Here is a 60,948-nt window from a genome sequence, read left to right on the forward strand (position 1 = left end):
TCAGAGACATTCTACTCTGATTGAGGAATAGTTCATTGACAAACAAATAATAGGTTCACAGGAAGCAAAATGGATGATTTTGATTACATAAAATTGAAGTTTTTACACAAACAAAACTAATGCAGATAAAATTAGAAGAAAAGCAGGAAACTGGGGAGAAAATCTTTGCAGCAAACTTCTCTGATGAAAAGTCTTATTTCTCAAATATATAGGAAACTGAGTCAAATTTATAAGAATAAGAGCCATTCCCTAATTGATAAAAGATCAAGGGTTATGAACAGGAAGTTTTTGAAAGATGAAATCAAAGTATGAAAAAATACTCTAAATCATGAATCTTTGGAGAAATGCAAATTAAACCACTCTGAGGTACTACCTCATACCCACCAAATTGACTAAGATGACAGAAAAGGAAAATAAACATGGGAAGGGATCTGGGAAACTAGTCACTCTAATATACTGTTGAAGGAGCTGTGAACAAGTCCAACCATTCTGCAGAACAATTAATTCTATATAATCAGCAGTACTGCTACTAGGGCTTTAAACTGAGGAGATCAAAGAAAAAGGAAAAGGATTCACAGGAACAAAAAATATTTATAGCAGTTCTTTTGTGGTGGCAAAGAATTGGAAACTGAGGAGGTGCCTATCAAATGGGGAATGGTTTTACAAGTCATGGTATATGAAGGTGCAGGAATGCTATTGTGCTTTAAGAAATGATGCAGGGTTTCAGGAAAACCTAGTGAAGCAAAATGAAATGAGCAGAACTGGAAGAACAGTTTACACAATAACAGCATTATTATAAAGATAATCAACTGTGAAAGTCTTAGTAACTAATCAACAAAATGACCCACTACAATTTCAAGACGCATGATGAAAAATTCTATGTACTTCCAGATAAAGGACTCAGAGTATAGTTTGAAATCTATTTCTTTCTTCTTTTTGCTTTCTTTCTCTCTGTCTCTCTATCTCTCTATCTCTTTGTCTTTCTCTCTTTTTCACTTACTTTCTCTTTCTCTCTTTCTCTCTCAACATGGTCAATGCAGAAATTGTTTTGAGTGATTTCATATATGTAACGATTTTTGTATTCTTTGTTTTCTTAATGGGTAGTGGAGGAAGTGGAAGAGGGAGAGAATCTGGAACTGAAAATAAAATAAAATTGAATTTTTAAAAATCATATAAATCTTAATATTCTTATTAAAAACAAAACCAGAAGAAGTTAAGTGCAGCTAAATGGAAGGTTCCTTTGAAGTACTATTTGGACAAGCAAATTAGCTTTTAGAAAAGGATATTTCAAAAACCCATAAGGCCCATAAGGAAAATACGGAGGCTTTCTGTCCTGATCTTTTGAAACTCACACTATCACATGTGATGAGCCCCTTCAACCTAAAGTGGAAAAAATCAAACGCAGATTTAAAGGAGAGATCTCCATTTTCAAAAGCCTCATACCAGTTCCAAAGAAGTGAGAGCCCCTTTATTATATTGCCAACTGTACAACGTAATTGCCAACTTTCATCATTTGCTGCCTGCACTCATGCACATATTGCTGCATGAAGGTGGAGAAAATCAAACTGTTCTGACTGGTCCCCTACAAATGGATGTCACATTACTACTTCAACTAGGACCTCACTACTGCTTGGCTATTCATCTATACCTCCCTAATCAACTCACTATCTCCCTCACTACAGTTGCTCTTCCAAATCTTTACAGACCTTCTCAAGCCTCCAATGACTTCCCCTAAATTTACCCTCTAAGCTGAGAATCTTACCTTCTATTTACTTAAAAAAGTGAGGCCATTCACCATTCTTCCTTCTTCCTCATTTCATATCACTCAGGTGACTTCTGTCACTATCTCTCCTTCATTCATCCCACATGAAGAGTGCCCCTTCTCCCTTTCTCTGCATAAGTGATCATATTCCATCCTGTCTCTTCCAGAAGATTGATTATCCCCACTCTCTTATTTGTCTTTAATCTCATCAACTATTTCCCTTCTATTTACAAACATGTCTTTTTCTCCCTATAATAAAAACACATTTTTCTTGTGTGATTCTTTGATGTTTCTCAAATGCCATTTTGTTGCTTGGGGTTTATCTTGTCAGTTTGACTTGTGGTGGAAACATATTTGTATGTGTGTGATCCTTTGATAGTTCTCCAATTCCATTCTTCAACAGATTTCATTTGTCTCTTGTGGTCCATTTCTGACTTGTGATATAGTCTCAATTGGCTGTGAAATTTACTAACTTGATTGTTAAAATCCCCTATGCCTTCACTCCCCCCTGACTATGTATTCTGATAAGCTACCATCCCCTATCCTGTTCCTTGTCAAAAGGCCATCATTGTAAATATGGCCTGAGGTTAGGATTTTGGGTGGTTCTTTACTTGTCTTCCATCTAGAGATGACACATGCCATTGCTCAGATGCTTAAGAGGGTATATCGCCTCCTCACTTCAAAGCTAGGTAGAATGCCCCATCCTCACAATGAGGCTGAGAATAAATGCCCCCCACCTCTTGTTGAAAGGTGAGAGAACACCCTCTTTTCATCTAAGGGACCACTTTAGAGTAACTGCCTCAAATCTCCAACCAGCAGAGTGATCATTGTCAGCCCTTAGACTCCATGATTGTTTCCCACTCTTGGCTGACACCTAGAGATACAGTATCAATGCATTTCTCTACCCTCAAAAAACACTCACTATAGTCTTCCAACCTTATTATTGTCCCACGTATCTTTCAGCCTTTTGTGGCTAAACTCTTTGAGAAAGCTAGCTACAATGGTGCCTCCACTTCCTCTCCTCTCTTCCTTTCTTCTTACATCTCTATAGTCTGGTTTCTGACCTCATCATTAAAACAAAACTTCTCTCTCCAAAGTTACCAGTGATTTCTTGACTGCTAAATGAAATGGTCTCTTGCCATTCTCCATTCTTCCTGATCTTTCTACAGCCTTTGACACTACTGATCCTTCTTCTCCTTGATATTCTTCTCACTACATTTTCATGGCACTAGTCTCTCTACCTTCCTATCTGACCCCCCTTTCTCAGTTTCCTTAGCTAGATCACCATCAAGCATGCCCCCTAACTGTGGGTGTCCCATGGATCTGTACTTTCTTTTGTCCTCTAGTATTTTATTTGGTGATATCGTCAACCCCATGAATTCAATTATCTCTATGCTTATAATTCTCAAATTTACTTATCTACTCTAGCCTCTTTGCCGACTTCCAGTCTCCCATCTCCACCTGCCTATCAAATATTTTGAGCTGGGTATCCAGTAGACATCTTAAATTAAATATGTTCAAAATTAAACTCAATATCTTTTCCCCCAATCTACCTCCCTTCCAAAGTTCTCTATTTACTGTCAAGGGCACCACCATCATCCCATTGTCCAAAGCTTGCAACTAGATATAATCTTAAAGTCCTCACTATCACTCATCTCCCATATCCAATCCAAGGCCTATCAATTTCATTTTTGAAACATATCTCAAATGTGCTCCCTTCTCTCTGATACTACCACTACCCTGGAAGAGACCCTCATTTCCTCACATCTGGACCATTGCAACAGCCTACTGGTAGATTTCCCTGGAACAAGTCTCTCCCCATTCTAGTTCATCCCCCATTCAGTCACCAAAGTGATTTTAAAATAAATTTAAAATAAAGTCATTCCCAATAGTTCATAATTTCATTGCCTTTTCTCTAATCATTATTTCCTACAAATCCAATATAGCTTGTTTGTACACAGTTATTTGCATGTCGTCTCTCCCATTAGACTGTAAGCTCAGCAAAAGTAGGGACTGTTTTTTGTCTTTCTTTCTTTCTCCATTGCAAAGAATCTCCAAGCACTGTGCTGGAACATAGTTGAAGCTTAATACTTAAAATGTATTGAATGACTCCTGTCATATCTCTCTCAGGGTCTGAACAGGATTTCAAGGATCCTTCAGCAAATTTTTAGGCTGGATAGAGGAATCTACCTCTTTTTGATTTTGTGATTCTTCCTATTTCTCTTTAGACTAATCTATTTCTAAATTCCATTGGGTTGTTTTCAGGGGATATAGGCTCATCTACCACTTGGTGTGCTGCCATCTTCCCAGCCCATTATTCTACAAAGTCAGAACTCTATTCCTACACCATAGATCTGATCATGTCACTACCCTGTAGTTCACAAAGCTCCAAGGAATCCCTGTTGTCTCTTGAATAAGATAAAATTAAAAAGCATAAATTACTACGTGCCATGCATTATCCTAAATGCTGGGAATATAATGAGATGGTAAAAAAGAAAGAGAGCAATACCTGATTTCAAGGAACTTCCACACCCAAACAACTAAATAACTAAGTATAAACAAAATATAAAGAGGATAAATGGGAGACAGTCAAGATATTGAAGGCACTAGTATTAAAGGGGATCAGGAAAGGTGAGGATGAGATTCTAGCTAGAACTTGAAGGAAGCCAGGGAAGCCATGAGACAGAGATGGAGGAAGAAAAATCTAGACATGGGAGACAGCCAGTGAAAATGCCTGGAGTCAGGAGGTGCAGTATCTTGTGTGAGGAAGTCAGGGTGATCAGATCACTGAGTAAATAGAGGGGAGTAAAGTATCTGAGAATTGGAAAAGTAGGAAGGGGCCTGATTATGAAGGGCTTCTAAAGCCAGAGGATTTTTTACATTTGATCCTGGCAGTTATAGAAACGCTTTTTGCATTTAAAGGTCTTCTTGTTCTAACTTTATCTTATCTTTCCAGTCTGATTATATACTAATCCAACTAATACATGATATACTCAACCAAAGTGTTCTACTTACTACCTCCTTTACTTTCCATCTCTTATGTCTATATCTGTCCCTGAGCCTAGAAAGCTCCCCTTCCCCTCAAGGGTCAGCTCAAGTGCCATCTACTTCAAGGTAACTTTCTCTCTCCCACAACCTATACATATTACCTTCTCTTATTTTGTATAAATCCTGAATTTATTTATTCATTAACATAGTGTAATTCACAGTAGAATCGTAAGCTCCTTGGGGAAGTCTCACTCTTGTTTGTATATTACCAATGCATTGTCAAAGTTCCTGGAACATCATGCTAGATGCTTAATATGCGCTTGCTGATTCATAATAAGAGTTATGCATTAAGAAGATTAATCTCATATGTAGCATAGATGAGAAGAGAAAAAAATGAAGTCAAGGAAGTTAGGAGGACATTACAATAATAGATAATGAAAAGTAATGAGGGTTTACCTGAAGCAAGGAATATACAGGATGTGACAGATAATACAGAATCAAAATTTTAAAATTATCAGATGGTAAGGTGAGGGAGAGTAGTTGAGGGTGAGAAGAATAAAATATGATGTAAAGGCCTAAGTCTGATAGACTTAGAGAATGGTGCTGTTAACAGAAACAGGGAGATGAAGAGGAGAATATGGAGGGTGGGCAGGTAGGTATGAATCTAAGGAAAGAACATGTTTGAGGCAAGGGTGAGATGTCTGGATAGGTGAAAATGTACAGGCAGTTAGAATTTTGGGTCCAAAGCACAGGAGTGATGGGGGAAGATTTGGGAAACATCTGCACAAGGTATAGATGAAGTAGTAGACTTTTACCTAGGGAGAGAAAAGACTGATGATGGAGTCTTTTAAAGCATGGAAATACCTGCTTCTAGATCATAAGAAGAAATGGGACCAGTGAATAAAACAAAAAGGGAAATAGGTTGTTTTTCTTTTGAGAAATCTCTAAATCATCTGAATTCCCCAAGATCACTCCTTTATAAGCTAAAGTTCAAGCTACATCTTCAGTATTGAGAAGGTATGAGCTCCTTTTAATGCCATATTTCCAAGAATTTTCAGCAATAAATGGGGATTTTCCTCTAGTGTGTGCATTTTTATTATGAATATGCAAATTAATAGGATCATAGAGAAGATCAATACTGGACAACTGGTCAATTAGAGATAATCTGATCAAACCCTCTTCTCCTGGGAAGGAATTCACTTAACCCATCAAGGTAGTCTAGTATCTACATCCCATTCTAATACTGTTCAATAACATACGTACATGGAAAGGGAATATTAGGCAGACTAATCACACTAGTCCCATTCTTTGCATCCCTTTCTCCACCAAAAGAGAAACCCAATAAAGCAAGTTCTTTTACCTTAAATACCTTAAATAGGGAAAGGTTGTGAGTTTCAAGTATGGAGAGTTAGTTTGAATTGCCTGGCTTACTGATTCAAATATCCACCTGTTTGTTTCTGTTAGCATATATGTGGTCTCAGTATCAATACCACTGGAACTACAAAAGTCAGGCAGTGTTCTGGATTCTTAACCAATTCCCCATTGCACACGATAGCACAGATTATCCTGGTCTGAAAAGTATCCATCCATAAACCTTACCAACTGAAGAAGGTGCATGATACTTCGCTCCTGGGAAATCATTTTCTCTAAATGATTAGCTTCTCATTGTTATGTATGAAGCCTCAAAGTGAGTTTGTATGCACAGTGATTCAATTATGAGGCTTGCAGGGGAGGATAAGTGATAGGAAAGGCCTCAAAATTGCAAATTCTGGTAAATAATCCTAATGGGTAATAAACAGGGTGAAGACCATAGGAAAATATAGAAGAGGTAGAAAAGTCTCCATTCTCCCAGAGGCCAAAGAGTTTTTTAACACATGAAATAATAGTTATGAGGAGCTAAACATTTCCATGAATTTTCCCCTACATTATTAATAGTTAGTTGGGGGTGGTTGGGAGATAAGAGTGTATTGTTCCTTATTTATGCATTATGTAAGTCTAAATTATATGATCTAAATATAGATGAATTATATTCATTTCTCCTACCCTGGATCAGCAATTGTTTCCTCGATAAAAGTAACATATCTTTGGCACCCTAGCCAGATCAAACACACAACAAATGTATTCTTCCTGTTCAGGCCTATGCAGCAAATTCCTTGTTTTGCTTTTATTAAAAGAAAGAATTTGTTGACATAATGGACATTCTCCAAGTAAGTCAAGCAAGACTGAGAAATCATTTTACTTCCCTCAGCAAACAACAATAATAATAACAAATTCAAATTTCCAGATTATGTCTCCAACCTTTGAATGGAGAAGAAAATCTAAATTTGTTTTGTAATGCTTTATAACTTGCTATATTAATATAAAACAGCAAATGAAGACAGACACTTCTTTATTTTGTTTTATTATAACATCAAATAAAGTTATTAGTTACAGAGGAAATGGAACTAGAGTTAAACAAATAGCTTTAATTACTTAAATATCACTGTCTTACATTTTCCTACATGGCTATAAATATCAAGAACTTGCATACCTGCATTTCATGTTTGAAATTCAGATGTGTAATGTGCAGCTGTCTGGGGGGTTTTGCTGATTAGTTTGTTTGTTCATGTACTTTTTTTATCTGATGACTGTAGAATTTTATTCATTATCATTAACTGTGAGGAAACTCTTAACATTAAGACTGGGACCCTGCCTTTTTCTTCTGGAATTTTCTGAATTGAGACTGTATTGTCACAGCTGCACGTTCTGTCTCTGGTGCATCCATGTCGATTTGAAATTCCTCTTGAACTTTCTTTTGTCCATCTGTATCAAGAAGACAAATAAACAAAGACATAATTGAACTGAAAATAAGACGATGGCAGGCCCTGAAGCCAAGACAAATTTAGAAAGGAAAATGAAATTCAGGGGAATTATTTTGATTACAATCAGAAGACAGACTGGGTATTATTACTACAAGAGAAAGAGGATACACCCAAGGAGTAATACTCAGGTATGAAATTATTACATTTAATATTTTCCTCTATATGTGATCTCAAGTATTTCTGTCTTTATAATTGTCATATCTGTATTTCTATCCCCAGAACTCCTTAGGAACACTTCATTAGTCTTATATGTTTGACTAAATATTTTAATCAAGAAATATTTATTTTATTAAATCCCAAATATCAAGCTTTTGATAAAATAGAACTCATTCTCATTAAAAACACCAGAAAGCATAGGAATAAATGTAACTTTCGTTAAAATGATAAGTAGCGTCTATCAAAAACCATCAGCAAGTATTCTATAATGGAGATAAGCTGGAAGTCTTCCCAATAAGATCACGGGTGAAGCAATGATGTCCATTATCATTGCTATTATTCAATATTGTACTAGAAATGCTAGCTATTGCAATAAGACAAGACAAAGAAATTGAAGGAATTAGAATAAGCAATGAGGAAACAAAACTATCATTCTTTGAGGACAATAAATGGCATCCTTAGAGAACCCTAGAGAATCAACTAAAAAACTAATTGAAACAATTAACAACTTTAACCAAGTTGTAGGATATAAATTAAACCTATACAAATCATCAGCATTTCTATATATTGCCAACAAAATCCAGAAGAAAAAGAAAGAGACATTACATTTAAAAGACTGAAGACAATATAAAAAACTTGGGAATCTTCCTGCCAACACAAACCCAGGAACTATATGAACACAATTACAAAATACTTTTCACATGAATAAAGTCAGATTTAAATAGTCAGAAAAACATTAATTGCTCATGGGTAAGCTTAGCGATTATAATAAAAATAACATCTACTAAAATTAATTTACTTATTTAGTGTCATGCCAATCAAACTACCAAAAAGCATTTGATACAGCTAGAAAAAAAATAATAACAGAATTCATCTGGAAGAACAAAACGTCAAGGAAAAAGACATAAAGTAAGGCAGCCTAGCAGTGCCAGATTTCAAGCTATATTACAAAGTAGTAATCATGAAAACAATCAGGTACTGGCCAAGAAATACAGTGGTGGATCAGTAGACTAGATTAGGTAAGTATTATACAATAGTAAATGACCATGATATTCTAGTGTTTGATAAACCTAAAGAACCAAGCTTTGGGGAAAAGAACTCACTATTGGACAAAAATCCTGGGAAAATTGGAACGCAGTTTCACAGAAACTGGACTAAACATCTCACAATGTATATGAAGATAAGGTCAAAATAGATACATGATTTAGACATTAAAAGTGATATCATAAACAAATTAAGGGAGCATGGAAAATTTTACCTGTCAGGTCTATGGGATAAGGGAAGAATTTGCGGCTAAACAAAAAGCAGAGAGGATCATGAGAAATAAAAAAGGACAATTTTGATTACATGAATTTAAAAGTTTTTTACACAAGCAAAACCAATGCAGCCAGGATTATAGAAGGAAAGCAGGTAACTGGGGGTAAAAAATTTTTAAAGCAATTTTCTTTGATAAAGACATCGTTTCTTAAATATATAGGGAACGGAGTCAAATTTATAAAAATATGAGTCATTCCCCAATTGATAAATGGTCAAAGGATAAGAACAAGCAGTTTTCAGAAGAAGAGATCAAAGCTATATATAGTCATATGAAAAAAACTGCTCTAAATCACTATTGATTAGATAAATGAAAATTAAAGCAACTCTGAGGTACCACTTCACACCTAGCAGATTGGCTAACATGCCAGAAAAGGAAAATGACAAACACTGAAGGGGATATGGAAAAATTTGGACACTAATACACTGCTGGTGGAGTTGAGAACTAGTCCAACCATTCTGGAGAACAATTTGGAACTATACCCAAAGGGCTATAAAACTGTACATACTCTTTGATTTAGCAATACCATGACTAGTTCTGTATCCCAAAGAGATCAAAGAGAAAGGAAAGGAACAAGTGTGTACAACAATATTTATAGCAACTCTTTTTGTGGTAGAAAAGAATTGGAAATTGAGGGTATGCTCGTTAATTGGGGAATGACTAAACAAGTTGTGTTATGTGATTGTGATGGAATATTGTTATGCTATAAGAAATGACAAGTGGTATGGTTTCAGAAAAACCTGATGAAAAAACCATAAGAACTGATGCTGAGTGAGGTGAGTAGAACCAGGAGAACACTGTACACATTAACAGCCATGTTATACAATGATCAGGTAGATTGAGGAGTGGGAGAATTTAGCAGTTGAGATCAATAGTAACTTTGGAGTGTGAAATTTCAGTAGAATGGTAGGTTGGAGGCTAGATTGAAACAGACAGAAATGAACGAGTGTCAGGAAAATTGAGAGAAATTGAGGCAAGAAACTAAGGCAAACTTTTTCTAGGAATTTGGCTAAGAAAGATAGAAGAAATCTAAGATAACCTGAGGAGATGTCAGGGTCGACTGAAGGTCTTATAAGGATGAAGGAAACCTAGGTATATTTGTTGGTAGAAGGGAAAGAATCAGTGAGTAAGGGAGGATTAAAGATAAAAGATAGCAACTGATTAAAGGGGCAAGATCCCAGAGATAAGATATTATAGAGTCAAGGGGGCCTCTTGGGAGACAGAGCAAAGATGGTCTAATAGCTGGAAGAAATACAGCCAAACTCCTTCCCCCAAGACCTAGAAAATGTTCCAGACCAAGTCGTGATCAGGAAATTCAAGAAAAAGCATGTCATTATGTTTCCAACCAGGTTAGCACAGAGATAAGCATAGAGGTCTGAGGAAAGGAGGATACCTCATGGAGTGTGGCAGCCTGCAGGAACTGAAAAAGGACCAAGGCTGTATATCAGGAAAAGGAGAGCTCCCAAATCCATAAAAGTGGGCCACATTTTGGCAAAATCATTCATGGATGCTGGAAGAGGTGTCAACTTGCAGCTCAGATGCTCTGTTCCCAGTTCCAATTCCCAAGACTCAAACCCAAGCCAGAAATTCAGAGTTCAGACCAAAAGGGCAGCAATGAGACTTTGCCCCAAAACACACCATTTTGGGAACATTGAAAATTTGCAGGTCCCTCATCTGAACGGTCCTTGAGATCCTGGAATTATACACAATTAATTAACCTCCAAGAAAGCAGCATAAGGACCCAAGAGGACATAAGCTCCGCCCACACATTCCCTTCAAAGTGCACAAATCCTGACTCTAAGGAAAAGTCTAAAGCCTGGAAGAATGAACAAACAAAGAAAAAATCCTACCATCAAGATCTAATATGGTGATAAGGTCACTCAAGGCACAAATCCAAAATAAAAGACTGCCTCCAAAACATCCATAAGCAATCCTTAAAGTTGAGGCACAAGTTCATCTAGAATTCATGGAAAAATTGTAAAGTTTGTTTTAAGAATTAAAATTTAAAAAATTAAAATGTAAAAAAATTAAGAATAAAAAAGAATTGTTTTAATTAAAATTAAAATCAAATGAGAGTGCTTAAAAAAATGGAGAAATGAGACTGATAGAAGAAAGAATTGGAAAAAAAAAGTTAATACCTTGGAACAAGAGTTATAAAACCTCACACTCACACTCCAGAAGAACCCAAATGCCTTAAAAATCAGAATGGACCAAAAAGAAGTTACAAATGACTTTTTTAAAAAAGTGAGAAAATTTAAGAATCATTAGAATACCTGAAAGGCATAACCAAAAGGAGAGCCTAGAAATCAAATTTCAAGACATTTTTTCAAAAAGCTTTCCAGATCTTTTAGAATCAAAGGGCAAAATGAAAATGGAAAGAATTTATTAGATATTCCATGAAAGAAACCCTTACACAGCTTCCTCTCCACACACAACCCATATGCACAATCTATGATGCAGCTTTCTAGCTGCCAATAAAAATCCCAAGCCACATAGGCCTGACGCCTCTGAAATATGGTGACTTCCTGCTACCATACAAGTTGCTGAACTCTGATGACTAACTAACTAGACACATTTCCAGAAGGACATGACAGGGACCATGCTGAGAGAAGCCAACTATCACTGTAGCCTTGCTATATATCTTTGTCACATATCCTTGTTTTGTTAGGGCAAAGCAAACCTCTTCCTTTGTTAAATGTTCAGTGACTCATAAGTGCCTCATTTTGTCCCAACATTGAACCTAAGCAGAAGGCACTGAATTTAGAGTTGCATCTACAACATTTGTCTGTCAGCAGGTAGGGATGAAATGAAACATTTCCTTTTTTTAATCTCCACTTTGTTCTATTTTTTTACAGTTTTACTATAAACTATAGTTTTATAGTTTTTATAGTATGAAAAAATTGCTTTGTACATGATGCATAACATTATAAACTCACAGACAACTCATAGACACAAAGGTTAACTCCTGCATCTATCACGTGTATACAAAAAGTTTATACTTAACATTAAAACCAATAAGCTCTCTCCCTCAAAATGTTGTCCAAGTTTTTCCAAGAAGACCTCTGATCTTCATGTTTGTCTTAGAATGCTCTGTCAAAGATTAGATAACAGGATAAAATTCCTGTGGGAAATATCAGAGGGAAAGAGAATGGGTGAGAAGCTATTCAAACTTTTGTTTTCTTTACATGTGGCTTGTTGTTTCCTTCTTGGGCTTATCAAAAACTACCCTGACCTACAAAGTTTCCTTGATCTCTGCCCCCAAATCCCCCTTGGCCTCATTTACCACCTGCTTGGCCACCAAACCCTCCATGGCCACTGCCACCATGGCCTCCAAAGCCACTGGGCTTGGCCTAATCTAGAGTTACTTTGTTTCCATCAATCTTCTGGTCTTCCATGAACTCTTTAGCGTCTTCTTCTGAGCTGAAGTCCATAAAATTGAATGCTTTAGATAATACTCTCTGTGACTATCCTGGCACAACAGAACTATGAAATGAATCTTTCAATGTTTCTTCTGTCTTCAGACAGACTTTTACTGAACAAAAATTTGTAGGACCAGATCCTTGGGACTACATTAATTGTCTAATGGCCCTTTAACTCCAACCTGATCACTCTGCCTTCAATTTCTATATTGTTACAAGAATTCAAAGCTTCTTTTGCATCTTCCATGGAGACAAATTAAATTAATGCAAATCCTTTAGGTTGGCATTGGTTGTTTGTAAGCAAGCTGATTGATGTTGCCTTCTCAAACACTACCTGGAGACTTTTTTCCATGGCATTGTAGGCAAAGTTATTCACCAACTGTGTCTTTGAGTCTGCCACCTTGTTGCCATTCCTGCTCCAGAAACTATTCTTCCCACCTCTTGTATTCTCTTCTCCTTGACTTTTCTCTCCTGTGTAGTTCAGAATGGATGCCCAATCATCAGTCTCAGCTTCCTATTTCTCTTATGAGACCTTAAATTGCTTCTGACTTAAATTCAATGTAGGTGATTCTTTTTCATGTCTCGTCTTTGGTGCAGATCATTCTAAACTCAACAACATTTTTAAACACTTCTTTGAGTTCCTCCTGTGTTACTTTATAAGGCAGATTCTTAATAAAGAGCGTCCTTGCATTTCAATCTTTTTTTTTTTGCTTTTTCTATTTTCATTTCAGAGCCAACGACTTTGTGGCCACTAAATTCCAGAACTTTTTCCATGTCTTCAGATGATTCATATTCCACATAGCCAAATTTCCTGGTGGTGCCATGTCCACAACTTCAAGAAGTCCATGATGTCAGATTTTAGCTCAGAAGCAGTTTTATGGAAGTTTGGGTTAGCAGTGAAGAGACTGAAATTTGTAGATGATTCAGTTTCTAATTTCTATGTCTTAGCTTCAAGGGATTTCTGTTTGCCCATTTCCTTTTTCCTTTCCCTGGTGTTTCTTTGGCACTTCCTCTTCTTCCTCCTCATCTTCCTCTTCCTCCTCCTCTGATTCCTTAGCTTTCTCAACTTTCCAAAGGGCAGCTCTCACAGAAGCAGCCTTTCTTTTGGCAGGTGTGATATCCATAATTTCTTCTTCATCATCCTCATCATCATCTTCCTCCTCATCCTCTCATGCTTTTCTCTCTGTACTCAGCTCTCATGGATTTAACCATCTTCCCTATGCACATCATACCTACCTCATGTCTGGCCCTCCACTGCTTCTTGAGCTCTAGCCCCAAATCTCCAGTTTGCTACAGGACCTCTCCACCTGGATATTTCATAGATATCTCAAACTCAACATTTTCAAAACAGAACTCATTAGCTTTCCTCCTAAACTTTCTGTCAAGTACACAGAATACTCCCATCATGCCTATTTGCTGTTTCCTCTATACAATATTCATTTTCTCATCTCTGTTCTTTTGCACATGGGTAGAAGGCTCTCCCTCTTAAACTCTGATTCTTAAAACCCCTTCTTATTTCCCCAATTGTTATCTCCCTACTCTCTCTATGTATGCCTTATGTATATTCTGTATTTTCTGTTCATATGTGGTTATCTCCCAGTGAACTATAAGCTCATTGACACCATGTACACACTTGTACACAAGTTATAGGTAATATGTTAGAGTAAGGAAATAATAATTGGGGAAAATGGGGATGGTTTTTTAAAGAAGTGGCATTTGAGTTGAATCTTGAAGACGTTTCATAAGAAAGAAAAAAACTATTAAGCTAAGCAAAACTCTAAAACAAGGGAAAGGGGTAAAGTGGCTTAAAGATAAGAAGAAGAGAGCCGCATAAGGTTGCCTTAAAATATATTCAGCTAAATAACTGAAAAAAATTAGTACTATGATTACACAGAAAGAGGGGGAAATCCCAATTTGGGGGGAAATTATTAGAAACAAATCAAGGACAATATAAACCTAACTCCCATAACTTTAAAAGTAAATGAATTAAATAATCCAATAAAAAGAAAAAGACTTGTAGATGAGATTAAAAAAAAAAACACCACAATCTGTTGCATATAAAAAAACAAAGAAATACCCAAAATAAAAATGAGGGATTACAACAAACTTTGCTATGCATAAGGTGAACCCCCAAAAGAAGTGTTATTATGCTATCAAAGTACAAACAAATATTCAAAACATAAAAAGGAATAAACAAGGTAGTTATATTATTCTTAAAGAAACTATAGACAACAAAGCAATATCAATACTAAATGTGTATTTATACCAAATGCCTTAGCATATAAACTCCCAAAGGAAAAATTAACTGAATTACAAGAATACATGGACAGTAATACAATAGTTACAAGAGATATCAATGTGCCATTCTCAGTTTCATATGTCTGACAAAAAGATAAACACGAGGGAAAATATGGAATTGAACAAATTGCTGGAGAAACCAGAGCTAAAAGACTTATTGCATCTATTAAATAAGATTGCCAAAGAATATGCATATTTCTCCTTGTAACACTGAACTTTGTTTGGGGCTTTTGGGGGGGTTTTTTGGCTAGGCAATGCGGTTAAGTAACTTGCCCAGGGTCACACAGCTAGTAAGTGTCATGTGTCTGAGGCCAGATTTGAACTCAGGTCCTCCTGAATCCAGGGCCGGTGTTCTATCCACTATGCCACCTAGCTGCCCCAACACTGAACTTTTAAAAATTGACCACATATGAGAAAATAAAGATATTGTAAATGCATGTAAGAAGGTATAAATAGTAAGCATATACTTTATGAAATACAATGCATTAAAAACAGTAAACAGTTCATAGAGCATAAACAAAAGACACAGACCCAAATGGAAACATAACAACAAAATCCTAAATAATGAGTGGATTAAAGAATAAATCAGAGAAACAATAATTATGCAAAAGAAAATGGTAATGATGAAACAACATCCCAAAATTTCTGAGATATAGCTAAATCAATCCCCAAGGGGAAAACCATTTACTTAAACATACATTAACAAAATAGAAAAAGAATTAACAAACTGAATATACATTTTTTAAACACTAGCCAACAAACCAACCCAAAATAAGCACAAATAAGAGATATTAAAAATTAGTCAGTCTGGCAGGGAAGCCTGTAGAAGCCTGAGGGAGACTTGAGCCCCTTGAGATTTGGAACTTAGGACTATGCTCTATAAGAACTGAACTAAGCTATGAACACAATCCCCTTCCCCTTCTCAGAAACTGAGCTGATACAGGTAAGGGAGAGAGATTATGCCTCCCATGTGTTGGACAGTGTTTGTGCTTTTATCTTTTAAAATAAATATTTCTTTGTAAAAGCTAAATCAACTGTAAATGGTAAAATGGAACTAGGGTGCAAGTGAACACCCCCTACAGTTGAAACACCATCAATGGGCACCACAGCTATTGGCAGACACTTCCCAGTGCCCTTAAGTGTACCAAAGAACACTGGGGAAGGGGTGAAATACAACATACTTAGTCTGCAGGCAATGGGGGCTAGGGTAGTCAATACCACACAATATAAGGGAGTAAGATGATTCCACACACCCACCCTTCAATTCAGTTGATGTAATCACTTAATAGAATCACAGATGCTGAGATGTTTACATATTAAGAAGATAACTCAGTGATCCCTTTACAAATTATGAACACCTTTCTCTGATGGAATTAAATAGAATTTTCCTTCCTCTGCTATAATTAAATTTTTAATAAGAAAAAAAACTGGCCATATTCCTAGAAGTCTTAAATGGCTAATCCATTTAGGCAATGAATCAATCAAGTATCTTGGGAGGTCAAGGCAGCTCTGGCAGAAACCAGAAGTTGAGGAAGAATTCAGCCCCTGAGAGGGAATTGCTTTGGGGATGCGAAGAGGATATTTCTTTCTCTTCAAACCTACACGATTAGACACAGCATCTAGCAGTGGAGCAATATGACCAAAAGAGGACACCATATCCAGAATCTAGGGATTGCTAAAGGCACAGGTAAGGGAGGAAAAACATTCCAGACAGCCATGGATAAAGACAGACAGGCAACTGAGATTAGAAGCAGCTTCAAGAAGCATGATACCGGAAGTAAAGAAGAGGCCAGCAGCCTGAAAGCTATCCTTGGTATTCAAGAGTTAAGCCTTGTGGAGACTCCATTAGGAAAGAAACCAGAAGAGTGAGCAGCCTAAGTAATGTGATTTCTCTACATGTACCTCACTACCATTGCTGTCCCTGCTGACCCTGCCCCTGATGCATGTATTTGTTGGACAGTTCACTTCATGTTTATGGGGGAACTTGTGAATAGAATTTGTGTTAGATGTGCATTACCACCTTAGTACCCAAGGTAGTAGCCACCCAACCCACAAGTGCTAATGCAAATTCAAGGTAATAGAATAACTCAGAGAGGCAAGCAGCCATAAAAAAAAAAACCTTCAGATATGAAAGAGAAGCAATTAGAATAAGCCAAATATATTCCATAATAATGAGAAATCAAAGTTAAGGATGGAATAACACATTCCAAAAGACAAAGTAACTGAAGTTACAACCCTAAATTAAATATCCTGAAAAGCTAAGCTTTATCATCAGATGAAAAGGATGGACCTTCAACAACAGAGAAATATTTGAGGCATTCCTGAAAAAAAAAAAGGAAATAAACTGACTTGCAATTATCCCCAACAACAGAAACACTCAGAGGTAAAATGTTTTTATGTTTACAAGCCATTTTCTTACACACACACACACACACACACAGAGCTCTCCCTAAGTCCTCCTGACGTAGAGAGACTCAGCAGAGTGCACAAATAGTGCACAGAGTAATAATAATATATATATATATGTATGTATGTATGTATGTATGTATGTATGTATGTATGTATGTATATATACACATATAAACATTTTCTCAAATGCATAAAGGATTCCGTGCTTTTATCAGTATAGGGAACTCCTTTTATGGGAAATCCTTAAACCAATACAGAACACAACTCACCTGTGACATAGTAAATTATTCGTTCCCTAAGACATGTAGAAAGATTAAGTGACCAAGTAACACAGCTAATAAGGGTCAGAGACAAGACTTAGACCAATATCTTCCTGTGTTCAATCAACTTAGTGCTGTATGTACTGCCTGTGTGTATGGGTGTCTTTTATTGTCTTACCATTCTCACCAGAAGGCGTCTCCTTTTCATTGGTTGGCTCAGAATCCTTTTGCTGCAGACGTAAAAATAACAGAAATTGACATCAGGTACATCCAAAACTATTGTTATTACATATTATTATAAATACATATTTCATCATAGGTCCTACGTTCTCAAAGGAAGAAACGCAGGCTATCCATAGCCACATGAAAAAAAAAATGCTCCCAATCATTATTAATTAGAAAAATGCAAATAAAAAAAATTCTGAGATTCTACCTTTTACTTATTTCCCTTACAAACATTACTCTTCATCTTCACCATGACCTGTAATACCTTGACAACTTAATTCTCTCCCAGGCCATTTCCCCTGCACCTCAACTCTCTCACTTTCTCATTATCTTGACTCTTTGATGAACAAATTAAACTCTACACTGATCTCCTCTTTTGAATCCTTAGCCTCTTTACATCATTGATTACACCCAGTCAAACCTCGGCCTGGGCTGTCTTTCCTACCATTCATGACCTTTACTTCTAAACATGTGTTTGCTGAATGAACTTGGAGAAAATCACACAACTGTTTTGACTGGGTCTGGTACAAATTTGTGTTACACAACTCCAACAGGACTGCTAGCCAATCCTACAAGCCTGATTGCTTTTCTGCCATATTTGAAGGTCTTTTTTTCCTGGCTGCTTGCCTCTCTGAATTTGCATTAGCACTTGCGGTTTGGGTGGCTACTACCTTGGGTTCTAGGGTGGTAATGCACATCTAATACAAATACTATTTCACAAGTTCCCCCATAAACATGAAGTGAACCGTCCAACAAATACATGCATCAGGGGCAGGGGCAGCACAGAGAACAATGGTAGTGAAGTACATGTAGAGAAATAACATTGTTTAGTTTATCAACTCATTATTTCATTATCCATAGTTCTTCCCAACCTTTTCATCCCTTCTCAAATTTCCCATAGTTCCCCTTCCACTCACTCTATCAGCAGACATCATTGCCTCATATTTTACAGAAAAAAATGAGGCTATGAAGTCCCTCTTCTCCCCTCTTCCTCATCTTCTATCACTCAGGTGCCTTCTGCCACTATTTTCTCCTTTACCCATCTTCCATGGTAAAGTGGCCTTACTCCTTACCAAAGCTAACCCCTCTTCTTGTTCAAGCAATCCCATGCCATTCTGTCTTCTGCAACAGATCACCCCCTCTGTCTTCTCCATTTTATCACCTATCTTCAGTCTCTCCCTATCTTTTGATATTATCAGTGCCAGTTAGAGAAGCCCCAAACCAAGCATTTAACAAGGACATTAAGCAAGACTATTAAGCCTTTAGGAGTATTTGGTTGGCTTGTGCTTTAGTGTTGGTTGGTAGTTTTACTCTTCCCCTCAATCACCTCCCCACAACCCCATTCTCTGTAACAAAATGAAAAGGCTGGATCGAATTCCTCAACTTGTCATATTTATCTATGAGGACGTAAGAGGTTAAAAGGAAACGTGGCTCCTAGCGATCCCTTTCAAAAATAACAATTGTTGTTCGGTTGCGTCCAACTCTTTGTGACTCTGTGGACCTCTGTTTATGGGGTTTTCTTAGCAAAGATGCTGGAATGATTTGCCATTTCCTTCTCCAGTGGCAAACAAAGGTTAAGTGACTTGCTTAAGGTAACACAGCTAGAATTTTGTGAGGCTGTATTTGAACTGAGGTTTTCCTGACTCCAAGTCCAGAGCTCTATCCACTGTGACATCTAGCTGCCCTGAAAATAACAATAGAAACACTGAAAAGAAACAAATTTTCATCTTAGAGAAGAAAATAAACCTATTCCCTGTGATGTGAGCTATCCCGGATTATATCCTGTATTAAACATATCACATAGAGATGCAGAAACCTTCATCTTCAAGATATTGTGACTTCTGAGTGACTGCAAACCACCAAAGGAGTTACAAAGAAACAATGGTACTAAGGCCTATTGCTTCATTTATCACATGGTCAAGGAGCTAATTATAATTTTAAATTATGGAGCACTATTTAGAAGAGGCAGCTATGTGGTACAGTGGATAGAGCACCAAACTTGGAGTCAGAAAAGACTAAGTTCAAATCAAGCCACAGTCATTTACTAGCTGTGTCACCCTGGGCAAGTCATTTAACCCCTATTTGCCTCAGTTCCTCATCTGTAAAATAGGGGCACACTGAAGAAGGAAATGGCAAACTATTAAACCCCTTGGACAATGTCAATGGAGTTACGTAGAGTTGGATATAAATGAATCACTGAACAACAAGAAAAATTGTTTAGAAACTGTTAAAATTTCTGGCTTTAATATATCTGTAAAATGCATAAACAAACAAACACATAAATAAATAAAAAATGAGTGAATAAATAAATAAATGAATGAGTGAATGAATAAATAGATAAATAAATAAATAAATATGTGTATATAATACATACACAAACACACATACATACACAGAAAGACAAAGACAGAGAGACAGACACACACACATACATGCACACCCACATATTTTATCAGTATGGTATTAATAGTTTGCATTACGGGTTTGTTTTACTGGTGTACATACACTGGAGTAACATGGTGTAGTGGAAAGGACACAGGACTGGGGAAGAAGAGATGGGTTCTATCTAGTCTTAGTTCCAATGTGACTTTGAACAGGTAGCCAACCTCTCTGGTCCTCAGCTTCTTTATAAAATTAAAGAGTTGACTTAGATGATTTCCAAAGATAATCCTAGAGAACTAACATTCTATGATGCTCCTTAATCCCAGGGTTATAAACAAAAAGTTGCACACCAACTCTCCCTACACTTTAGTCTTGGCTTGTAGCCTTTTCAATTTAAATAATTTACTGTCAGTGCAGTGCAGTAGTTCACCTTGATGCTGTTTATGAACGTTCTGGCCCAGATGGATAAATGCAGTGTTGTACACCAAATCTCTGATAGCAGCTGATTGCTTTTCTGCATCACTGTTGCCAACTGTGTGTTGGCTCAGCTTTTCCTCCAAGTCAGCAGCAAACTGTTCCTGCTTTCACACCCTATCTCTCTCTTCTCCTTACAATGACATAATCTATTAAATGCCAATGTTTGCTGCAAGAGTGCATACACAAAGTTTTATTGCATTTAGGTAAATGGGATCCAGCGTTGGTGATGAGGAGGTCATAAGATGCACAAGTCTTCAGTAGTAAATAATTGTTGTTGTGGGTGTTTCCAACTCCATTCCTCCGAACAAGTATCCCCTGCCATGTCTGGTAGTTTGTGCCTACTTTGGCATTAAAGTCACCCGGAGTTGCAAGCTTGTCCTCTTTCAGCACATTGAGAATGAGGGTCTCCAGATGTTCATAAAGTTTTTCTTTATGACCTCATCAGGGTTCATCACGTTGAGAGCATATGCATTGATGATGATGGCGTGGTGCTTTCCTGCAAGTGGCAATCATGATGTCTGGAGCCTTTTGTGCACTCCTTTTGGTGAGTATACAAGCTCGTTGACTAGAAAAGTTTTGACTGAAAAATTTACACCAGCTTCATGGCACTCCCCTTTGCCACAGTCACTCCATAAAAATGTGTATCCAGCTCCAACTTTGGCAAGCTGCCCGTCATTTGCTAACTTTGTTTCACTGAGGGCTGCTAATTGGATGCTATTCCGGCTAAGTTTTCTCACAAGAGCTGTTTTCTATCAGGTCTACTGGATTTCATGTTGTCCATAAGAGTGCACACATTCCGTGTGCTAATGGTCAGTGGAATAATCTTTGTAAAAGTTTTTGTACATTTTTTGTGTGTATTTTGACCATAGGATGAGATCCCCACCTAACATGCTAAGCAGACGATAGTAAGGCAGGAGACAATTTTTAAGGCACCTTTTTTTAGCCCCTTCCTCATACCAGGAGGTGAGTAGTGTGGTCCTTTAAAAATGCAGCTCAGACACCCAGGGGGCTGCCAAATCCCACTGCTGCTTCAGTCCAGTGAGAAGATAACCCTATGATCTGGGTCACCTTCAGGACAGGTTGTGACTACGTCACGTGCTGCTTTGTCACTTGCTGTCACCACAGGACTTTGAGGTAGGTAAAAATCGTAAAATGGTGTGGGTGATGTCTTTTGATTCACATATAAATTGGATTTAAGTGAGGTGGAGTTGGGCAAAGTTGTTGGCCTCACTCTCTCTTCTAGCATCATCAAAGTCTAGTGGCAAGACAAAGTCAAGAAAATTGGTGATATCTCAGGATGCTGTGGATGACCTTGGCATTTTTGATGTCTAACAAAGCTCTAAACACTCCACAGTGCCTGCATCAGCCACCTTCATAGCTGTTGGAACAAATCATTCTCATCCACCCATTCTGCTGGGGATGTCTTCATATGCTCGGGATAGATGCTCCACTAATTCAGTGATGGGTTTGAGACCCCTCAGTTACCCTCAATCTGGTTTAGCATGTCTGCCAAAATGGTTTACCAGGGTGTGGCCACTGCACATACTATAGCTTCTTAATCTACAGATTAAAACCCACAGGTGAGTTTGGTGAATCAGGTAGTTGCAAAAGGTAGAAAGCAGCCCTGAAAAGGGCTTGGCAGTCCTCATGCCAGAGATAATAATCTTCCTTGAACATACCCTACACCACACACACAAATCTATAAATAAATATAAAATGTATATCTATATATAATTTTATACACATGTAAAATTTTGTTTGTAAACATATATCTATGCAAAAATATATCTGTTATTTGTGTGCATATACTATACACAAAAATATACACCAACCATTACATAATCTATCTCAGATATGTAGAGACATACCTGGGCAAATCCCTTAAGTTCTGTGACTCACACAACTCTCTAATACTGCAAGTTAGAGAAAAGGTGCTGACCTCCATTGCTAGAAAGAGTTTCCTCACTGGTGAAAGCTCCCTACACCAAAGAAATCACAGGTCTGAAAGGCACATACATATATATGTATGCCTACACACAGAGATATATCAACATATATCCATATTTTGTGAAATCTGTAGAATTTGTTCAAATGATCTAGGTTTTGCTCAGATACAAAAGTCATTTAGGATAAAAGGCCAGATGTGCCCTAAGATAGCAGCTACTATAATTTAAAAATCAAGGTGTTAGGTATTAAGAGACACAAAATAAATAATTCCACAGGGGATACGTATAATCCATACTTGGAAAAAATCAGAACTTTCAAGTGTGGAAGTTCACAATAGCAATAATTTGCCTACCTATTCTTCCTTCTTCCTTCTATATATTTCTATTTAGCCAGCTGGCTAACAGTAAAGTAGGAAGTGAGATTCCTTTCAGAATAGTTAAAATTTAAATTCAGAAAACAAATAATACCTGTAAGTATATAAAGTAACAAAAAAGTGACCATGTTTGTATTTTGAAACAAGACATAGCCTCTAATTGAACCATTATGAAAACACTAAGCCAGTTTACTTATCCAAAATAATGTGGTTATCTAGCACTTAATAGTTTTAAGTATATAACACATAAATTTATTCCTTATCTCTCAGTATAAGCAAAGTCAACAAGGAATCTCCCTATATTGCAACAACTGAGTCAGGAAGAGAAAGTGATTAAAACCCAGCAGGCTACTTCAATATTTTTAAGTATATAACATGTAAACTTATTGCTTAGGTATGAGGGCTTACACCAGGGTACAGGGAATATCAGAGAAGAGAAAGAGACATCTGTGAGAAATGTTGCAAGGGTAAAGTTGATAAGCTTTGACAAAAGATTGGACATTGGAAAAGGGTGAGAGAGGGTGGGGAATCAAAAAATCCCCACCTATCATGTGAGCCTGGGGAACTGGGAGGATGGTAGCACCTTTTGGTTCTCATTCAATATTTAAATTCCTAAAATTCTGTTCAAGTTCTCTATAATTTATTACTTTCTGGTTAAATTTGCCTAGATTTGAAAGGGAGTGAATTTTGATCCCCAGCTATTATAGTTTCTCAATCTATTTCTTCTGGAAGTTTGATTAACTTTTTTTTTACATATTAGATGCTATGTCATGCAGTTTATTAATATTAATTCATTGTGTATGGTTGTATTACTACGATTTAGTGAGGTTCGGATTCGCTCCTATAAATGACACTCTCCAATGCACCAGAAAACAATAAGAAATAGATAATTTATTTAGAAGAAGCAAAGCACAGATAGTTTGAATTTGCATAGAACAATCAATAATATAGCACCGATCAAGAGAGTCGGTAATGGAAGAGAATACATCACCAATTCAAGGGAACCTCCAAAATCAATCAACGGCTGGGAGCCCCGTTGCAGCCCGTACAAACTTGAATTGTGTAAAGATTTTCCCGGGCGAAGCGTCCTTCCCGCGGGTGAAGCTCAGCGGGCTTACAGGACGCAGTGTTTTTATATTGTTCTAAACAAAGAAGGCTTGGGGCCAAGAAGTCCTTTTTGATGCATGCGCTATTCATGGTTTGTTCAATACACATCTGACCTTAGCCACGCTCCCATCCGCCTGAGGCTTGGTATTTTGTTTTTTAATAACATCACGTCTCACAAGGAGAGGAGCCAACCCTCCATGTCAACGTGACCTAGGAATGGCTAGTTCCTGGAATGCTAGGCCAAGAACACTCAGGAGTTATGGAACTGTCATGACCGAGATTTGAACTGAACCTATTTATTTGAGTGATCTTATTAATTTAAAGGGGAATTTCCAATTTCCATTTCAATGGTAGACTTAAGCACAATGTAGTTTCCCTGTTTATCTATTTTAATCAAATCTCTGTCTGAAATCATGATAGCTAGCCATCCCTACTTTATTTTTAGTTCACCTAAAACATAATACATTTTTCCACCCCTTGATTTTTACTCAGAGTACATCTTTCTTTCAAGTATGTTTCACACGAATACCATGTAACAACTCTGCTTTCTAATACATTATGCTAATCTCATCTATTTCTTGGGTGAGATCATACTACTTACATTTTTAATTGTGTATTTTCCTCCAGCCTCCCTTTAATACTTTTCCCCCTTATTGCCCTCTTGGGAACCCATCCTTTCAGTAAGACTGCAAATAGAGAGAATATCCTAAAGAGGTCGTCACAACACACACACAAAAATAATGGAAATTCTGAGCATTGAAGAAAGCAGAGAGTATTGGGAGAGGAGGGTTTTTAATACTAGAGGTTTATGTTTAATGCAATCTACATCCATTCCATTACTTTTCTTCTCTCCACTTCACCCTATCCCCAAGCATGAGCTCTTACCTTTTCTTTCTTTTTTTCCCCTTCTTTATCCTCCAATCTCAAAAAAATGAGTTTGTTTTGTTTATCCTTCTCAAAATCTATTTTCCTTCTTAATCACTTTCTCCCATCTCCATTTCCATGCGTGACTGATTTTTTGATGAGTTTAGTGTATTCTTACACCAAACTCTTTGTGAGTATGTTTGCATGTGGGGTGTGTGTGTGTGTGTGTGTGTGTGTGTGTGTGTGTTCAATCCTCTGTTGCCTAATTCAGATAAAAGTGAGGTTTATGTGTAGCCTTCTCTCCCTGCCCCTTTCTGCTTCTTGAGCATCCTAGTTAGGTAAGAAAGCAGGTTTCACCCTCATATCTCCCTCTTTCTTCCATAACAGTGTATTCCTTTCCTTCCCTTTTTATTTTTTTCCTCTTAATATTATCAAAACAAAGCAAATTTTATCCCAGCTCTTCTGCCTTAATTTCTCCCCTCTCTCACCTTTGAAAAAAAATAGTATCCTGAGGGGGAACTTGCTTATTCTCCCTCTTTTACTATATAAATATTTCCTCATCGTATGCTGTTATTGTTCAGCCTTTTTTCCTCTGACTCTTCATGATCTCATTTGGGATTGTCTTGGCAAAAATACTAGAGTGGTTTGTTATTTTCTTCTTCAGTTCACTTTACAAATGATGAAACTAAAAGAAACAGGGCTAAGGGACTTGCCCAGGTAGTAAGGTCTGAGGCCAGATTTGAACTCAAGGAGACGACTTTTCCTAACACCAAGCCTGGCACTCTAACCGCTACATGACCTAGCTGCCCTTTGCATAGCCCCATCTAATTATTCTTCTATATTTCTCTTGACTCCTGTGTTTTCACTTCAGACTATCTACTGATCTTGGATATCTTCATCAGGAATACTTGGAAATCTTCTATTTCATTAAAGATCCATTTTCCCCTTTAGGATTATACTTAGTTTTGCTAGATAAATTATTCTTGCTTATAAAATATACCTTTAACTTTTGCCTTCTGGATTATCATACTCTGAACTCTCTTCTTCACACATGTAAGAGTAGAAGGGGAGGAGGAGGAGATTTGGTTACCTCCACCTCATCTCAATTTATTGAGTTACAGGATTTAATCACAGGTGATAAGATTTTAATGTGTTATAAAGATATTAACACCTGATTATTCCTTTAGGAAGTATGAAACCTCTTCTCTTGCTTCCTTCCTCCTCATTCTTTCTTCTCCAATTTCTCTCTCTCTCTCTCTCTCTCTCTTCTCTCTCTCTCTCTCTCTCTCTCTCTCTCTCTCTCTCTTTCTCTCTCTCTCTCTCTTTCCCTCCCTCTCTCTCTCTCTCTCTCTCTCTCTCTCTCTCTCTCTCTCTCTTTCTCTCTCTCTCTCAAAGGGAGGAGCATTATTAGATGCATAAAGCTGCCCACAACCTTATAACATGCTAATAGCATGAGACAATTGATAGTTCAGGTGATCTGAGGAAGGACCAATAATTGGAAAGGAAATAATTCTTTAACTCTTAGTAGGAGGGGGGAAGAAGAGCTTTTCTCTTTCTCCGTCTTTTACTATATAAATATTTCCTCTACTAGTAATGGAGCTAATCATCCAGAGAGAGATACCCTGTTTAGCAGGTGGAATGTCAGTCCAGGAAATTTTGAGATACAGTTAATGGAGTAGGTGCACACACTCACTAGAGAAGGAAATAGCAAACCACTCCAGTATCTTTGCCAAGAAAACCCCAAATGAGGTCACCAAGAGTTGGAACCAAATGGAAATGACTGAACAACAACAAGCAGACACTAAGATACAGAAAAGATGTCAAAAAGGATACAAAGAAATAAGCCAGAAGTTACTTCAAGGGGCATGATCTCTGGCAACAGAGAAGACCGCAGACACTGGGAGACCACCTGACTATGCAGAGACACTATGCCTAGGGTAAGTTTTGTGAAGGTTCCACAGGACAGAAAGGACTTAAAGGCCCAGTAATACTGAAGGAGTCACAGTTCCAGGGTGGAGAGAAATGGTCATGGCCACAAAGGAACAGGGTCTCTACTAGCGTGAAAACAGCACAGATCACAATGGTGGTGAACAGACCTCTCCCTGGCTCATACCACTTTGGAAGCATTGAAAACTTATAGGCCCCAGACCATGCTATGGAGGCAACAGAACATAAAAAACAGACACTCAGGTCTGTCATATCGCACACAGAAAGACACACTCACAGACACCAGAGGTTAGAGGAGCCCAACTCTAACAGAAGTTCCAAAGTCAAGAATTAGGTTGGAAAAAGGAGCAAACAACACACAAAGAACATGACCATAAAAAGCTACTGTGTTAACAAGAAGTTCAAGACACAATCTAAGATGAAAACAATGATGAAAACATCTACAAGCAATGCCTTTTTTAAAAAATGCAAATTGGATGGAAGCCCAACAAGATTCTCTAGAAGACCTAGAAAGATATGGAAAAAGAAAAAATATAAATAAATAAGACTGACAAAGGAAAAACTTGAAGAAAGAAATGAAATTTATGGTACAAAATCATGAAAAGAATTAACAGTTTTGGTAAAAGAGGTCCAAAAAGTACTGAAGAAAATACTTCCTTAAAAATCAGAACCAGTCAAATGGTAAAAGAGGTTAAAAAAAAAACACCTCACTGAAGGAAATAATTCCTTAAAATTTAGAGCTGGTCAAGTGGAAGCTAGTGACTTCATAAGACATTAAGAACAATAAATTAAAGTAAAACATGAAAAATAGAAGAAAATGTGAAATATCTCATAGGAAAAACAAGTGACTTGGAAGATAGATCAAGGAGAAATAATTTAAGAAGTATTATTCTCCCTGCAAGACAGCTGAGAAAGAGAGAGCCTTGACATTATACTTCAAGAAATTACAAATGAAAATTGCCCTTATACCTTGTAACCATAGGGCAAAATAGACATTGAAAGAATCCACTGGGCATTTCCTGAAAGAAATCCCAAAACAAAAACTCTCAGGAATACTATAGCCAAAATTCAGAGCTTCCAGGCCAAGTAGAAAATATTGAAAGCAGCCAGAAAATACTGTGAAGCCATAGAAAGGATCATATAAGATTTAGCAGCTATCACTATAAGGAAGTGGGGGGGGGCTTGGAATTTCATATTCCAGAAGGCAAAGGATATAAGATTGCCACTAAAAATAACCTGCCCAGAGTATAACCTATAATCCAAAAATAAATATTTAATGAAATGAATGAAGGATTTTCAAGCATTCCTGATAGAAGGAGTAATTTCAGAAAAATCTAGGAAAACTTATGTGAACTGATACAAAATGAAGTGAACAGAACCAGAGGAACAACGTATACAGTCACCATAATGTGGTAAATATAATTAACTGTGAAAGACTTAATAACTCTGATCAATACAATAATCCATGAGAGTTCCAAAGGACTCATAATGAAAAATGCTATCCATCTCCAGAGAGAGAACTAATGGACTCAGAGTGCAGATTGAAGCATTTTTCTTTATTTATTTTTCTTTATTTTTCTTGTTTTCTTTTTCCAGAACATTGCTAATGCAGAAATATGTTTTACATGACTTCATATGTATAATGAATACTGTATGTCTTGCCATCTCCAAGGGTAGGATGGAGGTAGAAGGAAGGAGAGAGTTTGAAACTAAAAATAAAAATTAAATTAGAAAAAAGAAATAAAAGAAATGCATTAAGAATATCAATTTTAAAAATAACTTTGAAGAAATAATGAAACAAAAAACTCTAGATGGATAAATGAAAGTAGGAGCTGATTTTTTTAATAATAATAATAAATCAATCAGCTGATCATCAAGCATGTATTAAGCACTTACTATGTTCCAGGTACTAGGTTAGGTGCTGAGGATGTAAAGCCAAAAATGAAATTATCCTGAACCATTAGCTAATATTGTCTTAAAAAAGAAAATAGAGAAGCAAATGACCAAAATTTAAAAAGGAAGAGAGAGACTTCAACAAATGAATAGGAAATAAAGGAAACTATTTTCCCTAATGATATGGTCTCCTAAATTGGCAACTTAAGTGAAATGACTTAGCATACAGATTTTAAAAATATGAAGTACCCAAATTAAAGATAAAAATTCAGAATTTAAATAGAGAACTTTAAAATAATAGAGAATTTAAATTACCTGATCACAGAAAAATAAATTCAAAGAGCCATAAATGACATCCCAAACAAAAATCTCTCAGGATAAAAAGAATTAATAAACTGGCCAATATTTTAATAAAAAATCTAATTTTATACAAAATATTTGAAAATATTGACAAAGAAAGCATCCTACCAAATTCTTTCTATGAAACAAATATGATCATGATAATCAAGCCATGGATACATAAGTTATGGAAAGATAATTACGAACCCCTATAGTGAATACTGATACAAAAATATCGAGTAAATATGATAAAAGAGACTACAATGAACATGTTAAGGAGATTCTATTCTATGCCCTAATTGGACTTATGCCAGGAATACAAATAGTGAAGTCAAGTCAGCAAACAATTTTTAGGTACCTACTTTGCACCAGGAACTTGCTAAGTGCTGAGGATACAAAAAAGAAAAGGAAAAAAGTCTCTTTTCTCAAGAGCTTACACTCTACTGGGGAATGGTTAACAACATTTAAACAACCATGCATGAACTACATTATATATATATGTATATATATATATATATATGTATGTATGTATATATGTATATATATATGTATGTGTATATATATATATATACACACACACATACATATATATGATAACTATTTATAATGAAAATATTAAAATCATATGAGTTTATCAAAAGATTCTGAAAATTTTCTAGCAAAATATAGTACACATTTATGTTACAAATACCCCAAAACCACAGGAATAAGTAAGTTTTTCTTTGATTTAGTAAATCATGCCCATCTTAGAACAAGACCTAGCATTATCTGTAACAGAGAAATGCTAGAGAACTTCCAATAAGATGTGGGATAGACATAGTAGCTATAGCAATAAGACAAGATTAAGAAACTAAGGGAGTAAGTATAGGCAAAAAAAAAAAAGTAATGCTATTTATGTAAGATATAATTTTAGAGAACACCAGAGATTCAACTAAAAAAGTCTTAATAATTATGATTTTTATTTCAAGTTATTTTAATTAATCCTGCATTTTGATTATCTTTGAGTTCATTTCTTATATTATGCCAGGAATATCTGACATACTTTAACTCTAACATGTAAATTAGACTCCCCCACAAGCCACCTTCCACTTTCTCACATTGCTATATATTTGGACTTTGCTTTCATAACTGTCCTTGAGTTTCTCCTTTCAATCTCATGTCAACCCTGGGTCTTACAGAAGAAAAAAAAAAGGAATGTATGTTACAAAGTAGCTCCAAAATTCAAAGTTCAACCTTCTGGTTGTGGCTTCTTAAACCCCATTTTTCACTAAAGAGCTTTATAAAGCACAGAGGTGGAAAGACAATAATACCATGATCAGTCTATGGTCAATGTATGAAGCTATCCCTTTGCTGTCAATATTGTCTCTAAAAAAAATTAAACTGTTGAGTTATTGAAAATAGGATGCTTATTTAATTGAACTACAGAAAAGTTTCAAAAATATCTAGTTATCTACGTAAAAGACATTGTTCGACAACTTTATTAAATTTTTTAAGCAGACTTAGGTTTGTCTCTGCAGGTCCTGACAGGAACTTGGAAATCATCCATTAAGGAGAGCCCCATACCTATATATTTACATTATCTGGTATCAGGGAAAATAAACATGGGGAGGGGAGGAGACAAGAAGGAAAGTAGGGTAGCAAGAAGGGGGAGGGTAGAGAACTTTCTAAATTCTGAATTTTTATCAATATTAAAAGACCTAAAAAAAAAATTTTTAAGTAGTAGCTAGTGGAGTGCCTATGGGCAAAAGCAATTAATGAAGATTTGCCTTACTTAAACATTCATTAGGAAAAAAGGATCCAGAGCTATCCAAAGGATAGATTAAGTTCTATGAACCATAAAATAAGGAGAACACAGATCTGGGATTGACATACTTAAAGAGGGGATTTTTGAGAAGAGAATAATTGAGAGACAAGGAGGTATTAGCTGGAAATTACTAAGCTTCTAATTCGATAAACAACTAATCAGTGAAACGGACAGAACACTTTAAAATAATTTCTTAAGTACTATGAATAAGTAATTTTTAAATAATATGAAAATGGCTCAAATAGACAGATGAAGTTGATCTTTCATAACCTGGAATCTGAATTGCTTTTAAAAAAAAAAGAGCACATTCATTTTTGTACCAACTTGCTACTATACATGTTTTAGTTAAAAAAGAACTTAATAAAAGTTATTTTTAATTTAGAAATCTACTTTTCCTTTTCCCAACTACTCATCTATCCACACACACACACACACATATCTTCATAAAAGTCATTTTTATGTCTGACACTATTTACATTTCCATTCCTGGTGTGATTGTTAAGCACAGCTATCTTTTGGACAGTATAAAAGTTCTACACATTTATTCATACCAATGAAACCCTGCTGAATAAGAGTACATTTTCCACTTATTCTTTAATGACTTTCTTATATATGGGAGAGACTGCCTGCTTGCTGACATTCTTAAGGCATTTACTGAATAAAAACATGGAATAATCTTGATAGCAGCATAAAGATGTATTGGGAGTGAGGTAAATCTTTTGGCATTATTTCAGATTCCTAAAACCTTGAATTCTTTCAAAAATCACACGTTAATCTCAAAAAATTCAAGGTTTATCTCTATTCTCTTCAAGAAAAATTTTTCATAAAAGGTGAGCTATTAGCTATGATTGCATCTTAAGTATAAACAGCTTCAACTCTCAAACTAAATAATCAAAGATGATTTTTTTTATCTATCATTCAGAGACTCTGTGTATCTGCTTAAACTGTTCACTTCAGGGTTTTACTGATAATTGCTTCTTCTCTCTATGTTCACTATCCCCACTCCAAATAGAGGAATTACTTACCTCACTCATTGTAGTTTTAAATGTAAGGTCCTGGACTTCTACTTCCTCAGAACAGAAGAAATTGTGCAAGGTTTCTTGCAGTTCCTAGCTTTTGTCTTTAAAAGGGCTGCTGACTGTCATAATATCACCAGTAAACCAATAAGATTCATTTACCTGCTATAAATACCCAGCATATATTTGATAGCACAAGGGGCCACCTAGTGTACAAAAGAGAAAAGATTAGCCAAAGTTATTGACTAAACTCCACAGCAGAAAAAGAAAAAGTAGGAAACTGGAAAGTGGGAGTCACAAGTGCAAAAATAATGATGTGCTTTCTCTATATTACATAATTTAAACACGTCCCAAATGCTTTTTAAAAATATTAGTCAATAAGAATATTTTTTTCTTTTTAAAAGAGATCATGAAGCAATTATGCCCCCTAGTATGTAACTCTCTGAAGACAGAGTCCTTGTCTTAATGATTTTTATACCAAACAGAGTAGGTAAATTTATAAATTGTGGATACATGAATAAATTAATCCCTTCATTAATTTTTTTCCTTGGGAATATTTATTTCCCTTTTTATTTTGCAACTTCTCCCTAGAAGCAGATTTTCTCTTTCTCAGAGAAAGGCTGCTATGCAGAAGAGGGATGGTACAACTTCACCCCAGATGACAAAAACCAGAGCAATGAAACTGTAAAGAAATTTTGGCTTGGTGTAAGGAAAATCTTCCTTAAAATTAGAACTATTCTACAGACGAGAGCCCCCAACTTAGGGCAATATTGAAAGTCAATGAAATTATACAAGCTTCTGGGAAGAGTACAGGTGAGTACAGTATTACTGGTTTAAAATATCCTTTAAGTAAGCTTATTCATTCATATTTGAAACTTGTGAGCCTTTCTGTATACAAGGACTATACTCCAAGGGGTATCAAAGATCAAAGTTCCCAATTCATTGTGGTGAGGCAAAGTAACCGGAGAAGTAGAAAATTCCCAAAGTATATTTAATATCAGAAGAGAGCCTTTAACTCAGAGATCACAGTAGAATGAGAAGACTGAAGTAGATTGAAGTAGATGAATTGTGACCATTTTGTGGTTCACAAAATCCTTGAAGGTTTGTAATGATGGTCCAAAGGATTCTCACTAAACATTCTTTAACGGTGCCTTGTATAGTAAATAATTGCCGAATTGTAGCATAAATACATTTTACCTCTGGGACATGTATGTTTAAAGCATTATAATTTTTTTTTCTGTAGTGAATCAGAACTATCACGATCATGCACACACCAATTTTGCGTGTCTGCAGCAATTACATCAAACTCTGACTGCTTCTAAGTATGTATTCTTATAGTTTATTAATCTGTCATCAAAATGTTTCCAAACCATCAGAAAGACTCAACATTCAAGCACAAACCAATTCTCAACAAATGGACAGACACAATTGAATATATTCGTTAGCATTTTGAACTCTACACCAGAGTAGCTCCCTTATTCCCCTCTCTTATCCTATAATCATACTTCATCATTTGTGTAATCACAAGATCAAGATGTTACAAATGTTTGTATTCTTGCAATACAAATGCCAGGCTTTTTGAAAACCACAATCATTAGGCATGTGTATTATAAGCCATCTTGAAACCATCATGGTTTATGACAAATATTTTGTTGAAACACATATTCCACAAAATTTGTGAAATTTTGTTAAAACAAAATGATGTGTGTGTATCTATCTATCTATCTATCTATCTATCTATATATATATATATATATATATATATATATACATACACACATATATGTACACATACATGTCAAAAATTTGGTAAAACAAATAATTTTTATGTACATAATAGCAAACATATGAGGTTTTGCCAGGTTACTTCTGTTTATTTTTATAGAATGTCTCCTATTAAATATTCATGTTTCTTTTATAATTAAGCTTTATAATTTTATATTTAGAGTTTTCATAATTACAGGTAGAATAAAATTTTATATATTATAATCATATTTATGTAATGTATATTGTAATTTGGAGCTTTTAGTAGGGGAAAAAGTTATCATTGCATGAATGAATATAAGAGAATATTTTGAGCAGTATGTTAAATTACTCTTGGGGCTCACAAAGCATTTTGTTATTGTTGAAAGGGGTTTATGGAACAAGAAAATGTTGGAAACCACTGAAGTAGAGAATCATTAAGGTCTCTTCTATCACTGAAATTCAGTGGTATGGTTACCTTTCAAATTCCCCACTAATTGTTATGTCTTTCCCAAGACATAGTTTCATAACAAGCCTCAAAAGAAACTGCATACAAATACTAAAGAGTTATATAAATGAACTAGAAACTCATAAACTTACTATCCATTAACAGCACCACTCAATGCCTTAGACACAGTGAAAAGGGACAACTCTAGTTTAGGAGAGAAAGAAGTAGTTGAGGGGATAATTCAAACTTTGCTTAGGAAAGGGAGTACAATTTTTTTCTTCTTTGGACCAAATACTAACTAAAAGACTGAGGAAGGGCGGAGGGTTTGGGGGCAATAAGAATGAAGAAGTTAAGAGAAGCTTTGATAAGAGAAGCGTAAGAATTAGGAGTGAATGAAGAAGAGCTTATTATTAGATGAGGGGTGGAAGAGATGGGCGAAGAAAAGGAAGAAAGTTGTCTAGGGACAGAAAAGATAAACTCAGAAGCTTTTGCTTCCTTACTAGTTTGGTGGTAGAAGTTCTGAGCTTAGAGCCCTTATCCTGCTCTTTCTCCCTTATCTTTGCTTCTCTTATCTCACAAAGTCCACCATTTCATGTAGTCATACCTTGAGACTTCTCCTTCTTCCCTTAGGACAGAATGTTAGAGAATTCCTATTTTTTTTTAAAACTTAATGTACAAATTTTTATGTTTATTCCAATTAATTAAAATGAGTAGGCTTTGGAGTTCCCAAAACAACTTAGCAGCAGTAATAGTAAATAGTAAATGACACTCCTCCTTACACCCTTGTTGTCTTCCCAATAAAGTGCAAAACATTCATCTCCTGGTTTCCACATTCTTCCGCATTCCACAGGAAGAGAAGATTCCAATACTTTTTCTGGTTTGATTGTCCCAGACCTCCTTTTGGGCCCACTATTATAAAATAACATTTTATCATCAAAAGCTGAAGCCCCAGTGGATCCTGCAGACTTAATAGGTCCAACTCATCTTCCTTTCATTGAAACTTCAACCTCTCCATTTGGTATATCACTGAAGCCATCGATTCTAACAGAATTGGGGTAATCAGCATTCATACTAAAATGTTTCTCATTTTTCATACCACTAAAGGCTTCATTACTTATTGTTCTTGTTTTCCTTTCATATAACTGATCAGGGTTTGATATTTGATTTTTCCTTTTCCCATGCTTTTGATTACTATGGTCTATGGTTTCTTGAGGAAATAGACTTTCTTTTACCTCCAAGTAAGATGGACCTTTGACTGGTCTATTTTGCATAGAATTATCTCTTTTTTTAAAAGCACCATGATTCTGGTGAGAAGTTGAAGGATATGCAATATCCTTAATTCTGTCATTTCTAGTATAAGATCTATCACTCTTAATTCTCTCTTCTGTCCATGCCTCATGTACCACAGAAGAACTCTGTCTTTCAGGACCTCTGCTCCTAGATAACCAGCTGTTTTCTAAAATTTGTCTTGAATTTTGAGCGTCCCGTTGAAAATGAGGAGATTTTTCATTCCTTGGTTTGTCTGATATCATTTCGAGGAAAGTGTCTTGGTTGATTATAGTCTTTTACTCCATTTTGTTCACTATTCAACAGTCTGTGTTGTCCCTGATGAAGAGGCTGAGACTGTGATTTCAATTTTTCCATGTTTAAAGACCCCATTTTTGACTCCAAGAAATCACATAACTTGCTGGGTGCAGATGGCCTGGAATTTCCTAATTCCTCTTCATCTTCACATCTTCCTCATCCTCTGCCTTTTCCTTTGCCTCTCACTAGCTTCCAATTGCTCCATTCTAATTTTTAATGAAGTATTTTCTTTAGTAAGCTTTGGCAAATTCTGCTTTTGAAGGCATTCTTCTCCCATTGGCTTTTTGGACCTCTTTTGCCATTTGAGTTAGGCTATTTTTCAGTGTTATTTTCTTCAGTATTTTTTGGGTCTCCTTTAGCAATTGACTTGTTTTTCATGATTTTCTTACATCACTCTCATTTCTTTTCCCAATTTTTTCTTTGAAAACTAAACTAACAACCCATGAATGCTGAGCAAAACTATGTCCACTTAATTCTATCTCAGAGGAAGATAAGGAAGGAATAAATACAGGTCAGAGACCTAGGCTTCTCCTTTTGGGAACCTAGACCCACGTACAAAGACTTAGCTGCCCAGATGAGCATTCATATCAGAGGTGGAGCTACAAATATGATGACTGACACATGTAACTTATGAAGGAAAAGTTAGTTTCATTTTTATAGGCAGGAAAATCCTTGAGACATCTGGGATTCAAGATACAAAAGTGCTGATTAAAAGAATATTGGAACTAAGGGAAGAATTGATGTAATGTTAATTGATTGATGATTGATGTTAATTAAGGTTTTATTCAAGTCTCTTTGTACTCTAACTGTAGTTTAATCTGTAACCTATTCTTAGAGAGTCTTAGTGAAAATAAGGAGAATCCAATTTAAAATCAGTGACTTTTTCAAACAAAAGTCTTTTCTAACTTGCAGGGAAAAAAAATTAACTCCTATAAGTTTATATTATAGTAAAGATTTGTTTGTCATAGATTATAAAGTTTACTGTAAATGTGATTTTTAGACAATTTATTTGATATATTTCACCATGTCAGAATAATTTTTAAAAGTTTATTTTTCATATCCTAATTAAATACCTAAATCCAACCTCATTCAAGTAGAGGTGAATTAAACATTGATCAAAATCTGATGAAAACCTAACAGACCCCACTAATTTTAAATTTGTAGCAATCACTCTTTAAAAGTCAAGATTGGGGAGACAAGTTGGTGGAGTGAAAGCAGTGACTTCCTTCAGCTCTTCCCCAAACCCCTCAAAATACCTATAAAAAATTGCTCTAAACAAATTCTAAAGGAGCAGAACCCACAAAAAGACAGAGTGAAGCAAATTTCCAGCCCAAGACAACCTGGATGATTGATTGGAAAGGTAAATCTCACTGGGCTGTGCAGCATGGGCGCGCAGGCCTCAGTGAACCTGAAGCAGGCCTCAGAAGACTGAATCAGCTGTGGCAGTTTCCACAAATGCCAAAGACTTCGAAGGTCAGTGGGAAAAGTCTGTTTCTGCAGTGCTGAGAGAGGAGCTAGGTCAGAGCCAGCTCCAGAGCGCAGAGTGCAGGCCCCCAGCCAGTCCCCGGGCAGTGGCTGCGTCCTGAGCTTCTGGCCCACAGACTGAGGGGGAATCCAGTGGCTGATCAGAGGGGGATTGCAGGGATCTCTTTGCCAGTGCTGAGGCAGGAATCTCTTACTTTGCCTGTGCTTGGATCTGGGTCACAGTTCTGGACTTGGTCCTGGGGTGAGGAGGAGCCCTGGAGGGGTGGAGCATGTAGTGGCTGTGAAGAAGAAACCTTCCTCACTGTTCCAGGACAGAAAGGAGTGCTTGTGGTCACTAATAGACCAGAGTACAGGCCAGGAAAGGAGTAAACACCTCACCCCTTATCATACCACCTTGGAAGAACTGAAAATTCACAGGTCCCTACAAGTATCTCTGAAAACAGCTGTACAAACCCCTGAAGCTTGGGACAGTACATTCTCCACATTGGAGGCAGACTCTTACCTTAACAAAGGTATTAAAACTCAAGTAATTGGCCGGGATCATGAGCAAGCAGCACAAAAAGAGTCAGACTATATTATCTTACTTTGGTGAAAAAGAAGATCAAAACATACAACCAGAAGAAGACAACAAAGTCAAAGCTCCTACATCCAAAGCCTCCAAGAAAAATATGAATCAGTCCCAGGCCTTGGAAGAGCTCAAAAGGGATTTTGAGAAGCAAGTAAGAGAAGTAGAGGAAAAACTGGGAAGAGAAATGAGAGTGATGCAAGAAAATCATGAAATACAAGTCAACAGCTTGCTAAAAGAGACCCAAAAAAATACTGAAGAAAATAACACCTTAAAAAATAGCCTAACCCAAATGGCAAAAGAGGTACAAAAAGCCAATGAGGAGAACAATGCCCTAAAAAGAAAAACTGGCCAAATGAAAAAGGAAGTCCAAAAGATTACTGAAGAAAATACTTCCTTAAAAATTAGAATGAGCAATTGGAAAGCTGTGACTTTATGAGAAATCAAGACACTGTAAAACAAATCCAAAAGAATGAAAAATAGAAGACAATGTGAAATATCTCATTGGAAAAACAACTGACCTGGAAAATAGATCCAGGAGAGAGAATTTAAAAATTATTGGACTATCTGAAAGCCATGATCAAAAAAAGAGCCTAGACATCATCTTTCAAGAAATTATCAAGGAAAACTGCCCTGATATTTTAGAACCAGAGGGCAAAATAGAAATTGAACAAATCTACTGATCTCCTCCTGAAAGAGATCCCCAAAGGAAAACTCCTAGGAATATTATAGCCAAATTCCAGAGTTCCCAGGTCAAGGAGAAAATATTACAAGCTGCCAGAAGGAAACAATTCAAGTACTGTGGAAACACAATCAGGATAACACAAGATTTAGCAGCTTCTACATTAAAGGACCGCAGGGCATGGAATATAATATTCTGGAGGGCAAAGGAGATAGGATTACAACCAAGAATCACCTACCCAGCAAAACTGAGTATAATCCTTCAGGGAGAAAAATGGTTCTTTAGTGAAATAGAGGGCTTTCAAGCATTCTTGATGAAAAGACCAGAGCTGAATAGAAAATTTGACTTTCAAATACAAGACTCAAGTGGAACATGAAGAGGTAAACAGGAAAGAGAAATCATAAGAGACATATTAAGGTTGAACTGTTTATATTCCTGCATGGAAAGATGAGACCTTTGTCAGTATTAGAGTAGTTTGAGGGGGAAAAATTATATGTATGTATGGATAGATAGATAGATAGATAGATAGATAGATAGAGTGCACAGGGTGAGTTGAAGATGAAGGGGTCATATCTGGAGAATAAAATTAAGGGATGAGAGAGGATTATACTAGGAGAAGAAGAAAGAGAGAGGTAGAACGGGGTAAATTACCTCACAAAAAAAAACAGAAAAGAAAAGGCTCTTATAGTGGAGGGGAAACAGGGGAAGGTGAGAGGGAATGAGTGAATCTTATTCTCATAGGATTTGGCTTAAGGAGGGAATAATATACACATTCAATTGGGTATGGAAATCTATCTTACCCTACAGGAAAACAGGGGAGGAAGGGGACAAGAGAGCAGGGGAATGATAGAGAGGAAGGCAGGTTGGGAAAGGGGGTAATCAGAAGCAAATACTTCTGAAGAGGGACAGGGTCAAAAAAAAAGAATAGAATAAATGGGAGGGGCAGGATAGGATTAAGGGAAATAAAGTTAGTTTTTCACAACATGTCTACTATGGAAGTGTTTTGCATAACTGCACATGTATAACCTATATCAAGTTTCTTGCCTTTTCAGTGAGGGTGGGTGGGAAGGGAGGAAGGGAAAAAATTTGGAACCCAAAGTTTTAAAAACACATGTTTAAAAAAATGTTTTCACAATCAACTGGGAAATAAGAAACACAGGAATGGGGTAAAGAAGTCTATCCTGCCCTACAGGAAAATAGAAGTGGAAGGGGATAAGAGAAGGGGGGGCAGAGATAGAAGAGAGAGTAGACTAGGGGAGGGGGTATTCAGAATGCATGTCGTATTGGGGGAGGGGGAGGGGCAAGATGGGGTGAAAATTTGGAACTCAACATCTTGTGGAAGTAAATGTTGAAAGCTAAAAATAAATAAATGTATATCAAAAAAAAAGTCAAGATTGTCTCCACTGATCAACTATCCCTCTTTAAATGAATTATATCAAACTTTGAACAAAATAGACAATAATGGTTCAGGTTTGTTTAATAAAATCCCTTTATATCTCAACCCAGTTTTTCTACTTCTGTAACTATGCTTTCGCTATTATGAGAATGTTGGACTTGGGAAAGCCCAGTAGGAAAAATAATTTACTATACCCCATAGTAGGAGATCTCTCCTGATTTTCTTGGATATTCTCCTAGCTCTCAAGAGGAGGCATATTGACTACCATATTCAAATGGGGTCTTCTAATCTTAATCCTCATAACTATTTTCCCACATTTTATGTATTCAATGTTGTATTACCTATTGTACCAAAGCTTGCTCTAATTTGACTTCTAAGAATCTTATGTTAGCTCAAAACCTTGGTCCAGAACATGATTATGTAGAATTGGCCTTTAGAAGATGATTCAATTTATTTTAACTTTGCTATTGTAACCAGTGCGTTAGCCTTGCAATAAAATGGTCCATGAAAGACAAGTCTTTTAAGGATCAAAGAGGGAACTGTGAAAGTATAATTATAATTGGACTCCATCTTGTGAACCTAAGTAATTATTGTCCTCCATTTTGTGTCAAATTTCTTATAAATCACTCTGGTAAACGAGGGGACACAAAACACAGAGTTCCCTATTCCCTGAATGTGCCCATCACAAGGCTGAGACAAGGGGGCTCATAGGCAGTACATTCTGGGCAAACTGGAATGTTCCAGCCACAAGGTTCCTTGTTCCAACCACAAGTTCCCTATCCCCAAAGGTTCCATCCTCTACTTGTATCACTAGTCAATCAAAATGAAGGAAATCCTGTATTACTTAAGGTTGTGTCATTTGATTTGTTCCTCTTTGTTGAGTATAAGAATACTGTGTGAATTACCAGTGGTGTCCTTGCACCTACTGAGAAGGGCTTGGACCCATTTATTGGCAATTGCAAGCCTTGCTAATAAATTGACTGTGCTCAGAAATTTATTGCCTTAGTTTATCTTTATCACAGATTTCTATCATGACAGTAGAGACATTTTAGTTTTTAGACACCGGCATTGTATCAAAAGACACATCTTTTCTAGCCTTCTTATATTTACTTCATATATTTATATTAACATTTCTTCCAAAGATGGTGAAGCAGTCTGGTTAAATCAGGTGCCTTCTCTCAGAGGAGAAAAGGAGACTACAAATAGAGTCATTCATGGATCCATAACTGTAAACCACTAGACCTAGAAGAAACTGTGCCAGTTTGTGTGTGAATCCTTATCAAGCTTGCTCACAATTGGTGTCTGGATAAGAGTAGTCATTAGAGCATGTGCATTACGTCCTGCACGATTCCAACCAACGTAGAAGCTTGGTGAACATTCTTCTGAATATGCATAATGAAGTGACCCTTCTCTCTACTTCAGCACATAAATGGAAAGCTGCTGAAGTAGAATGAAATGTACACAGAAAAGGTTCACACAGATCTATATCTCTCTCATTGCCTTTTTATCTGACTTTGTCTACTTTCTCTGTCTCGATCTGTTTCTATCCCTGTCTCTATATGCTGCTCTCCATGCTTGTCTCCCCCACCCCTCCCCTCTTTCTCTCTGGCATTTGAGAAGGAGCATTTAGGGTAAATCTTCAGTTTGGAGTGAGGCAGCAGCTTCCACTGCCTCACCTCCCCATGTGACCACCATGTATACATGAATTCATGGCTCCTCTATTACTATTATATGCTTTTTTTCTTTCTTGATTTCAGGTCAGTGAGGCCCCTGGTGAAGAGATTTATCAAAGCTATCAGAGATCCCACCAACAGAGTCCCAGAGTCAGTGGCAGCAGCAGAAGAGTCCAAGGAGGACACTCCACAGCAGCCCTGAGGACCATAAGGACAACTTGCCTGATCTGCCTCACCAAAGGGCCAGCTGTGCTGAGCAAAGAATGCATATGTCCATTGGCTACAATAAACCTAGATGTGAACTTGATGGGTATTCCTTGAAAGGAAGTAAGGACTCTTATGGCTATGAAGTACTTCTTCCTCAGGTTGGGAGCATTGGGAGAGGATGTTTTGTAGAAACCATTTTAAATCTGAATCCTTCTCCCCAGAGACTGTGTGGGTCTGTAGGGGTAAAAGCGAAGCTTTGGTTTGGGGGTATATTGCTTTAGTTTGGTCTTTGACATATCATTTCGGTAAATATTCCTATATAAAGGTAATCGATATTAATCAGTTGATGTTGAAAAGATATTATCTGGTTAAATGATATTGAGAGAACATGTTGTCTAGGAGCTCATGGGTCATAGTGTTAGAAGACAGAGTTTCAGAATTACCCTCTAGAACCCTGAGGGGAGAAATAGTAGTCATCCTCTGAAGAACCTACCTAGTAAGGCCCAGTGTGAGTTGGTAGAGTGAGCCCAGTATCTGTACCACATTACCCTAGTTTGGCTTATTTGTAAAAAAAAAAAAAAGGCATTTCTCCCTCTTTGCTTATTCAGAGCACTATATAGGACATAGAAGCTGTAGGCATGTGAAGTCCAGGGCATGGAGTTTAGAGAGTTCTTACAAGCACCTTGAGGATAAGGGAGTACTTTCTCATCTACCAGAAACCTTCCTCATACGCCCACACATTCCAGGGTAGGAATACTTCTACATTCACACTGAATTTAATTCCTAGGGATGTCCTGAGACCTGTTTCTTCTTTACCCACCCACCCCCACCTACAGGCTGCATTTCAGGTGAGCCTCTCCTCAACCCCTTTCCTCAAGTGAAAATATTCTAGTTCTATCATGTGATCCCCAATGTCTGGAAGCCACCCAGATCAGTCTGCAATCTTTCATGGACATCATATATGATGTGGCATGTCTTAAAAAATAAGAAGAGGGGGGCAGCTAGGTGGTGCAGTGGATAGTGCACCGGCCCTGAAGTCAGGAGGACCTGAGTTCAAAGCGGTCTCAGACCAAACACTTGACACTTACTAGCTGTATGATCCTGGGAAAGTCATTTAACCCCAAATGCCAATAAAATAAAATAAAAAATAAAAATAAGAAGAGGGATATAGGTGGTTGTCACAGAATGGCATATGTTTTTAGTTTCTTTGATTTAGTATAAATAAATTACACATTAGAAAAACCCCTGTGAACATGAGCTATGATTCTCTTCCTAAATCTTGAAACAAATTTTCAACAAATTGTTGAAATACAAATTCTATGTATTACTACCTATCTGCTACATAGCCACAGGCATTCCTTTCAGAACATAAGGGGGCCAACCACCACCCTCATTCTGAAACTTAATGCTGGAAGTGCCCGCCATCTTCAAAGACTACCTTGTCTCATTATCAGGTCCTATGAGTATTAGCCTAGATTCCAAAGTCCTTTACCTAAAGCTCTGCTAAACCTGCTACGTGTATATGTATATATGTATATGTGTATCTTACTTTGTCTCTTGGACATTGCTGAATGTAGCTTGTCGAAGGGAAAGGGACTAGATTCTCAAATTTATTTGGGACCATGGGAATGATAGTTGAGAAGATAACTATTTGCATGCCACAGATTTCTACATACTTTTTGCTGCTAGTTTTGTGTAATATTTATTGAATGTTTTGACAAATATTTATTTTTGCAAACCTAAAAGTGATTCTTTGAAAGTTTAAAGAAACTTGACCAAAAGACAGTACAAAAACACTGGCACTTGATTTTGAATATCACCATATACATGAAATTACATGTTTCAGGGTAGTGAGAGCTTTCAATGTTAAGTCATATTAAACTCTTAAGTCAAATTAAGCAGACTCAGCATTGGCAGTGTAGCCATAACTTTCTGATGTTAGCAAAACAAAATTCGCAACTTGAAATTAAAATGTGCCAACATTTTGATACACTTGTTTTAAGATATTAGTGAAACACTTCTAAACACTAATATGAAGTGTCCAGATTCTCAGGTGTTTGTTGCATGTGTTTTGTTTAGCTGTGTATGTGTGTTTTGTCGTTGTTTTAGTTGTTTTCCATGAATGTCTGGCACATTGCAATCCTCAACATGCAGTTATCTTTGTTAACTGGCATAATCAGTGACTTGTACATTCAGCAGCAACATTTTAGCAAATTTTATCAGCCAGTAATATGATCTGTTGATAATAAAGATTCAAAAATCATATGCAAGAATGGGTCTAAACTTGCTGAATATAAAGATGAACTTCAAGTCACTGTAGGTTTAGCAATTGCTTGCTGTATTAGTTTAGATGCTAGCACTGCATGTGCTGTGCACATTCTGATTTTATTAAAATAAAAAGTTGAACTGTAGAATTGAAAAAACAAAAGAACAAAACAAAACACTGCACTGATTGGGCTTCAGAGATTGGGGCTCCCTCCAGCTGACTTGTAGACTGAGGCTCAGGAGGACAGATTCTTTCCAAAAGACACCGTTCTCCTGGGGTCTCCAAAAGGTAGCTGTTAACTAACTCATCACCTTTCCCTTTTCCTTTTTCTTGTTTTTCTTCCTTGGACATTCAGATAGAAATACAGAAAGGGTTTAGGAAAGAATCCCTCCCAAGAAACCGAGAGAGATGACTTGTAGGAGAAGTTCATGGTGTGCAACCCATGACGAGAAGTCAAGAAGGTAGTTTTTGAACCTCCAACTACTTCCTCCTCTACGCACGAGTCAGAGGTAAAAGTGCCTTGAGTGCTTTGCTCTGTTTTGCCTTGTTAATCTTTTATCAGCTATAATCATCAGGATAAGAAATAACTATGTGACTTATAGTAAGAAAATAGTCCTGGGTAAAAATAAAAACCTGTGTGTAACCAAACTATGATGTAGTCCCAGGGAAATTACTGTGCTAGCTAACCTTAGAAATGTAACTAAATATGAAGTATATATCTCAAGTGTGTGACCATAATAATCATACCTATGTATTAATCTTTACATTAAAATGATAAAACAAGAAAGTCCTGTAAGACACTATGGAAAAAAAAAGTTAGGACATCATAAAGTTAGGACATAATGAACTACAAAATGTAATCTTGCTTGAATCAGCTTCTAGAGGACTTTGCTGCACCACACGTGAATCAAGAGACCTATAGTTAACTGTGAATTTTATATCTCATGGCCTCAGACAATACTGAGCAGACTGTAGCCCTTTGTTTCTCTTAATACAGGTTGGTTGCTTTGCCCAGAAAGGCTTCCCAGTTTCTTTTATACAGAGGCTATCCAGACTAAGAATGAACATTTCCAGCTTTGAGGTGGGTTATCTCATGAGTTATCTTGAGTTCAAGAGCCAGATATTAGCTTCTTAAAGACAGATTTCCTTAACAGAACACTGCTTGAAAAAGAATATTTCACAGAGTACTGGTCTACGTCTAAAGGACTAAAGTTATGCCATGAGAGATCAGGAGTTCTGGACCTTGATAATGCTCTACAGCACTGCTTTGTGTTGCTCAGCCATAGAGAACCAAGGTAAATAGAGACTACATGTTAAGCAGTCTCACCAAGAGTCACTTTCTGGCAGAAATTCAATGAGGCTAATAGGCTGAGTGCTTTCAATTTCCGCTTGTAAGCTTCTACAAGCAATTTACATCCTATGAATTTTCTGTGGTGGAACATATTGAGGGGAACATACTGAATAACTATGTAAGGCCAAATATAGAAAAACCTAGATGTGAACCAAACTTGAGTTTTATTCAGTAGACTTCCCTGGAATTTACATAGTGAGAATATGTTCCAGAGAAACACATTGACACATCTGGAATCAGGCCTCTAGGATCTAATTCAGTCTTTATGAGGCCAGAGTCTTTGGGGGAGAGGAACTGCTAAGCCACAGTTAATTCATATAGCAGGAGTAATCAGAGGAAACCCCCGATCAGCTGGTCTAGGACATTTCCCTAGCAATGAAGATGCTTTAGACCCTTGTTAAAGGACATATGCATCCAACTACTCCTGATTGGGGTTTATATATCCCTGTGAATGATGATTGGTAACTGATCCAAGAAGGGTTGCCCCTTCAGTGGGCAATGAATTGTAGAAAATCTCTACCTCCCTCTTTGATTCCTGCCTGGTTTGGAACAAAGCGGTCCCTTGGACTTCCAATGAGAGATTTTTCTCTCCTCCATCTCCCCTCCCCCCACCTGAATGATGCACATGGCAGAGTAAATATGTACTTAGCTAGCTGACCCTGAGACAAGACCTCAAGTCCCTAGCTTACTCTACTCTGTTTTGTATTTCTTTCACTGAGCCTTGGTAACCAAATAACAATATTGAGAAATATGTCTTTCCAGCACTCTTGGTAACCTTGTGAGTTCAAGATGTTGAGAATTCCTAAATGAGGTGCTGGTTGCCCAGTTAGGAGGATGCTGTCACTGAAAAGACTAGGAAAACTCAAACTATGCCCTTTCTTGTCAGTAAATCTGGCCCTATACTGCTTGGGTAGTACATATATCCAAGGTATATATGAAATATCTGTTGAACAGGCCTGCAAAATTGCCATCACTTCCTTGGAAAATAAAATATGTGAGCTTATTTTTCATCTTTTAAATATGTGTTAATGCACACTTATAAGCCATCTGCTTTAAGCATTTTTTGTGGGGGAGGAATTAAATACCTTATACTCTGAAGTAGAGGGAAGAGTCCCTTCATTATTACTTGGTGATGTGATAAACTCTCTAGAGAGGGCTCTACTAATCCCTTTTAATGATATCCAGACATGGACCATGCCTATACCTGGTTGTAGACAATTTATTCAGAACTCTGTAATGGGAGCAAAGAGCGGAGAGTATTAAAAAAAAAATCAAACCTAACTCCCCCTTTTGAGGTCAGGCTTCCCCCAGGATTGAATCTGCGCTTTGCCTGAGCCCACAGCTGGAGCTATGTGTGGAAGGGAGACCCCTAAGCCAACATTAGCTAACAGCTTTGAATTTAATGACTTACAATAAGTCAAGGAAAATCACAAGATATTGAAATGATTTCAAAAACGTAACATGAGGCTTCTATCTTCTGCTGTAAATGTGTTTATTTGCTTTTTGCTTTCACTAGTACTACATAAACATACTGTTGTTCATGCATTTCAGTTGTGTACTACTCTTCACAACCCCATTTGGGTTTTCTTGGCAAAGATACTGGAGTTATTTGCATTTCTTTCTCCAGCTTATTTTACAGATGAGGACACTGAGGCAAACAGGGTTAAGTGATTTGCCCAGACTCACGCAGCTGGTAAGTGTCTGAGGCTGAATTTGAATTGACTCCAAGCCCAGCACTCTATCCACTGCACCACCTAGCTGTTTCCAAATTTATTATAATTTGTTTCTGTTTATATCAATGTAGAAATTATTAGTAGGAAAGGTTTTATTTAGCACTTTAGTTCCCCATATGTTCACCCTACATAACTGGCAAAACACATACACACTGTGATATAAAGCACACCAAGAGTCCAGATAAATTAACTGATTACATGAAGTTGGGAGTGGAAGGAGAGATATTTGTTGAAATGATTAAAGAAAGGAATGAATAACACATATCATGGCTGGAAGTCAAAAAAAATTAGAATTCGAATAAAAATCAAGAATATTATTCCATTTGTTGTAGAATAAGCTTTCCATAATTTCTATTCCAGTTCTTAAAAAAAAAAAAAAACTATGAGAGCAGAGTGTATTTGCTACTAGATTCTACCATTTTGGAAAATCCCAAAAAACAAATATTCATGCTAAGGATCAGCATATTTAAGTATAGTAAGGCTTATCACCAGTAGGTTGGCTACCTAGCAAATGGTATGTTCTTTCAGTATGGTAACCTATGAAATAAATAAAATTATAAAGTGACCTTCAATCCTGTGCAAACAACCTCCTCCTCTGAACTGATGGTAGGCAGAAGAGTGCAAGGAAAGGGACAGATTATACAGTACTAAGAATCACACCATTTTTGGATCTCCTATTAACTCTAAGTACCCTAAAGGTGAGATATTTTGGATCGTGTTACTCTTGACATTCCCACCGTAAATAAAACCAGAAAGGATATTGCATGGTGCAGTGGAAAAAATGCTGGATTTGTAGTTAGTGGGCTAGGACCTGAATCCAATTCTGCCAATTACAACTTCCTTGGGAATAATGAAACTTAACCTCTCCAGGCCACAGTTTCTTCATCTGAAACATGAGGAAATTTATGACCTCTAATGTCTAAGCCCATTACCTAAAATACAAAAAGAAATTGTAGCTAAATTGAAGAATGGCTCACAGGTCCTCAAAGAATTATTTCGTAGGCTTAAATATTTCATGTTGCAGTACTCAGGATAGTTATTTTCACTAAAACTCTTCTGATAACCAATGACAACAGATGTTTAGTTAGCTACTAACACTGTAATCCCTAGTGTGCAGAACAAGGATGTACAAATAGCATTAAAGGAAATAAAAACATGGGGAAAGAAACTAGGCTAGATTAAGCATACAGAAGAAACTCTGGAGTAAACAGAATTCTGAGAATGATGAGAAAATATTTCTTAAGATTTCTGAAGAGGGATAGGAAACCAACTATTCAAAAAAATCACAGACTTAAAATTTCAACAAAAAAGGTTAAGAAAATATCAGTAAATCCCAACCCATGTCCACTTTTCCATAACTACAAAATTTTTATGAGAATTTTATTAGGTACATAATTGTTAAAGGATTTTTTTAAAAAGGCACACACTTTCACAAATGATTTCTAAACCCGACTGTTTCTCTGTAGGCATACATTTGTCTGAAAAAATGCTGAGAATGCAAAATACCACAATACCCTTTTTTGGCTATTTAAAACACATGATCTGGTAGAATTAAATGTCAATTTACTTCTCAAAAAAAGTGGTGAAAGGACATATGCTAAAAAATGATTCTTGATTCCTTGAAAAATACAACAAAAGATAATCTTTCTCAGCAACTTTTCTACTGCTGTCGAATAAGGCATAAAACAGATAAAAATGTGCTTGCTAATGGTGTCTGCCACTTTCATGGAAGATACTACAAGAAAGATTCTAAATCAAAGATACTGTTGTGCATGTATAATATATGTGAAATTAATTCAAGGTAGAAGAGAAAGAGAGACAGAGACAGAGGAAGACAGAGACAGAGAGAGTGCACTAGTTTATGAAGGGATCAGGAAATGGCTTCATGCAGACACTTGAGCTTACTCTTGAAGGAAGCCAGGGATTCCAAAAGGTGGAGATGTACAGAGAATGTATCCTGTATATAGGAGCAGGCAGAGCAAAGACACAAAGGTGGGACATATGTGAGGAACAACAGCAAATTGTTCAGAATAACTAAACTCAACCATAGTGTGTAGAAGGGACTAATATGTAAGAAGATGAGAAAGGTAGGAAAGGCCCAGGTTGTGAAGAGCTTTAAGTATCAAACATAGTTGTTTATATATATTTCTAAAGGTAATAGGGAGTGACTGGCATTTGAAAAGGGCAGAGATGTGGTCAGATCTGCTATTTAAGAAAATCAATTTGGCAGACGTGCAAAATGGATTAGAATGGGAAGAGATTTGAGGTGGGGAAACCAAAAAGAAGGCTCTTGCAATAGTCCAAGTTAGAGGTAATGAGGGCCTGAATTAGAGAGGTATCTATCTGAGGGGAAAAGGAGGACAAATACAAGAAATGTTGTGGAGATAGAAATGATTAGATTTGCCAACTGATGATATATCTGATGGGAGTGAAAGTATGGAGTTGAAGGAAAACCTCAACATTTTAAATATGGATATCTGGATGGTGATGGTGCTCTTTAAAGTAATGTAATTTGGAAAGGGGCTGGGTTTGGGGAAAATGGTAATGAACTCTATTTTGGACATGTTGCTTTTGAGACACCTAAAAGAATCTAGTTCAAAATGTCCATACAGTGATGAGGGACTAAAGGCAATTGGCAATGAGAGGCTAAAGCTCAGTAGTGAGCTTTACATGCATACATACATATACACACATACATATGTATACATATTTGTAAAATATATAATGTATGTATGTATACATGTACGTGGAGGGAGAAAGAGAGAGATGAGTCATCTGCATAGAGTGATAGAGAGATAAGAGAGTGCTGTTGTTGTTTGTCCTTTATTATTAAGAGGACTGATGACATCACAGGGTGCTATCTTGACTCATCTGTGAATTGGATTTAAGTGAGGCAGAATTGCACAAAGTCGTTAGCTTCACTCTCTCTCCCAGAGTCTTTGAAGTCCACTGGCAAGACAAAGTCAGGATGACTGATGATTGTCCAGGATGCAGTGGATAAAGTTGGTGTCTTCAATGTCTAACCAAGCTCTAAGCACTCCACAGTGCCTGTGTCAGCCACCTGCATGGCCACTGGAACAAATTGTTCTTATCCACCCATTCTGCTGGGAGAAGTCTTCACGTGCTTGGAGTAGACAACCCCTAATTGTCCCACTGACTACCTCAACATGGTTTAGCTCATCTGCTGAGACAGTTTGCCAGGGTGTGGCCACTGAACATGCTATAGCTTCTTGGAGCCACAGATGAGAGTAGAGTGCCAAGTGGACACCAAAGGTGGGTAAGCAGCCGTGCGAAGGGTTCACACTCTCACAACAGAAGTGCTAGTCCTCCTTGAACATCTCATACACCCTGACAAGACAGTATAGAGAGAAAAGAGAAAAGGGCTAGAATACAACCCTGGAGCACACCTATTGTTAGTAAATATGACATGAATGATGTCAGACATCATGGTCACACAAAGGAGGCTAAAAAAGAACAGTCGGACAGATAGGAGAGATGGGAAGAGAATCGTTAGAGGTAAATATCATAAAAACTAGAGAGAATAGAGTGGTCAACAGTGTTAAAACCTACAAAGAGGTCAAGAAAGATAAGACCATTGAATTAGGCATTTAAGAGATCATTTGTAATTTTACAGAAAACTTTCAACTGAGTGATGAGGTTGGAAGCCAGATTGCAGGGGGTTTAGAGAATTACAGGAGGGTAAGTAGAGGAAGCTACTGTAGACAGAAAATGGCAATTCGTTGAAATAGTAGAATCTAGTGAGGGCTTTTAAGGATGGGGAGGTAGGGATATTGTATTAGGTGAATGGAAAGGATCCAGTAAATAAAGAGAGACTGAACATTAGAGGGGAAAAATAGTGGGGACAATCTGAAGGAAATGATTCAAGTGGATGGGATCAAAGAAGTATTGGTCTTGGTAGAGACCTTCATCAGAAACTGGAGGAAAGGAGGAAATAGCAGGTTATTATGTCAAGATAAGAAGGAAGGGAACAAAGGTAGTTCATAGCAAATGACATCAATTTTCTCAGTAAAATACAAAAGAAGGTCCTCAACTGAAAGGGTTGCAGGTAGCGTTGCAGGAGGCTTGGGAAGAGAATAGGTTTGAAATAGCTTTTGTGGTGTATGGGATAGAGAATCAATTAGGAAAGGACAAAAGAATTGTCTTGCTGTATGGAGGATCCAAGTAAGATTTAACAACATAAATTTGTATTGGATACAAGTCATCACAGTTACTAGACTTCCTCATATGAGTAGAAGTGGAGGAGGATGATAGTGGTAGTGATCCAGGTTTGAGGCTTGAGTAGCAGTAGAACAAGAACATAAAGCATTGAAAAGTAGAGGATAGTGTAAAGTTGAATAGGTTCATTAAAGCAGAGGTTTCCAGACTTACTTGACCTACCACCCCCTTTTTTAAAAAATTACTCAGCACCCCCCTGGAAATCTACTTTCTTTTTTTTGTTTTTTTTAATTTATTGTTTTAAAAAAAACAGCATTTATATATTTATCTCTGTCCCCATTGCCCTTTGTAACAAAAACAGTTGAGCAAATGAAACTGACACACTATTGACACACTATTCCACACCTAAAAAGAAACCCATCAACCTGCTGAGAGAAAAAATATGTTTCATCAGTCTTCTGATTAATACTAGTTATTTTCCTCAACTTGAATTTTTTTTAGTATTTTTCTTTCCATGAAACATGAATCTTGATTTATTCACTCTATATAAGTTCATACAAGTCTTCCCTAGTTTTTCTGAGTAACTTGAATTTTTTGTTTCTTCCACAAAAAGTGCCATTAGTAACATGGGGCTCTCCCTCATCTCAATCCCTCTTTGACCTCATTTTGTTATATGCCTTGTAATAGTCAGACAGCTAGGTCAAAGGGTTCAAATAGTTTAGTGACTTCTCCTGAAAAGTTCCAAATTGTTAGAATGGTTGGTGTATTAAGAGCTCCTATCTCAAATAGCATTGCTGGTTTGTGTTGTTTTTTTTTTTTCATGTTTGCCAATTTAACGTGAAGTGAAATGTTCATTTCTCTTAGTGATGCCCTGTGATATTTTGTTTGGTAATTGCATTTCTTAATTCTGAAGGTTATTTGTTCACATCTTTTGAACAGATAGCTAGGAAATGGTTCTTAGTCTCATCTTTTTATATCAATTTCTTATAGCAGATTTTATTCTGTTATTTGATTAAACTATGTTTCCCAATCTAGTTTCTCTTGGTTTGTTTGTACACATGCATTTTGATTTTGTACCTCTATCCTTTGGTTTAGAATTCTCCTACTTATAATTGTGAAAGGCACCTCCTTTCATCCTTCTAATTTCACCCCATTGTGTGGGTGTTATTTTTTTTTTAAACAGTAGGCTGAGAATCCATCTGGAACTTACTGTGAAAATAAATGCTGATCTAAATATTTTCTGCCAAACACATAATCAGTTTTCCTAGCAATTTTTGTCAAATAAGGAGGGTCATAGTTTTAACAGTAGGTACTGAATGAATGACTAGCAGCAACTTTAAAATTTACTACCAGAGGCGCAGCTAGGTGGCGCAGTGGATAGAGCACCAGTCCTGGATTCAGGAGGACCTGAGTTCAAATCTGGCCTGAGACACATAACACTCACCAGCTGTGTGACCCTAGGCAAGTCACAACCCCATTGCCTAGCCAAAATAAAAAAAAAAAAAGACAAAAATTACTACCAGAGTGGTGTTAAGCGATTTATAAGGTGCAATCCAGGTAACTCCTGCCAGCAAGAAAAGAAGTAGAGCTGTAACCCTGGAAGGAAAGGTATGAGGCAACAGTGGGTCTATATCCTAGGACCTGGAAAGAAAGATTCATTCTGGTTTTGGAAGTTTGGGCTTGAAAATGAAATGGTTTTGGAAAAATTATAATTCTTGAGGTCCAGTTTCAAGTAGCATGCTTTCCACATCAAGCCTGCTATTCTCAATATAAGGCTGGTACCACCACATAGATAAGTAGCTTAAAATGAGATCCTGGTACATAGCATGGGCGAGCTCTTCAACAATGGCGCATCTGAAGAGTATTTCCTTCTTGTACATTTCTGAAGGCTTATGGGGAACTTCACAGAAGTAGGTAGTGGCCATGTATGGAAAAGGGTGTTTGATAATTTCCATTTCCATGATGGTAATTTTCTAGGTTACAAATTCCTTTGGTGGTTGATGTTAACTTTTCCATTTTCACCTGTACCTTAGTCAAGTTTTCCAAGTTGTTACAAAGTTCCTTGCACACCATCTCAAGTTCCTCATTATATTTTGGATGTGCCTTTTGAAATCTAGAAGCAATGCTGTTGCATTCTAGTTCTACCTTGCCTTTAGTAAGTGCACTGACCTTGATGTTTCCTATTTTGTTTGCAACAGAAAACCCCATATTGTTGAGAATCTCCTGTTTTGAGAATAAATTGGGCCAATCTGCAGCATTTTCCTTAATTTTTCTTGTGCTGACAGATAAGATAATTATTTTGAGAGTAACCATGCCAAAGTTTTCACATCCATGACTTTATTTGATTTGGTTTTTTTAGCTAGGCAATGGGGTTAAGTAACTTGCCCAGGGTCACAGCTAATGAGTGTTACGTGCCTGAAGCCAGATTTGGACTCAGGTCCTCCTGAACCCAGGGCCAGTGCTCTCTCCACTGTGCCACCTAGCTGCCCCAAATCCATGACTTTAGCACCCAAGATCCAACCAATGCAGACCAGAGGAAGTTCAAAGGAAGATCCCGGAAATCTGTTTTCTTTAACCTTTTAACAATTTTTTTGTGTCATTTCAAATTTTCATCATTTCAAAAATATATTATTAAATATATTATTTTATATAAATAGATCATATTAAAAATATTAAATATAATAATTTATTGCAAATTTGTAGGGTTTTTTCCTGCATTGAAATTTTGATGATGCAATAGTGCATCATGTAACAGGTTAGTATCATATTGTAACACACCATTACACGTATATATGCTTGCTGATGCATGCTGGACTTCCCAGCAATGTGAGAGAGGTTTGCCTGCCAACCCTTGCTTATTAAGACCTGTCAGTGGACTTGACTACTGACCGGTTATAACTTGCATTTTGTGTGTTTGTTTGGAAAATAATATAATCACTACTACTTTAACTCTGTTACACTAAAAATGAAACATGTACAAATGGTTTTTCAAAATTTTCTTCTCTTCTTTACTTATGCTTCCACCACTCCCTTATTTTTATTCAACATCCCCCAATTGTACTCCAGGCTACTACAGCCCCCTTGGATCATTCCAGCATCTCCCAGTGGGCAGTATCACCCACTTTAGGAACGTATGCTAAACGATCAAGATTAGGAAGGGATAGCCGGAGCAAGGGTCGTGGCCTGGGAATTCTTTGAGGAATGAAGAAAACAGAGGTCATGGTATGGGCAAAAAATAGTTTTAATAGTGGTTAGGCATAGGGATATATGGAATGACGGCAGATTATAATCAGATAAAGGAATTTCAGACCTTCCAGAGAAGGAAACTAGTGAATGATGACAAGGTTAAGGGTATGACCTATCTTACGTAGAGTAGAGGATTAGGTCCTGAGAGTTGAGTAGATTAAAGAATTGGTAAATCAGGTATTTGGGGTACTATCAATATCCATGTTATTCAGTGCAGCATTGTAGTGGGGAGAGACCTGGACCTGGAGTCAGAAACACATGAGAAAACGCAATGAGAAATAAGTGCAAATAATATTGTTATCATGAGTACTTGGGCAATATTGGAGAAGGGGTGGACGAACAAGAGAAAAATAATGATCCTAGGTCAAGATTCCCACAGTGTAACCTGGACTCATGTCTATAAGGTAGATTTATAACATAGGGCCTGAACTCACAGTGGTTCTGCACTTAGAATTGTAGTTTTGAAATGGTTTCATGCTTATGCCCTATTAGAGAGTAAAACTCTTACAATGGGCTGGCTGGGAATTGAGCTCTCAAACCCTGTACCAGGAAAGGTTCCTCTTTAAAAAAGGGACACAGGGAAACATAAGCAAGGGTTTGACCACAGGTCAAGAAATAATGCAAAATAACAAATAATACAAAATATGACAAATGTATTCTTTAACAATAAATTTAAGAAAAATATAAATGAAAGTAAGGCTCAAGCATGGTAGGGCTTGCCCACATTTCTTCTCTCCACAGTCTTGTTTCTCTCTGAGGTCTTGCTCCTGGTGAGTGAGCACCTATGATAAAACACAGTCACATGCATCTCTCACTTTGTCCATTCAGATGGAAACCATCTCTTGTTTTTACAAAAGGGAACTGCACATATACCCAGCACCAATTTCTCCTTTAGTCTTGTGCCACAGAAACATCATCTTTCCCTTTTTCTCTTTTCTTTCTCTTCTAAAGTTTCACCAGACCCACTGCAGCAAATGTGTGAAAAACCCCTGCCTCCCTTTCCTTTCAAGGTTGATTTCACCTTAGATTCCTTTTTCCTGAACTGGGAAGAATCACAAATCACAGAGAGTTTTGTGGTCAACCAACCCCTTGCCAAGGGAAGTTACACTGTATACCAAGTATTTATTGGGAAATTTTTAGTTTGTCTTCATTATATATGATGCATGTTTTTGGTTTTAGATAGATAATTGATGATGAAATTTTTTAAATGATATCTCTATGTTTATACTACACAGGGCTCTTAGAATGTCACATTTTCTTAAAGGCATCTACTATCACAGTTTTGAATGTGTTTTTTTTTTCTTCATGATTATGTTGATTTTTTCTCCTAATATTAAACTATCATTGAATCCATCATATAAATCCAATTTGGTCAAAATGAATGATTTCTTGGATGAATTTTTGTAGTCTATTAGAAAGGATTTTACTTAAAATTTTGGAATTATATTCATTAATTGATATTGATCTTAGTTCCCTACTTGATTCTTCATTGGTTTAGGTATTCAGACTACACCTTTTAAAGGATTCTGGTGGAGTACATTTTATCTCAATTTTAAAAAACAATTTGTTGTTATTTGTTCCTTACTTCCTTGCTCTATTTGTTTACCTTTCTTGTATTTTTGTTGTCTAGAATACCTACAAAGCAAGTAATCTCCTCATATAATTGCCTTTGTAGACATGCTCAAATGCTTCTTTTATTAAGCATGCAACTTGTTTTTCACTAATGGATAAGTATTTATTAAGTACCTACTAAGTACTACACTGTGCTAAGTGTTGAGTATATAAATGTACCTGCCCATGGCAAGGTACATTTGTGGTATTAATTTTTCTTTAAAATTAGATAGAATTTATCAGAACCAAGAAGTTTTTCTCCCCTTTTGGTAGTTCCTTTACAACCAGCTCTATTTCCTTTTCTGATATTGGATTATTTAAGATTTCTTATTTATTCTCTATTTAGATATTTTTATATCTTGAAGGTATTCCTTAGTTCCTTAATACTTTCCATTTTGTTAGCATATAACTGTGTATGGTGTTTCTTCTGATTCTGTTGTGATTTTGCCATGTTAATTTTCTATTTTGCTGATTTAACATTCTGCCCTTTTCATTTTAATCAGATTGGCAAAAGGTTTATCAATTTTGCTAGTCTTTTCAAAAAACGAAGCTTTTAATTTTATCAATTCTATACATTTTCTGTTTCCAGTTTATATATTTCTTCTCTAATTTTAAGTATAATTTCTTTTCTGCTTGCTTTAGGCTGATTTGGGTTTAATTTTTGTATGTATATTCAATTCTTTGATAATCTCTTTTTCTGTTAGTGTATGTTTGAAGGGATAAAATTTTTCCTCTGAATTTTAGCTAATTCTTTAAATTTTGGTATGTTGTTTCTTCATTATCATTTCTTTCAAATAAATATTGTTTCTATTTGTTTTTGACTACTATTTAAAATTTCATTGAGTCTCCACGGAGGGGAGGGCACAGTTCTGCTTGTGTTCTTTGAATTGCTGACTATTTTTATTATATTATAGTCTATAAAGGACAGTTTTCCTTTTTCTGCCTTTTTATATTTATTGTAATATTTCTGTACCCTAATATGTGGTCAATTTTTATTAATGTTTCATGTGGTGCTTAGAAAACCATGTCTTTCTCAGGGGTTCTGTTCAGAAGGTTTTATAATTTCTCTAGCAACACATTCTTGTGTTTCCTTTATCTTTCTCTTTCGTTTTTCTAAAACTGAAAGAGGGACATTAAAGTCTCTTATTATTATGCCATTACTATGTATTTTCATAATTTGCTTAATTTTTTCTTTATGAATTGAGATTCTATGACATTTGAAGGATGGAAGTTTAATTTAATTTAATTAAGTTAATATTGGGTTGTTTGTGGCTTTTTTAGCATAATGTAATTTCCTTACTTATTCCTTTCTATGTTGTCAATTTTTGTTTTTGCTTTGTCTGACAGCATGATTGCAATTTTTGCATTTTTTGATTCACCTGATTAATTGTAAATTTTGATTAAGCCTTTGATTTTTATTTTATTAATATCTTTGCTTTTTACCACTCTACCTCCCCGTGATTATTTTTTTCTCCATTTGCCAAGAAATCTCTTCTCTGGACCCATGCCTTCTGGATATCAGTTGTCCCCAGGTGCTCCGATTCCCCTTTTCCTGAGGTAGGATGTTGCCCATGGAGGCACAATACCCTCTCAAAGACAGTGATCTCTCTAAACACAATCCTTGAAGATTATATCCTTTGTGAGGTATCTATCACACATTATGGACTATCTTTTCTCATCAGAGTATTCTTCAATGGGACTCCCTGCCACCACAGAATTGAGATTTCTCCCATTTTAATACTTCTCTTTGCCCCTTCACTCCTTCTCCTCTTCCAGAGAGACCACAGGAGTTATTCTCCCTTCATTGTTTACCACTGACTTGATTAGGGTACACCATTCATTTTCCTCTGTCTCCTACTCCCTTTTATTGTTCATCACAATCTTCAAGTTAGCACCTTAAAAATATTCATTCACCTATAGGTGGAGTGCTGTGAGGTTTAGTTCATAGTGTTTTAGGACTGCTGCTCCACCATCATTTGTATTTAAGTTCCATTCTCACCCTTTTCTCCTTTAGAAAGAAATAATTGAATAGTTCTTTGGTTATTGTTTTTGTTGTTTTTAAAACCACAGTATCTTTCTATTTTTACATCTTTTTTTCCTCAGGTATTTTGTTGTTGTTATTTGTTCCTTACTTCCTTGCTCTATTTGTTTACCTTTCTTGTATTTTTGTTGTCTAGAATACCTACAAAGCAAGTAATCTCCTCATGTATAATTGCCTTTGTAGACATGCTTCAAATGCTTCTTTTATTAAGCATACAACTTGTTTTTCACTAATGGATAGTATTTATTAAGTACCTACTAAGTACTACACTGTGCTAAGTGTTGAGTATATAAATGTACCTGCCCATGGCAAGGGGTGTGTTGGCCACAAAACCCTCTGAGATTTGTAGTTATTCCCATTTGGGGAAGAAAAGGGAAAAATGAGAGATCAGCTCTCAAACTTTGGGGATAGAATTTTGGTGGATGGTGACAGCAGGAAGGATCATGAGAAAAGAAAAGGTAGAAGATGACAGCAGCACAACTCTAAAAGCTGGTGACCAGCACATCTATAATTCCCTTTTTCAGAACTCTAAGAAGTGACTTCAGTGTGAATAAAGGGAGAAGCGTGTGACTGAAGCAGGGTTTTGTCGATGCTCATTCCTGACAGGAGAAAAGGGTAGTTCCTATCTCCCCTCTGCCTTAATAGGTGGGTTGTTGGGGTTTTTTTAACCTTTTTTTGGAACACTACATTTGCTAGATTTTAATATTAATTTTATAAAAACCTATGACTGATTTTGTTTTTAAGTCTCCTGGTTTCTTTTGTAATACAAGAGTATGAGAGATCAGAGGGGCTGTTCTTAGTATAGAGCTGGAAGTTACAACCTCAATCCATTATTAAAGAGTTCTGCTCTCTACCTGGGATGAGCATGAGCCATTTTGTAGGTGCAGAATCCTTAAAAATCCAGTCCCTTGAATAAAATTACTTTATAGATGTGACACAAGATTACACAAAGGCAAAAGATAGTCCCTGCCATCAAGGAGCTTACAATCTAATAAGGGAATACAACACATAAAGGGAAGTTGATGGAGAAGTCCATAGGAATGAAGTGGATAGGAAATAAAGGAATGGCTGTCTTCGGTGGTCTCCTGAAATGGAGATTCTTAGGGTTCCAGAAGCAGAGAGTACTGACAAGGTATGCATTTCAAGGCTGAGGTGATTTTGCTGGGGATATATCTCCACATATTGAAAAGTAAACAGTTCATTCTTGTCTAGTTTCTTATGATTACTTGTTCATATTACCCCAGTACTTAGCACAGTGCCTGACATATATTAAGTGCCCTTAATAAATGCTTGTGGATTGATTAATTTTCTTATATTCTAATAGCTGCTACGTTTTAAGTGATTTTTGACTGTGCTTGAATTCAGTACTTGAATTCTTTCTTTTTGGCTGCTTGGAAGGATTTTTTCTTTTACCTGGAAACTCTAGATTTTGGTTAGGATATTCCTAGGAATCTTCATTTCAAATTTTCTTTCAAATGGTGATTAGTGGATTCTCTCTACTTTAACTTTACTTTCTGGTTCTAAAAGATCTGGGCAATGTTATTGAAATATGTTGTTTATTCTCTCTCTGCCCCACCTCCTCTCTGTGTGTTATAGCTTTCAGATAGTCCAATGATACTTACGATTTGTTTTCCAAGTCGGTTGCTTTGTTAGGAAATACCTTACACTTTCTTCTATCTTTTCAGTGTTTTGACTTTGTTTTAACACATTTGCTGTCTCATAAAGTCACTAACTTCTCTTTGGTCAATTCCAATTTTCTAGGAGTCTGTTCCTTGGGTCAGGTTTTGTACCTCTTATACTAAATTACTAACTCTACTCCCAAATCTTTCTTCAGAATTTCTCACTTCCCTTCCTATCCTTTCATTTATAAAAAGATTTTAACTCTTTAAAAAAAAAAAAAACTCTATCCAAGCTATGTTTTCATTGAAACTTTGCTTGTCGATGTCTCAAAGTCATTCTCCACTTCTTGGTTTCTGTCTTTGGTGCTCCGTAACCACAACATCTCTCTATTCTGAGAATCTTTTGTTTGTTTGTTTAATCATTCTTCCAGCCTTACTTCCTGGATTGGGACTTTGTTTCGGGACCAGGCTCTTCACACTTCTAGAGGAAATGTCTTGTCTTGCTTTGGCCTGGCTTTGTGTTCTACTGAATCCTGTTACTACTTTCTCTAGGCATTGAATGCTATGTTCTCCAAAGATTTCAAAGGTAGTCAGACTAGTTACTGAAATCTTTCATTTCACTCAAAGTGATCTGATCTAGGACAAAGTCTGACCACTATCATGTTAACATAAGCTTTGCAAGCTCCTGCACCAGGACTTAGTCTGGGTAATGTATCTGTAGGCTTGACTCTGCATGGAGCTCCACTAGACTTTTGCTAGCACTGGTCACTGTCAGTTCGACATCAGGTTCTGCCACTTCAGAGTGGCAGAACTGTAGGCTTCTCCTTGGCCTGACACCCTACACTGGTTACTTTACTTTTGCTTCAGTCTGGGCCAGGTGTTGAAATCAAGACCCCATACAGGTATCAGTCACACAGCTGCTGCTCACTTCTGTTCCTGAACCTTGTTCAGTATACAACCTTGGGACCTTGAAGTTTCCTTACCCTTGTGCAATACCTCTAGGTGCAGGTGCCCTCCTTGATCCACAATGGATCTGGGACCTAGTTCAGGAATAGTGTCGGGTCCATCCATGGTAAATCTGGAACCTCTTCTTGCCCTAAAGCATAGCCACAGGCCTCAGCTGACTACCCACATAAAAAGGGCTCTGCACCTGACGGCTAGATTCTGTCCCCAGTGTCCACAGACCTGTCTTTCTATACCAACCTGGGCTGGAAAAATGTTTCACTGTGATTGTTTCCTTGGAGTTCCTTAATCAAGATTTGGTCTGGTACTTCGAACTT

At 36.7% G+C, this 60,948-nt stretch overlaps 1 protein-coding gene and 3 pseudogenes across 1 annotated transcript; all 4 read right to left on the reverse strand.

Moving 5' to 3' along the window:
• Positions 1 to 7,150: 7,150 nt before the first annotated feature.
• PCP4 (Purkinje cell protein 4) lies at positions 7,151 to 31,939 on the reverse strand. The gene is made up of 3 exons (XM_020973920.2): positions 31,852 to 31,939; positions 17,647 to 17,698; positions 7,151 to 7,552 (listed from the first exon to the last, which is right to left on the reverse strand). Exons 1-3 carry the CDS (start codon positions 31,858 to 31,860, stop codon positions 7,425 to 7,427), a joined length of 189 nt encoding a protein of 62 aa, XP_020829579.1. The 5' UTR covers positions 31,861 to 31,939; the 3' UTR covers positions 7,151 to 7,424.
• On the reverse strand, positions 12,247 to 16,455 carry LOC144454203 (nucleolin pseudogene; annotated as a pseudogene).
• A 2,795-nt stretch (positions 31,940 to 34,734) lies between the features above and the next one.
• LOC110199166 (tudor domain-containing protein 3 pseudogene) lies at positions 34,735 to 44,242 on the reverse strand (annotated as a pseudogene).
• Positions 44,243 to 52,857: 8,615 nt separating this feature from the next.
• On the reverse strand, positions 52,858 to 60,739 carry LOC110199145 (cyclin-dependent kinase 2-interacting protein pseudogene; annotated as a pseudogene).
• Positions 60,740 to 60,948: the final 209 nt, after the last annotated feature.

This window comes from Phascolarctos cinereus, unplaced genomic scaffold (genome assembly GCF_003287225.1).
Source record: "Phascolarctos cinereus isolate Bilbo 61053 unplaced genomic scaffold, phaCin_HiC Scaffold_726;HRSCAF=1367, whole genome shotgun sequence".
NCBI classification, from domain to species: Eukaryota; Metazoa; Chordata; class Mammalia; order Diprotodontia; family Phascolarctidae; genus Phascolarctos; species Phascolarctos cinereus.

Coding starts and splice junctions, on each gene's coding strand:
- PCP4 (XM_020973920.2), bottom strand. Junction 7,553..17,646: donor GACGCCTTCTGGTGAGAATG/GTAAGACAATAA, acceptor TTCTTGATACAG/ATGGACAAAAGAAAGTTCAA.